The 72,089-nt window shown below is 38.1% G+C and overlaps 1 pseudogene; it reads right to left on the bottom strand.

Moving 5' to 3' along the window:
• Positions 1–35,820: 35,820 nt before the first annotated feature.
• LOC132305828 (small nucleolar RNA R71) lies at positions 35,821–35,919 on the bottom strand (annotated as a pseudogene).
• Between the last annotated feature and the right edge of the window lie 36,170 nt (positions 35,920–72,089).

The following is a 72,089-nucleotide window of genomic DNA, read 5'->3' as shown; positions in this document are numbered from 1 at the left end:
TTAATTAATATTTATCTTTTGTGAAAGATTAAAGTGCATGGCTGTACCTTGCATGAAATTAAGTTGTAGTATGCTTCTAAATTAGGTTTTGGCATGTTGTTTAACATACTTTAATTTGAGAGCATTTGGAGAAGTATGAAAATCTAGAGATTTTAATTAAAATGATTAATTAAAATCTAATTAAGGGTTCCGTTGGCCTAATTAAGTGTTTAACTTGATATTTGTCATAACTATGACTTATGTTCTAGCATATGTTAATTTGGAACCATTTGATGTTGTTTTAGAAGTTAGGGATTTGAATATCTTGATTTAATTAAATTCCACTTCATTGTTCTTATGGCCTAATCGAGTTTTGATGTGGTGTATGTAATGACCATGCTATATTGTTTATCATGTATTAATTGGAGGCCATTTGATTGAGATTTGAATCATAGGGAATTTAATTAGTTTATTGATTAAATTCCGTTTCTATTGTGTTATTGATTAACTCATGTATTTGACATTGATAGTATGTTTAAAGCTTGACTTTTGACTTATAATGGATTTATGAGTTATGTTTCAATATTGGATTATATTGTTATAGCGCGTAACGAATCGTATTCTGAAGATTTGACATGTGATGTTATTATAGCGCGTAACGAATCGTGCTCTGAAGATTCGACATTGTCATCCTATAGTAGTTGTGGATTTAGAGCATGTGTTGTGTGGATACAATCTATTTGTGTATGGAAGGTGACTTAGTGCATTATATAAATTACGTATAAGTTGTGAGCTTATTTGATTATTTTTGAATCTTAGGACATTGTTACTGTGATATGGCTAAAGTTCGGCTTTAGTGCGGCAGGTATGAGTTCTCCCCAATTGAGATAGTCGGCACTAGGGTGGTCTTCCCAGCGGGTTAATGCCTAGAATAACCAATTTATTCTTGGTTTAGTCCGAGACGTGATGTCCAAGTCTTCCACTAATTGTTTTCACATTCAATAACAAGTTTGCAATCATGTTTATATTGTGACTTGTGGTTTTGGCTATCGACGATTTGATGTTGTTAGGTACATCTGTACTAAATAGTTATATTTAGTTGATTTCACACTTTTAGATTTCTAGTTGATAACTTAGAAAATCTATGTCTTGATGTGTGGTATTAGATATTCTAATTATGCTAAATTGTTATACTTAGTTGATGTTGCATTTTAGACGTTAAGTTGATAACCTTGAGAACCACTATGTTGTTGCTTTGTGTAAGCATGCTCCTATGTTGTTGCTTTGTGTAAGCATGACACTATGTTGTTAAAATTACATGAATGAGGTGATTGATGCTAGAAATGATCTTAGGTAGCTAAGATACTCCCTAAGTCTCACCTTGACATAGACGTTAGGTGGAATGAACCACAATAATTAAATCATGCAACTTGTAAAACTTTAGGTCGATGCATGCTCATTTCCTATGAGTAACTTTATGTTACTCACCCCTATAATGCTGGTACATATTTCAGGTACAGGATACAAGATTGGAGATTGCAATTGCTTGGGTGATTTGCTGAGTTGAGCTTCTTTAGAAGCATTCTTCTTCACATGCAAGTGTTAGAATGTTCATGATTTGTCTATGAAATGTAATTTTTCTAACTTGGAGGTTTGACATTTCAAATGTTGTAAATGTATTGTAATGAGGCCATAGGCCATTGTAGCACATCTATTTTATCGTATTACATACACTTGCATGCTCACTTTGGCAAACAATACCTTCCTTGATTAAACAAAAACTCTAAGTAGCATTTTTACGGAGTTTTACCCTATTCTGTTCCAGGGCATTTCGGGTATTTCACAATGTGTTTTTTTTTTTTTTTTTTGTTTTACTCACGAGTCAAGTAGAGAACTTGATTTTGAGGGGTGTTTATTTTTTGTGTTTTTCCAGAAAATATCATCTTGGCCCTCAAAAATCCATATTTTTCCAGAAAATCCTTGTTGCCAGGTTTTGCAAATTTTTAGTACAAATGTAGTTGGTACTACTCATGGATTTTTTTTTTTAAATCGTCACAACCAATCTGAAACTTCTGGAGGTCTTTTGGGTGTATTTTAAGATTGCATTTTCAGTTTAGGCAATTTAAAAACCTCCCGAAGCCCATTTCCAAAACTTGGGCAGTAGCTCGGATTAGTTTTTTTCCTCTTGACCTGATTTTCTTGGGGGCATTCTGGGCATTTTACAATGCATTTTTTTTGTTTCCATTTGTTTTTGGGGTAGGAAACTTGATTTTAGGGGGGGTTTCTTCTTTGAGTTTTTCCAAAAAAGTCCGTTTAGATGCCTGTTTTTACTCTCAGTTGCAGCAGTGGTGGGTTGTCCTCGTCGGGCCGCCACGACATCATTTTTGTTTTTGATCTTTCTCCTTTGTCCAGACTCTGAATAATGAAATTCTTGAGTCCATTATGATTAATTTTTTATTATCTTCCCAGCGGTGTGCTCGATAGCACTTGAATCCACTTTTTACAAAATGACCATTTTGCCCCTAGGTTCTTTTTGTCCGTTTTTTAAACGACACTTCTGTATTTGTTTCCTTTGGGTTCTGTGACCTCATTGAGGGTCACATTGGTGTCTTAAAGATGCATTGTATCTCTAGAGACCGTTGTTTCACATTTCGCTTCCGTATTTCGGATCCATTATCGGGTCATCTTTTGGTCATCACTAACGCACCGGGTTTACAAAACTTGGGCCGTCACAATAGTTGACAGAAAATCATTCTAAGGAATGAATACCAATACTCAAACTGAAGAGCGTACAGTGTCTGGAGAAAATTGGTATTCCTATTATTCTTATGTCCTAGAGGATGAAAATTGGTAGAGATGATAGAATCTAGAATCCACAACCTCTTAGGAATTTTAGCCTTGGTAGTGCTACTACGCTTCCTCTTGGCAAATCGACCATCACACAACTTCTGAATCAGAGTTTCTACAAGTTGTACCTTAAGAAAAGGTGTGAAAACAGGACAACTACGTCGCTCATTTACTACTTCCTGCAGAACATGGTAACATTCTAGAGCTACAGCAATAACATTAGGATTAACAATCAACTCATGCCTATCAATCGTAGAACTAAACTCCCAAAGGTAATGTTCACTATAAACAAGATTGAGGCAAAACAAACGAACTAAATAAGGATAAGAAACCTGAGTAACAAGAACCATGAGATGAAGAAGGTGCCTATAACTGAACGATTTCATAGCCCACCTAGTGCGAGGATCAGTGATGAATGCTTAATAATCAATGGTCATTCCATAAGAAATTGGAAGTGTCCTCCATGCACTAGGCAGCACATCTTTCATCTCCCTAACATGTTTAACAGAATTAGGATGAACCATCTCCAAGAAAGTCTATAAATACCCAAAACTTTCTAGCATACATAATCTGTTAATCGAGGCTCAAGCTTTAAACTTTCAGGCTTGAGCTTCACCTAATGCTCGATCTTCAATCTGCAGAGCTCGAGCCTTACCTAGATTGCAGAACAACAAATCTCAGATCTTAGTATATGAATTAATCACAAGTTGAGCTACAAAACTAGTCTAAGTGGATGATGCAGAAACACAATCCAAAGAATCATGTAATCAAAGGACGAATCATACCTCTCCTCATTAGATCTGATAGATGAAAGGAACTATGGAAAACCCAACGGAAAGAGGAAGAAGAAAGAAAAGTTTACCTCTTGAATGTCCGTAAATCTGAGACGAGATGGTGAAGCAACATTGATTAAGAATAGGGAAAGAACTCTAAGAGGTTATATAGAGAATAGATATCCTTTGTAGTATAGGAGATGGAGTTTTTAATTCCCAGAATTTAAAACTTTTAAACCTCAAGCTCGAGCTTCAAGGGTATGAGCTCGAGCTTGCCACCACCAATTTCTAAATTCTTGATAATGAAAGGCTCAAGCTGTAGGTATTGATGCTCGAGCCTCAACTATCAGGCTCAAGCATTGTTACAAATTTTTAGATTTTTTATTATTTTTTAATTTTATTCTTTTTCTCTTTTAACCTAAAATCAAGTAAACTATTAATAACATAAACCTAAAAATTATGAAAACCTAGAAAAATAAAAATTAAAACACACGTAAATACTGAAAACTAAAAATAAAAATAAAACATCACAAATCTATGGTACAACATACAAGTGTTAAGTTTAACGTCAACAGCATGCTAAGTTTAACGTCGATAGCTTGACATAAACCCGACCTCTCTAGTCCAAGTAAATGGGATTATGAAGTTCTACTGCCTCTACTATGCCTCTCTGCACACTACCCTCTACGTAGGGTTTCAGTCTCTGTCCATTGACCTTGGACAGTTGTCCAGTTTTGCAATCTTGTATCTCTATCGTACCGTAAGGTGCAACAAAAATAACCATGTATGGCCCCTCCCATTGGGACTTTAACTTTCAGGAAAAAGTTTCAGTCGTGTATTAAACAACCAAACCTTCTTCCTAGGCTCAAAAGTTTTACGTAATATATACTTGTCATGAAATACCTTAGTCTTTGATTTGTAAACCTTAGTATTCTCATAAGCCTCATTACGCAATTCTTCAAGCTTAGTCAATTGAAGCTTCCTGTTAGAACCAGCAGATGTCAGATCAAAATTGAGCTTTTTAATAGCCTAGAAAGCTCTGTGTTCTAACTGCACAGGTAGATGGCACCCTTTACCATAGACTAAACGGTAGGGTAACATACTAATCAGAGTCTTATGAGCAATGCGGTAAGCCCACAAAGCATCGTTCAGTCTATAAGACCAATCTTTACGATCTAACTTAACCGTTTTCTCAAGAATTCTCTTAATTTCACGATTGGATATTTCTACTTGGCCACTTGTTTAGGGATGATGGGTAAAAGCAACTTAATGAGTAATATAGTATGTTTACATCAAGGTACGGAAATACCTATTACAGAAATGAGCACCTCTATCACTAATTATAGCTCGTGGCATACCAAACCGACTAAATATGTTTGTTTGAATGAACTCAACCATAACTGCGTGATCGGTGGTTTTGGTAGCTACTGCTTCCACCCATTTAGACACGTAGTCTACAGCAACAAGAATGTATTTATTTTTATTGGACAAAACAAAAGGACCTATGAAATCAATACCCCAAACATCAAAAACCTCAATAATTAAGATTGGAGTTAAGGGCATCATGTTCCTTTTAGAAATTAATCCTAGCTGCTGACATCTAAGGTATGATCCTCAGAATAAGTAAGCATCCCGAAAGAGTAAAGGCCAAAAGAAACCACACTGAAGAATTTTAGCTGTAGTTTTCTTTACATTCAAATGACCTCTACATGCCAAATTGTGACAGAAGGTCAGATTACTATGAAACTCACTCTCAAGAACACATCTACGAATGATTTAATCAGCACAATATTTGAATAGCTGAGGATCTTCCTAATAGTACATCCTAATTTGGGAGAAGAATCCTGCTTTGACCAAGATAAAGAAATTTTGCCTATTGCGAGATAATTCACAATATCAGCAAACCATGGCAAATCTATTTGAGAAACCCCAAACGGTTGTTAATCTGGGAAGGAATTGCAAATTGGAAGTGAAGTTGAGGTATCCTCAATACGAATTCTAGAAAGATGGTAAGCTACAACATTTAATGACCCTTTCTTATCCTAGATCTCATAATTAAACTCTCGAAGCAAGAGGATCCATCGAATCAAATGGGGTTTGGTTTCCTTTTTGGAAAGAAGATGTCTCAAAGCAGAATGATCAGAATAGACTACGACTTTGGAACCTAATAAATATGATCTGAATTTATCCAAAGCAAAGACAACTACAAGCAACTCTTTTTCAGTGGTGGTATAATTCAACTGTGCATCTGACAGAGTTTTGCTCGCATAGTAGATAACATGAGGAAGTTTATCCACTCGTTGTCCTAAGATAGCACCCATAGCATAATCAGATACGTCACAAATAATCTCAAATGGAAGAGCCCAGTCCGAAGGATTCATGATAGGAGCTGAAGAAAGAAGAGAACGAAGCTTATGGAAAGCTTCAAGGTATGACTCATCAAAGACAAAAGGAGTGTCCTTTGCAAGTAGATTACATAAAAGATGGGATATTTTGCTGAAATCTTTAGTGAAGGGTTGATAAAACCCGGTATGCCCAAGAAATGATCGCACTCCCCTTACGGAGGTAGGAGGAGGCAATTTAGAGATCAAAACTACTTTAGCTCTGTTAACTTCAATACCTCTCTTTGAAATGATATGTCCTAAAACAATACCCTCTTGAACCATAAAATGGCTCGTCTCCCAACTAAGAATAAGATTTGTTTCCCTACAACGCTGAAGCACTAGGGAAAGATTTTGAAAACAGTTTTCGAATGTAGACCCGAAAACAGAGAAGTCATCCATAAAGACTTCGAGAAACTTTTCAACCATGTCTGAAAAGATAGACATAATACACCTCTGGAATGTTGCTGGCGCATTACATAATCCGAAAGGCATCTGTCTATATGCAAATGTACCGAATTGACAAGTGAAAGTAGTTTTCTCTTGATCCTTAGGATCAATGGCCACCTGATTATAGCCGGAATATCCGTCTAAAAAGCAATAATAGCTCTGGCCAACCAATCGCTCTAGAATCTGATCAATGAATGGAAGTGGAAAATGATCTTTTCTAGTAGCAGATTTGAGTTTTCGGTAATCAATACACACACGCCATCCAGTGGTGGTGCGCTATGGAACTAATTCACCCTCGGAATTCTCAACTACTATAATACCTACCTTTTTGGGTACTACTTGAGTAGGACTCACCCATTTTCTATCTGAGATGGGGTAGATTATTCCCGCATTTAGCAACTTCACAACTTCCTTTAACACCACCTCCTTCATATTAGGACTCAATCTTCATTGGAGTTCCCTAGATGTTCAGAAATCCTCCTCCAAATGAATCTGATGCATGCAAATTGTGGGGCTAATTCCTTTTAAATCAGCCACACTCCACCCAATAGCCTCTTTATTTTGCTCAAGAACTTTAAGAGACTACTTTCTTGGGAACTTGTCAGATTGGAAGCAATGATCACCGGAAGGGTGTTATTTAAACCCAAGAAAGCATATTTGAGCTTTTCCGGTAGTGGTTTAAACTCAAGCTTAGGTAAAGACTCTAAAGGAATAGGTGGAGTACTAGAAAGTGGTGGAAGAGGCTCTAACCTAGATTTTCATAGAGGAAAATCTGTGATAGGAGTGGAATCTAGCAAAGAATTCACTTTAGCTATTAAAGAATCAATATCAAAATCTTCAAAGTTGAAGTGATTCAGACAAGCTTCTAAAGGATCCTTGGATAAAATAGTTGGGAGTGATTCCTCAACCAACTCATTAATAACATTAAGGAAGAAGCATTCACTCTCATTGTGGGGATGATGAATAGCATTAAAGATGTTTAACTTGACTTTCATATTTCCAAAAGATAAATCCTTGCTCCAATCCTACAGTTAATGCTAGCATTCACTGTGGCTAGAAAAGGTCGCCCAAGAATGACTGGAATATATATTTTGGAATCATGGACTGGTTCTGTATCAAGAACTAGAAAATCAATCGGAAAAAAAAGAACTTGTCCACTTTTATGAGTACATCCTTAAGAATACCTCGTGGTTGTCTGACGGAACGGTCAACAAGCAATAGAACAACCGACGTAGGTTTTAACTCTCCCAAACCTAACTTCTCATACACCAAGTAAGGAATAAGATTAACACTTGCTCCAAGGTCAAGGAGTGCTCGCTCTATCACATTGTTTCCAATGGTACCAGAAATTGTAAGAGCACCAGGATCTTTAACCTTTAGAGGAATGTTGTACTTAAGAATAACACTGACATGCTCAGTGAGACAAACTTTCTTAGGAACTTAACTTTTGGATTTTCTCTTTAGAGTACACAAGTCCTTTAGAAATTTGGAGTAGGCTAGAATTTGCTTTATAGCATCGAGCAGAGGAAGATTGATTTTGACCTGTTTAAAGACCTCCATCATATCTTGAATTTTCTCCCCTTATTTACCAAAGTGGGAGGGTTCCTTGAGAAGTTCAGGATAAGGTGTTTTTGGCTCATAAGCCGTCTCAGGGTTAGGAGCAGATGAAGAAGTAACTCCACCTGTAACTCCTCTTATAGATTCTGGAATAGCACCTGAGGAAACTTCCTTGGGATGTGGATTATTAATGATAGGAATTATGGGAATCCTAAGCCTTTCTTTTTCCTCCTGTCCTTTTTCAACTTGGTTATCAACCACTCGACCACTCCTCAATGTAATGATGGCCTAAACTTGCTCATGATGAATGCCTGAGGAATTGGTTTCATCAATCATATAAGTCTACCCTTTTGGGTTGGCTATTGGCTGGCTAGGCAGCTTTCCATCCTCTTTTCGAGACAGAGTACTCGCGATTTGCCCAACTTTTGCCTCTAGCTTTGCTATGGCTTGAGAATGAGAATTAAGAAGTTGGGTATTGGCTTTCAGATCAATAAGAGCATTGGGTACTTGTTCCTCAAACACATAATTTCTAGGATGAAGTGGAAGATTAGGAGCTTGAGTGGGTTGATTTCTATACTGAGGTGGATAGTAAATACCAGATTGGTTGAAAGAATTATTTGGGGGCATAGGATTGAATGAATTTTGATACTGCCCCTGAGATTGGGAAGCAGTGTTTCCTTGATTTGGATTACGCAATGATAGATTGGGATGATCTCTCCAGCCAGGATTATATGTAGAAGAATATGGATTATAGGTTGGTCTAGAGAATGTAACATTCACTTACTCCTGTGGGATATCAGATGATTATCCCATCATAGGGCAAGCATCAGTAAAATGGTTTGGATTAACACAGATTGAACAAACTTCCTTGAGTAAGGCAGTTTGTGGATTAGCAACAAGAGCAAAGCCAGATGATGAAATTTGGTCGAACCTACAGTTCAAGGCTTCTATTTGAGTGGCTCACTCATTAGATTTATCTACCTCATAAATTTTTTCAACCTTATGCATTCCAAGTGAAGACCTAGACCTAAAGGAAGAAGCATGTTGCACTAAGTTTTCACTTAAGGCCTCAAATAGTTCCCAAGCATCAGCCTGACTCTTACGCAGAAAAGCTCCATTACTGGATGTAATGACCCAGTCATTTCCTTCCTTTCCTTTTTCCTTAGAATTTTACGGATGAATTTTTTCCGTTGAAATTTCTTTTCTAAGTTCAGTTTCTCGTCGCTTAGTGTCATCTCGAGTGCTCGGAAATGGTTTCTGAGACTCTTCCCTTTGGATTGACAACTTCCTTTGAGGACTGAGTCATTTTCACATTTTTCGTTTTTCGATACTATTCACTTTTTGTCCTTTCCCCTGTTTTGTCCTCTTCCTATTTTGTCTTTTCCCCGTTTGACACTTAACTGGCATAACCTCACTCCTTGTGTTCAGAGTTGGTTTTTGACTTCATGTACCTTCACGTAGAAAACTCAATTTTAGGGGGGGTTTCTTGTGACGACCTTGGATTTTTCAACCCAGTGTGTCCTGTAATAACCCAAAAAGGATCCAAAATACTGAAGCAAAAGATAGAAAAATGGTCTCTAGGGATACAACACTCCTCTAAGACACCAATGTGACCCTCAATGAGGTCACGAAACCCAAAGGAAGAAAATGCAGAAGCAACATTTCAAAAACAGAAAAGAATGAACCTAGGGGCGAAATGGTCATTCCACACTGAAATGGGTGCCACCGTGCACACCATTGGAAAGACAATGAAAAATTAATAAAGATAGACTCAAGAATCACTTGATTTGGAGTCCGGACGACAAAGATATCAAGTTCTGAAGTCGAAGGAAGGGATACCCTATCCCGGTTCGAACCAAAAATAGACACTACCTTACAAAAACTTGAATAACTTGAGCCACAAGAAGAATCTGAACCTCTAATTGGTACCATTGGAAAGCTTATTTCGACGTGATCAATTTAGACTCAAGAACAGACCAATTCGGAGTTTAAATGAAGAAGTTATGATGAGAGTCGGAGGTGCAGTGCTGAACCAAGAGACACACACCCATGAACAGTACTTCGAGCGCTCGAACAAGGACTTCGAGCACTTGAAAATTGCCCTAATAATTTTGCCCAAAGTTCGAGCACTCGAACTCCTATAGGCTGCTCCTGAAATCTTGAATTGAAATGTAATTTTGAGGACTTTCTGGGCTTTTTGAGAAAAACACAAAGAAGAAACTACCCTCAAAATCATGTTTTCTAGCCAACCATGCCAAAAGAAAACTTTATTTTTCAAGTGAAAACCCCAAAATGCCCTTATGCTCAGTTTAGGCTCAAAACGGCAAAAAATGTAAGTTTGCGCCAAACATACTTTTGACCCCAAATACACTTCTAGGCTGAAACGAATATGCACGCAAATGTAATAAGTGATTTTGAGCACGCGGGAATGGTCCGCAGCTCCCGGAAACGACCAATGCAAACATAGTGAGACAATAACTTAACATTTTTCAATATTTTCATAATATTTCATGAAGCCAAAACTACATAGGATACAAATACATGTCATTGGCATCCGGCCTCATCTTATACATGTCAAATGCATTGTAAGGAGTGCACTCATGTACACATTACATGTTTAAATTCAAATATACATATTTTGACATATAAGGCTACAAATGGCTTTTCAAGCCAACCTTTACAAGAAATGAAAATCTTCAAGTCCACCAATCATCCAAGCATGACGAGAATCGCAACCTTGATTCTTGTACTTGAAATATGCCCCAGTATCATAGGTGTGAGTAACATAAAGCTACTTGTAGGAAATAAGCATGCATCGACCTACGTTTTACAAGTTTGCATGATTTAATTATTGTGGTTCATTCCACCTAACGTCTATGTCAAAGGTGAGACTTAAGGAGCATCCTAGCTACCTAGGATCATTTCTAGCATTAATCACCTCATTCATGCAATTTTAGCAACATAGGGTCATGCTTACATAAAGCAACAACATAGGAGCATGCTTACATAAAACAACAACATATAGATTCTCAAGGTAATCAACTTGAAGTCTAAAATGCAACATCAACTAAATATAACAATTTAGCATAATTAAAATATCTAATACCACACATCAAGACATAGGTTCTCTAGGTTATCAACTAGAAATCTAAAAGTGTGAAATCAACTAAATATATCAATTTAGTATGGATGTACTTAACAACATCAAAATGATTCATTAAAATCATATACATGGATGTACTTAACAACATCAAAATCGCCAAAAACTAAAACCACAAGTTACAATATAAACATGATTGTTAACTTGGAATTGAATGCGAAAACAAATAATAGAAGACTTGGACATCTACGCTCAGAATTCTGCCGAGACCTCAATGGTTATTCCGGGCACTAACCCGCAGGGAAGACCACCCTAAGTGCACACTATCTCAGACTTAGAGGACTCACGTCCCCGTACTAGAGCCAAACCCTAGCCATCTCAACTCAACAATGTTCCAAGATTCTAAAATTAAACCAAATAAGTTCACAACTTATGCATAACTTACATAATGCATGAAAACACCTTCCATGCACAAGTAGGTTGAAGCCACACAATCCATGCCTTAGAGTTTCAATTCTAAAATGACATACATAATGTCAATTACAAAGTGTGCAATTCACTACACATGGCATCAATATATTCTATAAAGAAAACATGTTCTCATGAATATAAATATAACAACAAAGTTGTCCAATGCTCAAAACACAACCAAGTGAATACATAACAAGTTCAAGTCCATGATTTGAATATAGAAACAACCTCTAAAATACCAATAGATCTATGGAGCCATTAGATAGAATTTAATTAAACAAGGTGATTAAATTCTCTAGATTTCAAATAACCTCAAATTAATATATGTTAAGCAACATATCATGGTCTTTACGTATATCAAATCAAAAGTGCAAGATAAGCAAGATATCATCAAATAGAATTGAATTAATTTAAATCAATTAAATCTTTATATTTCAAAAGTTGTCCAAATGATCTTAAATTAATTTATATCAAGCACTAAGTCATGGTCATACCATATATCAAGTCTAAGATGGATTACAAGTAAAACACAATTTACTAGAATTTAAACCAAATTAAATCCATTTAATCTCTAGATTTGAAAACTCATCTAAATCAACCCAAATTAATATATATCAAAGATCAACTCATGGCCATGCCATTTACCAAGTCTAAAATGAGTTATAAGCAAACTACCATTAATTATAATTTCTCAAATTAATACACTACATGCATACAATTTGTATAAGCATCAAAAACATGTAAGACAACAAACATATAACCCTATAACATTCCCTACCTCACTAGAGAAGTGTCTCTCTAGAATCCAAGGCAAAATCAACACAAAATGGCAAACCTTTCTAGGGTTATGAAGAGGAAGATGAGGGGAACAAAGTGTATTCCCAAGTTCAAGCTTGGAAATCAATGGAAGGCTCTCAAAAATCAAGGTCAAAGCTTAAGACTTTAGGCTCCATCCATGGAGGCTAGGGTTTTCTGTACAAAAGAGGGAGGAAATAAAAAATGATGAAGATGAAATATGAGTGGAGGGGATAGAGATCCTCCACTCACTATGTGCTCTTACACTACCTCACACACATGCACTAATGCAAGATCAAATTGTGAGCCTACACTTGTCACAAATCCAAGGCTCCATCCTAAGCTAAATCTCAAGCCTACACTTGTCAACCATCCAAGCTAACAAGTGCATCAATCCTAGGCCAACAAGTGGTTAAATCTCCACCCTCCACATGTCCTCATCCAAAGCCTCAAAGTGTTTCCACACATATGTCAACAAGTGGACCAATGAGAGTGTGACACTTGTCAGACTTTTTTAAAAATTACAAAAAGGACCTTTTTGAAAATATCACCCAAATTAAATTACAAAATGGTCCCTAAGACGAAAAATAATTACTTTACAATAATTACACAAAACCCCAAAAGTTAGGAAAATTACAAAAAGGTCTTGCATCTATACCCTTTACAAGAAAAGTAAGCACTTAGCATACTTTTCTACAAAAGTGAAAATACACATAGTATGGAATTTAAATATCGTGAATGTATGCAAAACCTGAATCAAATCCGAACACGAAAAGTGAGGTTATTCCAACAAAGTGACAACCGAGAAAAAGACGAAAGTGAATAGTGTCACAAAAGTGAAAATGTGAAAATGACTCGGTCCTCAAAGGAAGTCGTCAATCCAAGGAAAAGAGTCAGAAACCATCCCCAAGCACTCAAGATGACACTAAGTTACAAGAAACCAAAATCAGAAAGGAAAAGATCAACAGAAAAAAAATATCCGTGAAAATCTGAGAAAATGTAAGGAAAGAAAATGACCGGGTCATTACAACCTTCCCACCTTAAAAGGATTTTGTCCCCGAAATCCAGCCCCAACCAACAAAAGGCAAAACCAGGAAAACCACAGAGTACATCTCTAAGTATCCCATACAATATGCTACACCAGCGACCTCAAAGTTGAAAGGAACCCCATAACCCAATGTCATTTGCACCCATGTGCTCATGACAAGACAACCTCTCAAAAGGAAAATAACCACGCGGCCATACAACAAGTCAGAACTCACACACAGAATCCAAGGTCAGACAAGGAAACGGAAGACAACAACCGAAAGTATCCCTCCTGACAACCATTAAACGGATCCAAAACACACCCACCAAAAAGGACTCCAAAATAATCACGTATCAAATCAAGGTACTAAACAAAGACGACATGGCAGTACAAATAGCGACCAGAACCCGCCCATGACGTACTCAAATGTGTGGTAGCAAACTAAACTTGGTACTGAAAATGTACTGAAAATGTGAAAATGACTCGGTCCTCAAAGGAAGTCATCAATCCATGGAAAGGAGTCGAAAACCATCCCCGAGCACTTAAGATGACACTAAGTTACAAGAAACTGAACTTAGAAAGGAAAAGATCAACGGAAAAAAAATATCCGTGAAAATCTGAGAAAATGTAAGGAAAGAAAATGACTGGGTCATTACATTTCTTCTTCATGTTTTTCCAGAAAAAACTCGTCTTGACCTCCGTTTTAAGCCTCAATTCTGGAAAACCTGCTTTGGACCCTTGCTGTCAGCATGGACATTGTGCGCCAGCGCGCGCGCCGGCATGGGCACCGGGCGCGCATGGGGCATGTCATGGCCTTCGTCGGGCCGCTGTGACGTCAAAACTTCAAACACTCGTTTCTCCCTCGTCCGGACTCCAAATCAAGTGAACTTTTTTTTGAACCTGATTAATTTTTCGCTGTCTTTCCAGTGGTGTGCTCGATTGCACTTGCATCTTCTTAGATAATTATCAGTTTACCCTTTTAGCCTTAAGTGCTCGTTTTTCTTCGTCATGCCGTTTCTCCTTCGTCCGGACTTCGAATCATGCGATTCTTGAGTCCATCTTGATTAGTTTTTCGTTGTCCTTCCAGCGGTGTGCTCGGTGGTACCTGAGTCCACACTTTTCAGAAATGACTATTTTGCCCCTGAGGGCTTATTTGTCATATTTTTGATCTTTTGCTTCCGCATCAGTTTTCATTGAGTTCCACGACCTCATGGAAGGTCACTTTGACTTCTTAGAGTCTTTTTTTCTGTTTTCGCTTTGGCAATTCGGATTCGTTATCGGGTCAATCTTCGGTTCATCACAGGATGCACTGGCTTGAAAAACCAGGGCCGTCACAGGTGGTATCAGAGCTCCTAGGTTCGAAAACCTTAGGACAATGGATTTTGGGTGTATATCATGCTTGTGTTGCCATGCTCTATGTGTTTAGTTGCTTCTTGATAACTTATTTACGTGCTTATGTGGACCTATGTTTAGAAGTTTGTTAAATGTCTCAGCATGATATATATGGTTGTTTGCTTTAGTATATTGTATATGCTAGTCTATCTTAGTACATTGTATATACTTGTAGGTCTCAGCATATTGTATGTGTTTGTCTGTTTTAGCATGTTGATTCACACTTGTATGCTCTGCGTGATGGTAATGTTTGTTTGCCTTAGCGTATTACATGTGCTTGTTATTCTTAGCATGATTGTATGATGCTTACATTGATATGCCTTATGTGATTATTTTTTATTTGTGTAAGTACGTAGTCCATTGTTATATTACGTGACAACTACTTATTTTATGTCTTGTTTAGGCATTGTGGGTTGTCCTAGCTTGGTAGGTTGAGATTGATGCTAGGGCATCATCTCTTAGAGTTTCGTGGTGACCTTGATGTGATGATGTCATTGGGGTCTTATTTTTAAAGCCACGGGACGATGAGTCGGATTGACTCGAGTCCTTCCTTGGGGATTGGGAGATTCATTTTCGTGGGCCTCAATGGTGAGGTCCTCGTGTTTCTTCTTTTTAGAGTGATGGTTGGAGATTCGATAGGTGTGTTGACCTTGGATTCTTCTTGTCTTGCCTTGGATAGCTCTTACGAGCTAAGGTTGGGGTGTGAGTGGTTACGCATAATTAATTGCATTGGTGCAATTAATTATTCTCTCTCGTCCTTGGAGACTTGGGATTTTGTATGGATAGGATCCTGTAGAGTTCTCATCGAACTCATTGGCATCTTGAGTTGAGTTCTCTCGTTGGTGTCTCGTAATGGTTAGTATTGGGACTATCCATTACACCGTTGTTTACCTTGTGTGGCGTTAGGATTCCACCATGTGTTTGAGCCAGTCTTGGGAAAGACTTGTAGACTCTTTGTTTCGGGAACCTTAGTGTTCATTCTAGGAGATGATTCACTTCCTTGTTGTGAGGGATTGGACTCATTCGGGTTTTGGGATTCACTTTAGTGAGTTTATTCTTCTGAGAGGCATTTAATCCCTTCTTGCTTGTGATTTTGTGGGATTGTTATTTGCATAGTCATTCCTACAAGTTTATATGCCTTGTTGTTTTGTGCATGCCTTAGAAATATGTTAGGGGATGTGACTATTTGGTAGTTATGTGATGATATAGGTGATGTGTTTTCATTTATTATATCTGCTTGTCATGCTAGCGTCATAGGTGATGTGTAGCGTGTCTCTGATGCTTGACCCCTATGTGATAGGTAGCATACTTAATTGCCCTTGTACATTATGTGTTTAGTTATTTGGTGCATGGATTTTCATTACATTTAGTATACTTGTACCTAGTATGCTTGTACGTTGCTTATTTCATTTCATTTTGATTTAGTATACTTGAGCCTGTATACTTGTTCACCATGGATTTAGTACTGTTTAGTATACTTGTGAATGTATACTTGTGTATATATACGTGTATGTTGCATGACTAATTGGTTTATTAGTTCATTTCCTTTATCATTCTGCACTTTGCTTGGGGTTATATAACCTTGGTTGTCGGGATTGTGTGTGTGAGCTTGATCCGATGTCTTGATTCTAAAGCGTAGCCTTGTAGTAGGTCAACTTTAGCATGACGTGGAGGATTTTGGGTGCATTGTCTTGTTGGGAGTCATTGTGACTAAGGCGATGATGATGTTATTTGATTTGTAAAGTTCGATCCATTGGCTTGAAGGCATAGACTTGTCAGGCTTTGGATTCGTGACTAGTGTAGTTGACAACAATGTTTTGAGACTTGTGGTTGTCAGTTTTTCCAATATTGGGGATTTAAGGCCTTAAGCATAGCGGTGCCTATGACATTGTTGTCAGGGTTTTGGATTGGCCAGAATGGTCCGGCCGGACATTTTGGACCATATCACAACTCTCACAGAATGCCTGGTTTCCATGGTGCTTTTGGTAATGATCATTTTGACATTGATGTCATTTGTATCGATAGGTTTCACGGGTAAGCTTGTTGGGGACAGGTGATGAATTAGGGCTTTATACTGTCATGCTACCGTACAGGTTATGTGTGGGCGAGTGCTAGTTGCCTTCGATACTACCTTGTATTACCTAGCTAGTAATGTGAGTGTGGGCGGGCACTTGACACTGTGGATGCCACCACACCTTGGGTACGTTGTGGGCGGGTTCTGGTTAGTATTCATGCTGCCATGTTGCTTCTGGTTGTGTTCCTTGTTTCAACGTGTAGTTGCCTTGATCTTCTTGGGGTGGTTGACATTGGGTTAGTATGTCAATTTGTTGGAGAGGTGTCTCATAGTTCATGGTTTCGTGTCCTTTTGTTGATCTTGAGACCTTTGGAGTTGTCTTTAGGTACTTTATAATCTATTCCTTGGTGTGACCTTCTGTACGGTCCTTGTTCGGTTCTTCTGGGAATGTTCCTGATTTCGGGGACGAAATCTCTTTAAGGAGGGTAGGTTGTAATGACTTGGTCATTTCCTTCCTTTCCTTTTTCCTCAGAATTTTACGGATGAATTTTTTTCGTTGAAATTTCTTTTCTGAGTTCAGTTTCTCGTCACTTAGTGTCGTCTCGAGTGCTCGGAAATGGTTTCTGAGACTCTTTCCTTTAGACTGACAACTTCCTTTGAGAACCGAGTCATTTCCACATTTTTTATTTTTTGACACTATTCACTTTTCGTAAATATCTTTTGAAGATATTTTATTTCAGGGTTATTTAAGAAAATATTTTTGGAAGATATTTTCATTTTGGGGCATTAGTGCAATTAACCCTTTTTGGAGGGGCCATTTTGCAATTAATGAAAATTATTGTAAAATACTTTGTCTGGAGCTTGGATCCTCATACGGGATTCATTTTCACTTTTCGTCTACTTGTAAATTCTTGGAATTTCCTTCTAGTTATTTTTCTTCAGTTTCAGGATTTTTGGCCCTCGTTGCTGCTGAACTTGTTTGGGGCATATCTTTCTGCTCGGGACTCATTTTTCGACGCCGTTTCTTCCGTTGTTCATATTTTCTCATTTTAAATCTTTTTCATTCACGGAGTTTTTCAATTTAAGCTCGTTCGCTCAAAATCCACTTTTCTGGACTTGACGGAACCCGTTTGGGGCACTTTTTGAGATTTTCTATAAATAGGGGGACTTAAAATTAAAAAGTCATCTTCTCCCCTCTCCATGCAAGACCAGAACTTGCTATGGCAGCCCAAGGGGGCTGCCACCCTACTTCTTTCATTTGAACCTTCTTCCCTTTGTTAAAAAGTCGAAGTGCGTTCGCGTTTTGTGTTTGTCTTGACCACGCACATCTTTCCCCCTTATTAGAACCCATTTTTGGCCAAATTTTGAGTTTGGGTTTGAAGTCAAGTTGTTATTTTGATGGGATTTCTTATGGATTCATGTAGATCGTGTTGTCCCCGACAAAACCTAAAAGTTTTGTCGAATTCGGAGCACTTTTTTTTTCGGTGGGCTTTTGAGATTTTCATCTCAAATTGAGGTAGGGGATGTTTTAGGGTTATATTAATGTTGTATTGATTGTTATATGAGCATACACAACTTGTGAGCATGCCTTGTTCAAGTATAAGAATTTAATTTAATTATTTTCTTTGTTTAAGATTTAATTCTCAAGATGCTAGGCAACTTAGAATTAAATTGTGGCATGCTAGAAATTTAGGCCTTGGTATGGTGGTTGATATATATTAAATTAGGATTATTTGAATAAGAATTGCAAATTTTATTTAATATTTATCTTTTGTGAAAGTTTAATTCACCTAGTTCTATCAAGCATGTAATCAACTTGTAATGTGATATTAAAGTAGGCCTTGGTGAGTTCTTTAATATATATTAAATTGAGGACATTTAGATATGTTTGAAAATCTATAAAAAATTAATTAATTAGCTTAATTAATTTTATTTTTATGTGTTGTAGTCACTTAAATTGATTTTGGGTATAATATATGTGAAGACTATGCTATGTCCTTTAACATATATTAATTTGAGCTTATTTGGGATTAATATAAAATCTAGAGACTTTTCATGTTAGATTGAAAACCCCTTTTAATGTAGTGAAATTAATGACCTTGTGAGCATATTACTAATTGGATGTAGAATTAGTACTTGGGGCCTCTTAAAATGGTAATTGGACTTAGCATGATATAGAATATCATTGACTTGTAAAGTTTGTTAAAATATATTTTGTGTAGGTATATAGCTTGTTAGAATATTACAATTGTTTTGTAACGACCCGAACTTGAGGGTCCGAATCACTAACCGGGTTTTTATCCGAACCCGAGGTACACTAAGGACACTACCGTCCTTTCCTACGTCAATATATAATATACGAGTCATACCATGGTTTTAAAAAAAATTAGAAAATAACAATAATAATGAAATGAAATCATAGCTACGAAATATGTCAAAATAGTCCACTAACCCATCAAACCCTGTGGAGGAACGTCATCCGCCACCTGCCATCCGTGTCTTGAAAAATGTTAAAATGATGGGGTGAGCTAAACGCTCAGTAGGAAGTGTCTAAGACACACCTCTTATGACCCCGTGAATCCACATAGAGAATAGAAAACAAGAGAACGGGATCATATCTCGGGGGTCAAGTAAAGCCACTGTATCATCAACAAACATGCCTATCTCAACCCATTACCAAATGCACCACGTATGCCAATTATGTGCCATGCTATGCAATGTCACTCCCCGTTTACGAAACCATACCGTTTCAACTTCCAAACCGTTAGTGTAATCTGACTTAAGGCACCTCCAAGGCGTCACGAAAGGGGGATTGACTAACCATCCACGACCACAAGGCACCTCCAAGGCATCGCATCCGGCCTGGTTAGCTCAACCACACAAGGTCTCTCCCTAGTCCCCTCTCTAGACCACACTAACACCACTAGGCGCCTCCTAGGCGTCCGGGATTTCACAAACACTTTCAAAAACTTTTCCTCGAAACAATTTCATTGGTTTTAAAAAATATACTTTTCCCCTTTTTCTTTCCTAATGGATACATAAATGCTTTATGATTCCAAATGCCAAATTCAACAACTATATTCCATACATTTTACCCATATCATAATCACAACTTGTAAAAGAATATTTTCAATATTTATTTCTACGATCATGACATCAAATTTCCATGGCAATTGAAATATATAAAGTAAATAACTTGTCATTTCTAAGCATGCTTCTTCACTACAAGGATGTAACTAAATTTACAAACTCATTTATCACATAGCATACATCCACCACTTTACATATAATCTACCATAATCACATAGTCAAAATAATTGAAATTAAACATGCTTATACTCAATTTAAGAAGGAAAATTCACATAGAACCTAAGAAATTGTGAATTAGAGCACCCCTACCTCAAAAGTAGCTAAAATATATCCCCAACCGAAAAAGTCAATGCTGGTCAATGCGGTCAATGCCGGTCAACAAAAGTCAATGTCGGTCAACAGCGGCGGAACGGAAAACTGTTCAGTCAGAACGTAGCCGTCGATGAGGTGATTCTACTGTTCTAAAGGGTGAACTCCGGAATCCGACTTCAAGTGGCTCAAAACCTCATCCGAAGCCTTAGATCGGGAAATTTTCAAAAATTCGTAAAATAATAACCGTTCCTCTAAAAATTAAATCCTTTAATTATGTGATAGAGAACGACGAGAGGTATATTTTCTATCAAGGAATCAAAACCGGAAACCCTACCATTTGGCCGGAAAATGGAAGAGAATAATAAAGCTTAAAGAAAAAAGAAAAAAGAAAAAGAAAACAGAGGGAGAGAGAGATAGAAGATGGTCTACAAAATGACCATTGGTCATTATAATGACAAGTCAAAGTGAGGCCCATTAGAAAAATAAATAAAAAAGAAATATTACAATATACCCTCCTTAAAAAGATTTCGTCCTCGAAATCTACCCTCCTTAAAAGAAAATTCACGACCACACACCTTTCTGAGAAACACCCCACAAAACTGCAAGACTAAGAGCTCACTAACCTCATTTCCTTGTCACCGGACGTCAACAGGCAATCATATACCACTGCCACTAAATCACAATGCTCACCACCTTATGAGTATACTCATCACTCATAACATCATAATACAAAACCAACTGATACGTTTTACATTATACCCGACTCAAAACGGACATCGGTCCACTCTACACTGCCACGAAAGGCTCCAAAACCCAAAAAAAGAACAGTCATCAGACCACTGAATATGACAACATCCAAACTCCACTCATCCTTTAAAGGACACACAAAACCCCAGACTAGAACCTCGTCCATCACACAATCAAGCTCAAATTTAAACCTACACATCCTTATCAAACCAAGCACTCGCTATCTACTGCATAGCTATTCCATCACATAACCGCAACAACGACTACTAACCGCACTATATGACAATCATCATACTAAACAACTTCAAGATGACTAAGCGATAGATCTCCCAACGACTACATAATCATAAGTCACCAAAACAATAAAGCGTATTATCCTGTACCCAGGACTCAAATCCTCAAAACACGATCTTCAATAATCAACGATCGTACCGCAAACCCCTTCGTTAGACACTTGGTCCTACCTAACACACCTCATAACCCGAGTCCACACTGTCACACCGACACAACGCGCAATACCATGCTCTCACTATCCCTGACAAATTGAAACAATCATTGACCTTTGACCCGACATCATGCTAAGAGGGATTGATTCAGGAAAAATGGTTGGCCGGGCCATTCTCATCATCGATCTGATCTCAACACAAAGGTCGTTCCTGTCCTCAGGTCCAAACCTCAAACATAATCTCACACAGTCTATAAAACTACAATAAGATCCACTCACTATCAATCCATCGTTTTATGTAACCACAACGGATAACAATCACATACTTACTCCAAAAATCCCAATCATGCTTTAATCATACAACCCTAACAAGCTAAAAGCAATACGACACCAAATACCACAATCATCAATCAGCATACAAGCTATTGATCTTTTCATAACATCCATACTAGATAGACAACTCCATAACATCATTCAATTTAATTCTTACCTCGTTAAAACATACAATACAACTATCCTATGCCTGAGATCTCGAAACCAGAGTTAATCTTTTTCATTATTCCTCAATGGAATCCCATATTCACTTCCTAGTTGTATAGCACTTAAACAATACCAACACTTGTCCTCGAGACACTATTCAAATCAAGCATCAATAAAAACACCTAAGTACTTGACTCACATCACGTCACCTAACCATCCTCAAACTTACCATTCAGGACACACCCCTAGCCATCACTGACAGAACTAGGCACTGGAAACACAATCCCTATTCGGCAACTTGTACCGTCAAACCACTCTCAAAACAAGCACCACTAAGAACTAGTGACTTATTCCCCTCCGTGGGAGTGAGTTAACTAAACCAACAAAACCTTACCGATGAACTCAAACAGCGCAACAAACCACACATAGGTTCGTCCATCCGTGGACGCGCATAACTCCTCAATAAAGAACAAGACTCATAACAAATGATGTCGTTGCCAGGACTAGAATGAACGGAAAAGGTAACAAACCGTGTTTTCACAAAAGACTAACGACTCGCACCTGAATGCACCCGACACCTTGTCACATGCTACACTCCAACTGTCCAACCATGGACACCCAATCTCACCTGAGATGAACTAAACTCCTTACACACAAAGAGAAGAACCAAATAGATACCCGTACAGAACTACAAACTCAATTCTAGGCAACCTTGGCATTAACGGACCATCATACACTATCAACAAAGAAACCTCGCATACGATACCCCGCAACGCCCATGCTAACCAAAACTAATCAGATCCCTACCACGCATTCGTCAAGTGCTAAGATACAACTCACAACACAACCATTAAACAAGAGCATCAATGCTCACAACATACCAACACTAGAAATGATCACAACCCATCGGACACCACATCCCGTCACTCCCAAATGACAAACCATATGCCATAAAATGACACTTTACCGCCCGTTCCATTACTACCTTCCTAGACGATACTGTTTTGATCACCATGCACACCCGACTCATGACCTTAGTCACAACAATCCATTGACTAGTCAAAAGAAGAAGGTGCCTATCTAGCAACATCGTCCCCACTGGCTCAAAAAGGCTAAATAGTCCAAAATTGCCTCGACTAGCGTACAACCCCATCACCTACCTGACAACACATAACAAACAACTCACAATCTCTAATCCATCCTCGGATCATACCTGAAACCATTCTGCTCATCAGTACTAAACATCATGCCATAACGCTTCTACTACCATCATCCTCGAATGACAATTCAAACTCACGTCTCACCGACTTAACAGGCTACCGCCAAGCGATCTCTCCTCAAGCATCCCTAGGATAACACCATCATAACAAGAGATTATGCCTCACCCTCGATACTTCCCACAGTAACCACTACATACCACTAGGATAGAACCCTTGCACGGCAATGCCATGCCAATAGATCCCAAAGAAAAGGAATGAGCACAAAAACCAGAATGCTCAATACCCAACTATCTCCTTAAAACCATCTACAATGTAATCAATCACCAACGCTTAATCGGATACTTCGACCATTCTTCCCAAGATACCCTACACACTCAGTCAAAGAAGCCTTATGCCCTAGCGCTAACACCATCACTCTCATTCTTTACCGTTCCTTAAAACACCCTTGGCCCCGATAAAAGTCAAATAGGGCTACCAGCTAAACCTACGAGGTCACCCTCGTCCCAAACATTCCAATCGTCAGTCTACCTCTTTAAATTCCTTGAACAATAAGCACTACCTCCTCCTACCCCAGATACAACATGAAATTCAACTCCAGTCCACAGCTTTCAAATTCTAAAACACAATTCATTTAGTAACACAATGCCTACCATCAATCACTTCATCCACAACAACCAAACATACCAATGACTACATACTACCTACCTTATTGTGCAATCCTATACTACACAACTAAAACTGACCACTATACCTCACCTCGAGACTCTCTTGACAACCGTGACAACCTATAACCCAGCTCATCAACCGAGCAATGCAATCAACTCACTGAGAGTCGATTACCCGTAACACACTCTTGTAGCTATCAAAAACTGGAATCATTCCTCGATAAACCAGTCTCTAAAATAGATTCTCACAACCCACGAACTAAATCACATCAAACGGTCGGTCACCCGGTACTGGCATGACTCCAGTAAATGCTTACATCACCCTAAACTCATAGAGTCCAACAAGTCCCCTTAACCACTATAACCAACACGGTTCCTTAGACCATACCAGAATACTTGAAATATACATCTACAACCTATAGACTACACTCAAGACTCTAGTAACCTTCATCACACCCACCACAAACTGGTTCGAAAAGAACCCCTGTACTAAACCATGACCTAAGTTATAAACACTAACTTCTAAAAGTTATATATACCTCATGAAAACCTCACATCATAGACCTGACCTCCAGGATCACAGGAACCCATGCGCTAACACATAAAACTTATACGTTTCCCCCTGGACATGGCACTGTGCCGTAGTAATTGTTTGAAGGTCGTGCCCTAAGCACTACGCCCTAAAAATAATGAGAAAACTAAAGTAACCATGCACTGAATAGCTTGATCTATAAGCTAAAGACCTACGCCATTCGTTCGATAAGAACCGGCACTCAAACAACCCTAGAGCAACAGAGCTCCTCCCTTACTAAGGTCAAAACCTACACAACCATTAATGCTGCAACAAGTACTCTACTGTACTAGCAACCACCCCATGCTCAACCACATAAACACATATAAGTATATAAATATATACATATACCAAATAATTGAAACTCACAATACCATACGAAACATGCTTGTATACCTATGCTCATTACTTTTTACATTAGCATAAAAGAAAATTGCACCAACTGTGCCTACAGCTTGCCACCGTTATGTATCTCATGCTTTCCATCTTATCATATATAACATGCTTCCAAATAATATAAACACTTTATTTACATATACCAACAATTTAAACACGTAAGCACTTAACAAAAAGGTATGCTTTCAAAACTGTAATCATATAAGCAAGTAATAAGTAGGCATGCTTCTCAAAACAACAAATACTTTAACATACAACACCTTTAAATCACTCAAGTCCCCCTTAGGTCAACCCTACCCGTCGTCTTTAGGTTTTCGAAGCTAACGCTCTGATACCAAATTTGTAACGACCCGAACCTAAGGGTCTAAATCGCTAACCGGGTCCTTATCCGAACCCGAGGTTAACTAAGGACACTACCGTCCTTTCCTACATCAATATATAATATACGAGTCATACCATGGTTTTAAAAATTTTTAGGAAATAACAATAATAATAAAATGAAATCATAGCTACGAAATATGTCAAAACAGTCTACTAACCCATCAAACCCTATGGAGGAGCATCGTCCGCCACTTGCCATCCGTGTCCTGAAAAATGTTAAAATGATAGGGTGAGCTAAACGCTCAGTAGGAAGTGTCTAAGACACACCTTTTATGACCCCGTGAATCCATATAGAGAATAGAAAACAAGAGAACGGGATCATATCTCGGGGGTCAAGTAAAGCCACTCTATCATCAACAAACATGCCTATCTCAACCCATTACCAAATGCACCACGTAAATGCACCACGTATGCCAATTATGTGCCATGCTATGCAATGTCACTCCCCGTTTCCGAAACCATACCGTTTTAACTTCCAAATTGTTAGTGTAATCCGACCCAAGGCACCTCCAAGGCGTCACGAAAGGGGGATTGGCTAACCATCCACGACCACAAGGCACCTCCAAGGCATCGCATCCGGCCTGGTTAGCTCAACCATACAGGGTCTCTCCCAAGTCCCCTCTCTAGACCACACTAACACCACTAGGCGTCTCCTAGGCGTCCGGGATTTCACAAACACTTTTAAAAACCTTTTCCCCGAAACAATTTCATTGGTTTTAAAAAATATACTTTTCCCCTTTTTCTTTCTCAATGGATGCATAAATACTTTATGATTCCAAATGCCAAATTCAACAACTATATTCCATACATTTTACCCATATCATAATCACAACTTGTAAAAGAATATTTTAAATATTTATTTCTATGATTATGACATCAAATTTCCATGGCAATTGAAATATATAAAGTAAACAACTTGTCATTTCTAAGCATGCTTCTTCACTACAAGGATGTAACTAAATTTACAAACTCATTTATCACATTGCATACATCCACCACTTTACATATAATCTACCATAATCACATAGTCAAAATAATTGAAATTAAACATGCTTATACTCAATTTAAGAAGGAAAATTCACATAGAACCTAAGAAATTATGAATTAGAGCACCCCTACCTCAAAAGTAGCCAAAATATATCCCCAGCCGAAAAAGTCAATGCTGGTCAACGCGGTCAATGCCGGTCAATAAAAGTCAACGCCGGTCAACAAAAGTTAAATGCCGGTCAACAGCGGCGGAACGAAAAACTGTTCAGTGGGAACGTAACCGTCAACGAGGTTATTCTAGTATTCCAAAGGGTGAGCTCCGGAATCCGACTTCAAGTGGCTCAAAACCTCATCCGAAGCCTTAGATCGGGAAATTTTCAAAAATTCATAAAATAATCACCGCTCCTCCAAAAATTAAATCCTTTGACTATGTGATAGAGAATGATGAGAGGTATGATTTCTATCAAGGAATCAAAACCGGAAACCCTACCGTTTGGCCGAAAAATGGAAGAGAATAATAAAGCTCAAAGAAAAAAGAAAAAGAAGACGGAGGGAGAGAGAGATTGAGCCAGAGAGAGAGATAGAAGATGGTCTACAAAATGACCATTGGTCATTATAATGACAAGTCAAAGTGGGGCCCATCAGAAAAATAAATAAAAAAGAAATATTACATGTTTACCTTGGAAGCTTGTTACTAAATTAAAGCTTATTTAGTACTTGTGGCTTAGGATGGTAATGTGATTCAATTGTTGTAAAATATTCTTACTTTGTGTATAATTGCATATTGGAGACTTGACATGTCATATGCTATTTAGACTTGAATCCTAAGACATAGTTTGTGTGGATTCAACCTTATTTGTGCATGGAAGATGGTTTTATGCATTATTGATTTTGATATAAGTTTGGTCTAACTTATTGATTTTAGTGTAAGTTTTGAACTTATTGATTTTGGGAAGCTTGTAAGGACATATTTCATGTGATGGCTAGGGTTTGGCTCTAGTACGGAGATAAGAGTCTTCTAAGTCATAAGTGCGCACTAAGTAGTACCTTGTGGGTCGTAATTGCCCGGAATAACTTATGCATGTGCGCACTAGGTAGTGCCTTGTGGGTCGTAATTACCCAGAAACACTTGCTTAGTCTAGTGACCACATGTCCTAGTCTTTCTACTTTGATTTCGCATTCAATTTCAAGTTGTTAATCATGGATTACTTGTAACTTGAGAATTGGTGCTTGCCTATATATTTTGATCTCATTTAGTATACTTGAAACTGTATTCTTGAACTTGTATCCTTGTTGGTGTATCTAAAGTCTATCTAGTGTATTTATGCTTAGTATGCTTGTCTTGTGTGTGCGGATTTCATTTCTGTATACTTGTGCCATGTATACTTGTCTTGTGCGTATATGTTTAGCTTAGTATACTTGTGTTTGTATACTTGACTTATGAGTACTCTATACATATATCTTATACTTGTGTATGTATGCCAGATATTGCTTATCCCGTTTAACATGATTTAGTATACTTGTAAGCATGTGTACTTTAATGTCGTGTATCATGTTTTAACATTGTTTAGTATACTTGAGCATGTATACTTGTATGCCATTGTTCACTTTAAATTGCATGAGTAGCTTAGGATGCTCCCCGAGTCTCATTTTGATATAGACGTTAGGTGGCATGAGCCCCTTTGACATGTTTCACCTTAAGGTGATATAATCGTAAAATGCTAGGTCAATGCATGCTCATTTTCTACGAGTAGCTTTATGTTACTCACCCGCATAGTGGGGACATTTTTCAGGTACAGGGTCCTTGATTTGGGATGCACACTATGCCATGGAAGTTTCATAGACTTGAAGTATCTATTTCATAAAAATGTTAGCATGAAATCCTATTTGTAGCCTTATATGTTAAAATGTGTATATTTGATTTCAATTATGTAATGTGTACATAAGTACACTCTATGCAATGTATTTGACATGTATGAGATGAGGCCGGAGGCTAATGACATGTATCTTGTATTCTATGCAACTTTAACTTTATGAAATATTATGAAAATATTGAAAAATGCTACGTCATTACTTCATAACTTTTGCATCGGGTGTGGGAATTTCATTTTTATTCTTTCATATGGTCTTATAAATCATGTTTGAAGTGTGTACAAGGGCCAAACGGTAATTTGAAATCATTTGATAATTTTGGTTTTCAAATTTCCCTTTTCTTGTTCATTTTTGCCATTTTGCCTGTTGGGGGGTCGGATTTTGTATCGGTGGTATTTTTAAGCCTTGGACCATTGTAGCACGTCCAAATAGGTAAGTTTCATTTGTGTGCATGGTCGTTTTCGGGCAAACCTTCTTCTTTGGTGAAATGAGCCTCCTATGGACTCATTTTGAAATTTTGTTGCATAATCTGATTTAGGGGCATTCTAGACCTTTCACATCAGTTTTAATTTCTTCTTTCAACATGGTTGACTAGAAAATGTGATTTTAGGGGGAGTTTTTTCTTCGTGTTTTTCCAGAAAATGTCGTCTTGGTACCGGAAATCCCTCGTGAAGTTTCAGCTTCCGGTTTGCATTTTAGCAGCTTTTTGGCCTTCATGACCAAATTTCATGGAAGGGCATTTTGGGCATTTTACTGTGAGTTTTTTTTATTTCTCTTACGAGTCACGTAGAAAACTCGATTTTAGGGGGGGTTTCTTCTTCGTGTTTTCCAGAAAAACTCATCATGACCTCTGTTTCAAACTTTAGTTATGGAAAACCTGCTTTGGACCCTTGCTGTCAGCATGGGCATGCCATTGGGCACCGGCGCGCATGCCGATATGGACGTCAGGCGCGCATGGGGCATGTCATGGCCTTCGTTGGGCCGCCGCGGCGTCAAAACTTCAAACACTCGTTTCTCCCTCGTCCGGATTCCAAATTGAGTGAACTTTTTTTTGAACTTGATTAATTTTTCACTATCTTTCCAATGGTGTGCTCAGTTGCACCCGGATCTTCCTGGATAATTACCAGTTTACCCTTTTAGCCTTAAGTGCTCGTTTTTCTTCGTCATGCCGTTTCTCCTTCGTCCAAACTCTGAATCATGCGATTCTTGAGTCTATCTTGATTAGTTTTTCATTGTCCTCCCAGCGCTGTGCTCGGTGGTACCCGAGTCCATAGTTTTCAGAAATGACTATTTTGCCCCTGAGGGCTTATTTGTCATATTTTTGATCTTTTACTTCTGCATCAGTTCTCATTGAGTTCCACGACCTCATAGAAGGTCACTTTGACTTCTTAGAGTCTTGTTTTCTATTTTCGCTTCCGCAATTCGGATCCATTATCGGGTCAATCTTCGGTTCATCACAAGACGCACTGGCTTGAAAAACCAGGGCCGTTATATTACAAGTAGTATTGTTCTCTAACTTGTTAGTGTATTGATTGTGAAATTGAAGGAAGGATTAATGGCTTAGTTTGATCTATTGTGTTATTCACTAGGTTGTCTAGACAATGTTTGCTTAATGAGTCAATCCATGCTTATTGATTCAATCAATCACACCTCTTTGTTTTGCAACACATGTTTCCCCTTCATTTATTACACATTAAATGTCTAGAATGGTGATGTTTAGTGGTGACCTCTAGATCCCAAGACCTCTCTCTCTTGTTCTCTACCCTTTTATTTACTTTAGTTGCTTAGTATTGCATTCATTTACATTGTAATTTAATCTACCAAACAAACCACCTTTTGATCACTCGACCTACTAACCCTATATATTGTTTCCATTACAAATACGCCCATAATCCCTTGGGACGATCCTTACTCACCCTAACTATATTTAGTAGTTAGAGTTAGTAATGGCATTTTATAAATTTAAAACTTGCCCACACTATTTTGCACAAATTTGGAGTGTTGCGACGACAGCCACTAAGTTTTTGGCGCCGTTGCCCGGGATCGAATTGGCAACACCATATTTCTTTGGAAACAAATAGGAATTAGTACTCTTTTGATTGTGTTTTTACTTTACTTTATTTTTGTTACTTATTGTGTTTGTTCTTATTTGGCTAGGTGAATTAAGTAAGGAAGTCAAGCTAAGGAGAATTAAAGAGCAAGGAGCTAAACTAAGCATAAAAAGGGCTAAAATCTAAAAATTGCAAAGCAAAGCAAGGCTAGGAAAAATTGAAAATTGACTTGAATTTGCTTAAGGACTGTAATGACCCCTATCATTTTCTTTTTTTCCCTTTTTCCTCAAATTTTGCGGATAAATTTTTTCCATTGTCTTTTCTTTCCTGTGGATGGTTTTTCTTCACTTAGTGTCGTCTTGAGTGCTCGGAAATGGTTTCTGATACTCTTTTCCGTGGATTGACAACTTTCTTTGAGGATCGAGTCATTTCCACAATTTTCATTTTTTGACACTATTCACTTTTTTTTGTCATTATCCTATTTCGTTCTTTTCCCTATTTCGTCTTTTCCCCATTTGTCACTTTGTTGGCAAAACCTCACTTCTTGTGCTCGGAGTTGGTTTTTGACTTCACGTATCTTTATCGTGAGTGGTTTCCACGAAATACGTATCTTTACTTTTGTAAGAAAGTACTCTGGTTGCTCCTGGTGTCAATAGGGGCATGGATGCATAATTCTTTGAAATTAATTTATTTTCTTGGGGTGTTTTTCGTAAATATCTTTTGAAGATATTTTATTTCAGGGGTATCTAAGAAAATATCTTTTGGAAGATATTTTCATTCTAGGGCAATTTTGCAGTTAACCTTTTTTATGGGGGCCATTGTGCAATTAATGAAAGTTGTTGCAAATTATCTTGTTTTGAGCCTGGATCCTCATACGGAATTAATTTTCACTTTTCTTCAAGTCGTAAACTCTTAGAAGTCCCTTCTGATCAATGTTTTCTAGTTTCAGTGTTTCTGTCCCTGGTTTGTGCCAAACTTGTTTGGGGCATAACTTTCTGGTAGGGACTCAGTTTTTGATGCCATTTCTTCTGTTATTCTTATTTTCTTATTTTGAATCTTTTTCATTCATAGAGTTTCATCATTTGAGCGCGTCTGCTCAAATTTCACTTTTCCGGACCTGGGGGGCCCGTTCGGGGCACTTTTTGAGATTTCTATAAAAGAGGGATGAGATATTTTATTTTTTCATCTTCCCCACTCTCTTGCATGACCTGAAGCTTCCATGGCAGCCGAAGGGAGGCTGCCACCTTCTCTCTCCTCATTTGAACTTCATTTCTTTGTCAGAACATAGTAGGGCCTTTGCGTTCTGTGTTCGAGTTGACTACGCACTTCTTTCACCCTTATTAGAACCCATTTCTAGCCAAATTTTGAGTTTGGTTTTGAAGTCAAGTTTTGATTTTCATGGGTCCTTTTTGGAGTTTATCGTTCATGGCGTTGTCCCCGACGAAACCCTGAAGTATTGTCAGATTCGGAGCCGTTTCGTTTTGATGGCTTTTGAGATTTTAATCTCAAATTGAGGTAGAGGGTGTCTTAGGTTTATATTATTGTTGTATTGATTGTTTTATAAGCATATACAACTTGTGAGCATGCCTTGTTCAAGTTTTTAGAATTTAATTTAATTATTTTCTTTGTTTAAGATTTAATTCTCATGATGCTAGGCAACTTAGAATTAAATTATGGCATGCTAGAAATTTAGGACTTGGTATGGTGGTTGATATATATTAAATTGGGGTTATTTGAATAAGAATTGCAAATTTTATTTAAAATTTATCTTTTGTGAAAGTTTAATTCACCTAGTTGTATCAACCATGGAATCAACTTGGAATATGATATTAAAGTAGGCCTTGGTGAGTTCTTTAATATATATTAAATTGAAGACATTTAGATATGTTTGAAAATCTAGAGAAAAATTAATTAATGAGCTTAATGAATTTTATTTTAAGTGTGTTGGTCACTTAAATTAATATTGGAGGTAATAGGTTGATAATCCCATGAAATGTGGTTTATTTAATCACCTTGTGAGCATGTTACTAATTTGATGTAGAATTAGTACTTGAGAGATCTTGAAATGGTAATTGGACTTAGCATGATATTGAATATCATTGACTTGCATAACTTGTTTAGATATATCTTGTGTAGGTGTATAGCTTGTTAGAATATTACAATTGTTTACCTTGGAAGCTAGTTACTAAATTGGGATTTATTTAGTACTTGTGGCTTAGTGTGGTAATGTGGTTCAATTGTTGTAAAATATTATTGTTTTAGTGTATAAATTGCATATTGGAGGCTTGACATGTCATATGCTATCTAGACTTGAATTCTAGGACATGGTTTGTGTGGATTTAACCTTATTTATGCATGGAAGATGGCTTTATGCATTAGTGGATTTGGTATAAGTTTGGTCTAGCCTATTGATTTTTGTATAAGTTTTAGACTTATTGATTTTGGAAAGCTTATAAGGACATATTTCACGTGATGGCTAGGGTTTGGCTTTAGTACGGAGACAAGAGTCTTCTAAGTCATAAGTGCGTACTAGGTAGTACCTTGTGGGTCGTAATTGCCCGGAATAACTTATGTATGTGCGCACTAGGTAGTGCCTTGTCGGTCGTAATTACCCGGAAACACTTGCTTGGTCTAGTGACCACATGTCCTAGTCTTTCTACTTTGATTTCGCATTCAATTTCAAGTTGTTAATCATGGATTACTTGTAGCTTAAGAATTAATACTTGCTTTGGATATTTGAATCTTACTTAGTATACTTGAAACTGTATACTTGTTTTGTGCATTTAGATCTCATATAGTGTACTTGAACTTGTATGCTTGCTCTATGAGTTTAGATTTATTTAGTATGCTTGTGCCGTGTATACTTGTTTTAGGCGTATCTCTCTTACCTTAGTATACTTGTGTTGGTATACTTGATTTACGAGATTTTCATATAAAATGCATACTTGTGCAAATATGCTTAGACATTGCATGACATGTCTTAGTGTGGTTTAGTATACTTGAAAATGTATGCTTGTATGTTGTATAACATGTTTAACATTGTTTAGTATACTTGAGCATGTATACTTGTATGCCGTTGTTCACTTTAAATTGCATGAGTAGCTTCGGATGATCCCTGAGTCTCACTTGACATAGACGTTAGGTGGCATGAGCCCCTTTAATATGTTTCACCTTAAGGTGATATAATTGTAAAACGCTAGGTCGATGCATGCTCATCTCCTACGAGTAGCTTTATGTTACTCACCCACGTAGTGGGGATATTTTTCAGGTACCGGGATCAAGATTCGGGATTCACATCATGCTTGGATGATTTGTAAACTTGAAGTTCTCATTTCTTGTAAATGTTGGCTTGAAATACCATTTATAGCTTTATATGTCAAAATGTGTAAATTTGATTCTATTTTTGCAATGTGTACATAAGTACACTCGTTACAATGTATTTGACATATATGAGATGAGGCCATAGGCCAATGACATCTAATTTGTATCCTATGTAACTTTTAACTTCATGAAATATTATGAAAATATTAAAAAAATGCTGAGTCATTGCTTCACTATGCTTGCATCGGGTGTGGGAATTCCATTTTTATTCTTTCATAGGGTTTTATTAATCATGTATGAAGTGTGGCCAAGGGCCAAACGGTAATTTGAAATCATTTGTTAATTTTGGTTTTCAAATTTACCTTTTCTTGTTCATCTTTGCCTTTTTGCCCGTTGGGGGGTTGGATTTTGCATCGGTGGTATTTTTAAGCCATGGACCATTGTAACACGTCCTAATAGGTAAGTAACATTTGCGTACATGATTGTTTTCAAGAAAAACCTCTTCCTTGGCAATTTGAGCCTGTTAGGAACTCATTTTGAGGTTTTATTGCATAATCTGATCTAGGGGTATTCTAGACCTTTCACATTAGTTTTCTTTTCTTCTTTCAACATGGTCGATTAGAAAATGTGATTTTAGGGAGGGTTTCTTCTTCGTATTTTTCCAAAAAACATCATTTTAGCACCGGAAATCCCTCGTGAAGTTTCAGCTTCCAATTTTCATTTTAGCAGCTTTTTAGCTCTTTTGACCAGATTTCTTGAGAGGGCATTTTGGCCATTTTACAGTAAGTTGTTTTTGAATTTTCTCACGAGTCACATAGAAAACTCAATTTTGAGGGGGGTTTCTTTTTTGTGTTTTTACAAAAAATTCATTTAGGCCTCCAAATTCAACCTCTATTCTAGATTTTTCTGAAAAAAAACCACACAGTAGCTTTATGGGCTGCTGCCAGCCATGTGTGCACTCAACGCGCACGCAGCATGCATGGGCGCGTGCATGGGCGTGCGCATGGGGCTGTTATGGCCCCTCGTCGGTCCGCCGCGACGTCAATTCTTCTTTTGGGCTTTTCTCCTTCGTCCAGACTCCGATTCAAGTGAATTTTTTTTTTTTAACTTGACTAATTTTTCGCTGTCTTTCCAACGGTGTGCTTGGTTGCACCCGGTTCTTCCTGGATAATTACCAGTTTACTCTTTTTTCTTTAAGTACTCGTTTTTCTTCGTCATGCCTTTTCTCCTTCGTCTGAACTCCGAATCATGCGATTCTTGAGTCCATCTTGATTAGTTTTTCGTTATCCTTCCAGCGGTTTGCTCGGTGGCACCCGAATTTACAGTTTTCAGAAATGACTATTTTGCCCCTAGGGGCTTATTTGTCATATTTTTGATCTTCTGCTTCCGCATCAGTTCTTGTTGAGTTCCACGACCTTATGGAAGGTCACTTTGACTTCTTAGAGTCTTGTTTTCTGTTTTCGCTTCCGCATTCAGATCCGTTATCGAATCATCCTTTCGGTTCATCACTGACGTACTGGCCTAAAAACCAGGGCCATCACAAGGAGCCTTTGTGAGATCTTTCTAACTCAATCTCTAGTTAAATTGTTGGCCCGCATGGTGGCAAGTTTTTAAATTCTTAGATAAATCGTGAACCCGCGTGGATGTAATTTACTTTTTCTTTGCATATTGTTCAAGTATGGGAGTATGGGACCAATGTATGTGGAGAATGTTTGTTGATTGATTTGTTGTAGGGGCGAAGTGATTGCTATTTACTTATTATTTGTTTTGCTAGTGCATGCATGGTCGTAGGTCATTAAATCAGACTCTTGTCCCTCCTAATTTGCATCTTGAATCGGTTATTCATAATCTAAGGGGAAGAGGTAGTTCCCATCACTTCATTTCATCAATGAAGGAGAAACATGACGACCATGTGGAGGACCTTGGTCACATAATCCAACAAGGCATCCTCCACCCTAATGTGCATCATGACAACATCCAAGTACCATTAGGCATGCCTAGACCATTTTTCCCACCACAACAACAAGGCCAAATTCCATTAGGAATGCTTCGGCTAATTTTTGCTCCACAACCTCCTATGGTTCAAGCTAAACAAGGTGCTTATGTAGCACCACCAATTATAAATCCTCCCATTGCTTTACATGATCATTATGTGCCTAATGAATACAATGCACCTATATGCATTCAATTGTCCCCATTTAGAGCACATCACTATGAGATTAAGCCGCAAACCATTCAAATGCTTCCTAACTATCATGGACTTCCAAGTTAAGAACCTTACAAGCATTTGGATGAGTTTCTTGAAGTGTGTTCCACCGTGAAATACACGGACATGCCAGAAGAAGTTTTAAGACTCAAACTTTTTCGTTTTACCCTTAAAGACAAAGCAAAATATTGGTTAAACAATCTTAGGCCTTTTTCGATAACTCCTTGGGCAGAAATGCAATAAGAGTTGTTGAAGAAGTACTATCCGGTATCAAAGACCAATGCTATGAGAGCTTCCATTCGTGAATTTTCTCAAGGGGATGGGGAAATGTTTCATGAGGCATGGGAAAGGTTTAATGATTTGCTTAAGAAGTGCCCACATCATGACATACCTAAGTGACAACTAGTGTAATATTTCTTTGAAAGTTTACCAAATAATCACAAGGGTGTGGTTGATACATCTATGGGTGATTCTTACCTTGACAAGCATGAAAATGATATTTGGCAATTGTATGAAAGTATGAGTGAGAATTCAATTCATAGATCTTTATCTTCTAAAAAAGATAGAAATCTAGGTGGAAGGAAAAATGTTGGCTTATATCAAGTTGACAATTCCAATGACATAGCCACCGAAATGGAATCCTTATCTCAAAGGTTTGATCAATTTTTGATCAACCAAACTTCGGCGAATCAAATGTCTTCCTCCCCTAACCATTCTCATCGTAACTCTAATGAATCATGTATGACTTGTTCTATTGTTTTACATTCTACTTCCAATTGTCCCCATGGACATGTGCCAAGTGAAAACCATGAGCAATTCAATGCTACTTTTGTTAACCAAGGGAATAATCCCTTTGGCACTCGTTACAATTCGAGTTGGAGGAACCATCCAAACTTCTCTTGGAAAAGCCAAGGGGAAGGCTCAAACCCTCCCCAAGGTGGTTTTCAAGGAAAGTATGTTCCACCTTCAATGCAAGGCCAAGGTTCCCAAGGTTTTAGATCATTTTTTCAATCGCATGGCAATCAATTCTCAAATTCCCATTTTCCTAATCAATCATCTTATTCTCAAAGAAATTCTAGGAGTCCCATTTTTTAGGAGAAAGTGTTGACCGCTCTAGGCACTCTAGAGGCGAACACTCAATTGCTTTATTCTCATTCTCAATCCATTCCTAAGCTAAAAACCCAAGTCGGGCAAATAGCTAGTACTATGAATGTTAGAGAGAAAGGGAAGATGCCTTTGAATGCACCACCAAAGCAACAATGTGTTGTAGAGACTCGTTCCTCATCGGAAGGTCAAACAATTGAATATGTCAATGCGGTGACAACCTTGAGAAGTGGGAAGGTTATTGGTAATCAAGTAGGTATTTCCAATGAAAAGAGTGAACCGGTGCAACCAAAAGTTGACACCCGTCCCGTTTTACATTTTATTCCTCCTTTATTGCATGTGCATGATCATCTTATTGAGAAAGTTATGAAAAATGATTTGAAAGATGAATTGAACAATGATTTGAAAAATGATGTGAAAGATTCTTGTGTTGAAAATGCTTCAAAGAAAGATTTCAAAAAAGTTTTTGAGCCAAAGGCTACATTTTCGGATGCCTTAAAAGGGTCCATTTCTCTTGAAAAATAAAAGACAAAGATCAATGAAATTATTGATATGTTTAGGCAAGTGAAGATTAATCTACCACTTTTGGATGTAATTAAGCAAATTTCGGCTTATGCCAAGTTCTTGAAAGATCTTTGCACCCAAAAGAGGAAGAACAAGAGCCAAACACCAAGAAAAGTAGTCTTGACCAAGCAAGTAAGCTCCATTTTGCAACATAACACTCTCCCAAAGTTTAAGGACCCCGGTTCACCTATAACATCTTGCATCATTGGTGACCATGTTGTTAATCAGGCTCTTCTAGACTTAGGAGCAAGTGTCAACCTTCTTCCATACTCGATATATGTTAAATTGGGCTTAGGAGACTTAAAACCGACATCGGTAGTTTTGCAACTTGTCAACTGATCTATCAAAAAGCCCCGGGGTATCATTGAGGATGTTTTGATTGAGATTGATAAGTTCTTCCCCGTTGATTTCATTGTCATTGACACGGAACCGGTTTCGAATCCCAAAAGCCAAATTCCCGTTATCCTTGGCCGTCCTTTCTTGGCAACTGTAAATGCCAACATAAATTATAGGACAGGGATAACGAAAATATCATTTGGATATATGAAAGTGAAGTTGAACATTTTCAATCCAACCCCGAATTCAATGGACAAACATGAAGAAGTGTGTGTTGTGGAAAAATGTCTTGACAATGAATGTAACAAAGTTGAGTCCTTGCTTGGAAGTGGAATTTTCGAAAGTCTATCTTCAAACTTGAATTCAAGAAATGTTGTTTCAAAACCTAATGTTGAAAAGGCATGGGAGCCCAAGAGTTGCTTTGAGGAAGGACCATCAATGTCTTTTGATCTAATTCCAACAAGTTCTTTAAAGAACCATTTGTTGGGTGGGATTCAAAAATTCGTTCACCCCGTCAAGGAGGGGATGCATAACAGGATATTTGATCCGGGCTAAAAGAGCCCAATGTCTTACTAGAGACGTTAAAGACTTGTACGATTCGTAGGGTTTGCAACCCTATTCATCCCTCATTTCTATTTTACCTTTCATTTCTTGCGTCGTCTAGATATATTTTGGGTTCATGCACATGGCTAGGAACTATGATTGACATTGCATGCACTTTCATTTTCAAAATAGGCATTTTATGCCTGTTCGATCGATCTCAAAAGAGGCTCGATTGATCGAACCTCCATTCTTGCATCTAATCACTTCTTTGTTCAATCGTACGAAGATTTCCTGCATAAATCAGCCCTCTGTGTATCGTGCGAAGTTATTTTTCTATCATTTTGAAATTCCAAGATCGATCCAATTTCTTCTTGGATCGATCTTCAGTTCTAACACTTAGAAAAAATTTCGAACCCATGAAAATCAGCTTTCTGTGCATCGTTCGAACTTGTCTGTAGGTTTTTACCTGTTCGATTGATTGAAGTCTCTTTTAGATCGATCTTGGATTATTCGATCTATGTTCCTTCGATGACTTTGACTTTAACTGCATTTGATTTTTAAATTTCAAAATTAAAAAAAATAAATAAATCAAAATCAAAAATATATTTTCAAAAAAATATATATTTTTTAATGTTATTTTATTTTACTTTATTTTCAAAAATTCCAAAAAGATTTTAATTTTTATTTTAATTTTTACTTTTATTTTAAAATTTTCAAAATTAAAAAAAATAAAATTAAAATTAAAAAATATTTTTCTTTTATATTATTACATTTATTTTCTTTTACTTTATTTCCAAAAATCCAAAAATAATTTTAATTTTAATTTTAAAAAACTAATTTTTTTTCAAAAATACTGTATCGTTTTGTGGGATACGATCAATCTGAATTCCTTTATAATCGATCTGAGTTTGATCGATTTGATTTCTTAGCGATTGATCAAACATATTTGAGACAGTTTTTAAAAATAGAAGCTAAGGGTCATTTAGATCGATTCAAAGATTGATCTCAGACCTTAGCTCCTTCCCTTCGCTGTTCATCGTCTCTCCCATCTCCGGCGAACCTCCAGCGAGCATCCCAAGTCTTCGAACTTCATCACTCGTCTTAGATCTCATCTCTATCTCTCTCGAACCACTTCTCTCACCCAATTTGGTAAGTTTGAGTTTTATTTTTGGATTTCGAGCTTTAATCTTAAGTGATGCCCATGTTTCCATGTTAGATCTAAGTTTTAATGTTAATTTCTTTCCATTTTTGAAGCTTTGAGCATGGGTATATAGATGTATATACATATATTTATATATATTGATTCTGAATTTGATTTTGGGGGTCACGTGCCACAATAAGTGACCATTGTTGAGTTGTTGATGTGTGAGAAGGCCCACGAGCTTGCACAGGAGGCCCCCGTGTCATCCACGTCACAAATCTATGATTTTTCAAATTTCTCACAGCAGTTCGATCGATCGAATATTTCTCTGATCGATCAGAGAAAGATCGATCTCACTTAGTCCTGATCGATCTGACTTAGATCGATCTCATATTTTCCTGATCGATCAAACATCACAGATTTGCATATACACGTCACACACCATCTTTTGTGTTCCATGCTATCTTATTTATGCCCAATGTCTGTGTTTTCCACATTGGATGCATTCCATACTTACACTGTTTAGCATGTTTCACTTAGTTATTATTTATTTGGCTGCGCTATCACTTGCATAGATTCATGTACTTCATTCTAAGCTGTCTATCTTATTTGACATACATGTTTATATATATTGTGCTTCAATTTTTTATTATCTGCTACTGACTCCAGTTGCAAGTGTTTTTTTTTTTTTTTTTTTTTTTGCAGACAATGGCTAGGTTAAAGACAGTTGCCAACCGACAATATGTCTGCCTAGTTCGACAGCGTGTGGAGGAGCCAGAAGAGCAGGCCAGACCTTTTTATGTTCAGGACCCAGCTACAGCTCAGTCCTTATAAGCCGACACCAAACTACAGTCTTCAGCTTTTGCATCATCTTCTTCAAATGAGGCTGAGCATACACCACCTCCTTCACCACCACCAACATTGCCAGGCCAGATTTGAGACAGGCCTAGTAGGAGATATAGATTCGTTCAGGTGGCACATGAGTCGGTATTCGACATTGCCTTCTTTTCCCGATTAGTTTTGACTCGGGCAGCATTTGATGACATTGACTGGCGGGCATTTCAGCCATTTTCACTCTAGTTACTGATCCTGTTTACCCAAGGCTCGTCCGAATGTTCTTCCAGAACCTCAGGCCAGCCCCGAGTAACCTATCGAAGCTGCGGACCATTATCGATGGCCACCCCATCAGCATCACCGTTGAGTCACTGGCCATATCCTCACGATGCCCACATTTCTGCCCTCTTGGCCTTCAGTATCCTATTCTGAGGAGGCCATCTAATGTAGACATGGCCGTTGCTCTGACCAGCCACTACAATGATGGCGAGACATTCGCCACTCGGACTTATCTGCCTGACGATCTTTGGTTCTTTGATTCGGTCTTGTACTGAAATGTATTTATGGCCGGCCATAAGATCTAGCGGCGTTCAGATTTTCTGGGTGCTCTCTATGCATTCTATACCGGGCATTGGTTCTCTGTTCCTGCACTCTTCTGGAGTGTCACGATGAGATTATATGCGAGCTTCATAAGCAAAGCCAAGCCTAAGCGGGCCACTTTCCTCCCCTTCAGACATCTTATTACATAGATTATGACAACCTTGGATTTTTCAACCTAATGTATCCTGTGATGACCCGATATGGATCCAGAATGTGGAACCACAAGATGAAACAATGGACTCTAGAGATACAACACATCTCTAAGACACCAATGTGATGCTCAATGAGGTTACGAAACCTAAAGGAAACAAATGCGGAAGTGGCGTTTCAAAAATAGACAAGAATGAACCTAAGGGAAAAATGATCATTTCCAACATGAAAGTGGGTGGTACCGAGCACACCATTGGAAATACAATGAAAAATTAATGAACTTAGACTCAAGAATCACTTGATTCAGAGTCCGGACGAAGAAGATATGGCCAACGGAAGAAGAAGGGGCAAAAAGGTCAAAAGGAGCGAACCCTAGAACATCTAACCGATTAGGAGACCTTTCTAACCGGTTAGGAGGCAAAAAATCACAATCACTACACTGCCCAAGAACATCTAACCGGTTACAAGGAATCTACCGTTCGCACACTTGTGCTACAGCTCAGCAAAAACCTGGCAGTAGGGGTTTTTCGGTAAAAATTAGATTTTTGAGGGCCAAGATGACATTTTTTGGAAAAACACAAAGAAGAAATCCCCCTCAAAATTAAGTTTTCTATGTGACAGTAATAAAGAAATAAAAAAAAAAAAAAAAAACTCACTGTAAGATGCCCAAAATGCCCCTCCATGAAATTAGGTCATGAGGGTCCAAAAAGCTGCTAAATGCAAAACTGAAAGCTAAACTTCGCAAACGATTTCCGGTACCAAGACGACATTTTCTAGAAAAACATGAAAAAGAAACCCCCCCCCTACAATCATGTTTTCTATTCAACCATGTTGAAAGAAGAAAATGAAACTACAGTAAAAAGTCTAGAATGCCCCTAGATCAGATTATGCAATAAAGATACAAAGTGAGTCCATAAGAGGCTCATTTCACCAAGGAAGTAGTTTTTCTTAAAAACGATCATGCACACAAACGTAACTTACCTAATAGGATGTTCTACAATGGTCCACAGCTTAAAACTATCGCCGATACAAAATACGACCCCCGGGCGGCCAAAATGACAAAAATAGAACTTGGAATGAAAACTCGGAATTCAAAATTATGAAATGGTTTCAAAATACCATTTGGCCCTTGGCCACACTTTATACATGATTAGTGAGACCCTATGGAAGAATCAAAATGGAATTCCCACATCCGATGCAAACATGGTGAAGCAATAACTCAATATTTTTCAATATTTTCATAATATTCCATGAAGTCAAAAATTACGTAGGATACAAATTACATGTCATTGACCTTTGGCCTCATCTTATACATGTCAAATACATTGTAAAGAGTGTATTCACGTACACATTACATATATGAAATCAAATATATACATTTTGACATAAAAGGCTATAAGTGGCATTCCAAGCCAACCTTTACAAGAATTAAAAACCTTCAAGTCTACAATCATCAAAGCAATGATGAACATCACGAATCAAGTCTTCGTACCTGAATGAAACCCCCAGTAACTTCGGGGTAAGTAATCAAGTTTACTCGTAGAGAATGAGCATGCATGACTCGATTTCTTTAGAGATTTTTACATTGACTTGAAACAATTCAAAAGGGTCATGCCACCTAACATCTATGTCAAAGGTTAGACTCAAGGAGTATCCTGAGCTACCTTAGAACATTTCTAGCATAAATCACATCATGTATGCAATTCCAAACAATATAATGGCATGTTATACAAAGCAACAAGATATAGATCCTCAAAGTTATCAACTTGAAATCTAAAATACGAAAACAACTAAATATAACAATTTAGCATAGATGAACTTAACAACATCAAAATTGCCAATAACCAAAACCACAAGTCACAATTAAACATGATTGTCAACTTGGAATTGAATGCGAAATCAAATAGTGGAAGACTTGGACATCATGCCTTGGATAAAGCCAAGACTTAAACGGTTAGTTTGTGCATTAACCCACTGGGAAGACCACCCTAGTGCGCACTATAAATGGGGAGAACTCATACCTCCCGCACTAGAGTCAAACTCTAGCTATGTCACTTGTAACAATGTCCCAAGAGAATCCAAAATATATCAAGTTCAAAACTTATACACAATATTAAGGCATATATACCACTTTCCATGCACAAGTAGGTTGAAACCACACAATCTATGCCTTAGAATTTCAATTCTAAAATGGCATACATAATGTCAATCACAAAGTGTGCAATTCATTACATAAGGCAACAATATATTCCATAAAGAAAACATGTTCTCATAAATATAAATTTAACAACAATGTTATCCAATGCTTAAAACACAACCAAGTGAATACACAATAAGTCCAAGTCTATGATTTGAATATAGAAACAACTTCTAAAACACAAACAGATCCATGGAGCCATTAGATAGAATTTAATTAAACAAAATAATTAAATTCTCTAGATTTCAAATCAAATTCAAATAACCTCTAATTAATATATGTTAAATAACATAGCATGCTCATTACATATATCAAATCAAAAGTGCAAAATGAGCAAGATATCATTAAATATAATTTAATTAATGTAAATCAATTAAATCTCTAGATTTCAAAAGTTTTGCAAATGATCTCAAATTAATATATGTCAAGCACTAAGTCATGGTCATACCATATATCAAGTCAAAAATGGAATACAAGCAAAACACAATTAACTAGAATTTAAATCAAATTAATTTCATTAAATCTCTAGATTTGAAAGCTCATTTAAATCATTCCAATTTAATATATAACAAAGATTATGTCATGGCAATGCCATATACCAAGTCTAAAGTGAGTTATATGCAAGCTATGATACATCATTAATTTCTTAAATTAATCAAAAGATATGCATACAACTTATATGTCACTACAAAAGTAAGGAATACTCTTAGGTAATAAATTATAACACCCCCTACCTCACTAGAGAAGTGTCTCTCTAGAATCCAAGGCAAATCAACACAAAATGGAAAACCCTTCAAGGGTTATAAAGAGGAGGATGAGGGGAAAAAAAAGTATTCCCAAGGTTAAGCTTGGAAATCAATGGAAAGCTCTCAAAAATCAAAGTCAAAGCTTAAGGCTTTAAGCTTCATCCATGGAGGCTAGGGTTTATGGTGAGGAAGGTAATGACATAATGTGAAAAAGTATGAGTGGAGGAAATAGAAATCATCCACTCACTATGTGATCGTACACCATGGTCAACACGCACATCTAAGGTCAATTGCACAAAAACCCTCCTTTAAAACTATAATCCCAAAGTGGCCTAAAAATAATTACAAAACTTAATTTGTGAACCTACACTTGTCACAAATCGAAGGTTCCTTCCTAGGCTTAATTTCAAGCCTACACTTGTCAACCATCTAAGCCAACAAGTGCAGCAATCCTAGGCCGACAAGTGGGTGAATCTACACCCTCCAAATGTTAAGAGATCATGCTTCCAAGTCATTCCACCCCAAAGCCAACAAGTGGCACCATGAGAATGTGACACTTGTCACATTTTCCAAAAATTGCAAAGAAGTCCTTTTTAAAATATCTTCTAAATTAAACTGCAAAATGGTCCCTAAGACGAAAAATAATTACTTTATTTAATTACACTAAAACCCCACATGTTAAGAATATTACAAAAAAGTTATGCATCCATACCCTTTACAAGAAAAGTAAACACTTAACATGCTTTTCTAAGAAAGTAAAAATACACATGGCATGGAATTGAAATATCATGGATGCATGCAAAACTGGAATCAAATCCGAACACAAAAAGTGAGGTTGTGCAAGGAAATATGATAAACGAGAAAAAGACGAAAAGTGAATAGTGTCCGGAAAAATAAAAAATGTGGAAATGACACAATCCTCTAAGGAAGTTGTCAATCCAAGGAAAAGAGTCTCAAAAATCATTCTAGAGCACTTGAGATGCCATCAAGTGATGAAAAACCGAACACAGAAAAGAAAAGACAACGGAAAAAAAAATAACTATAAAAATATGTGAAAAGGAAAGGAAAAAAAAGACCGGGTCATTGCATAAATCCTCCGGGACCAGCACTATCCCTTTCACCAGGAGGAGCATACTGAGTCAGGGGTTTGCCACTATGGCAAGAAACATTAGAATAAAAGCTATAATGCTCTTATCAGGAGCTTAGAATAGGAGGCTATCTTGGCAGCTGAGGAGGCTGCAGAAGAGGAGGCGATAGCAGTAGCAGCAGAGCATGATCCAACAGACCCACCGGCGGCTGCAAACGTGCATGGATATTGATTTAGAGTGAGAGCCTCTAGCCGAGTCACCATATCACTCTCCGTCAGGGTCGCCATTACATTTTCAAGAGCAAGGTCAGGATATACTTCCAGTTCATGATACAGTTATCCCTGACGCTCCAATTCTGACATCTGGCCTAGGATAGTGTATACAGACCTTGGAGGACGCAGTTGTCTCTCTTTGGTTAGATGTGACCTCCCTCAGCACAGATGTGGCATCTCTCCGCTCAGACGTCATGGCTGCGTTGTAGGATTTATCCAGACATATCCGCGGATCATGCCCTGCTCGCCTGACCACCTCTGCTTGATCTCTCTATCTCTTTACTCTCATCATTTTATATATCTTTGATACATTACTATTACATTGCTACTGTTATGATATTTTTACGGCCAGTCTATTGGCCCTGATATTGTGATGAGTTGTATATTATCTTTTTTTTTTTTTTTTTTTTTCTATGCATGATATTTTTGGATGTCTGGATCTTATATTGATACATTTATCTGTGATTGAATCCATTTATTAGGTATATCCCAGTGACTTCAGTGAGAGAGAATGCTGCCCATAGTTTTTCAAGACCACCCTTATTCCTCTCTCTTTACTTCATTTACTATCCCATTTACACTTACATGTCCACTGTGCACTGTTATTATCCATTTGTTATCTGATGAGTTTTATCCAAGTGCCATCTTTTTAGGACCGCAGTTAATTCGAAGTTTGAGGGGGTTATACCACTTTGGATATTTGTGTCCCGGCCATTCTTTGCCTTAGTTGCACTGGTATACTCTTTCCTTTTGTTTTCTTTGCACATTGAGGACACTGCCATTTAAGTTTGGGGGTAATGGGTGTTAATTGCAGTGTTTGCTTTCAATTCAAAATTTTAAGCATGACTTGTGTATTTGAGATATTTTTTATGATTGGTCCATAATTAGCTGTGATTTTGATCTTTTGAGGACTATATTGCTTAAAATTTAAAAATTGCTTAACTTGAGAGTCCAATACTCCTTATATGCCTTGTGGATGCCATTTAGGAGTAAATTTTCGAAAGATTGATATCTTGCTTACACTTGTGGTCCACATTATCCTGATTTTGTGATTGTTTTGAGATTCACTTTAGGATTCTACACTAGCACAAGCGCACAGTAGCATTTATTTGTGGGGTACATGCTTTGTTGATTATTGAATTGGTTATATCCCAATTGGGCTAGTCGTGCATTGAAAGCTTTCATTTTGACAAAAGTGGATAACAATCCCTTTTCATTGAGTAGCCGGGATTCTAGCCTCATCAAGCACTGAATTTCTAGCGCCGAAAGGTGGAGGGCCTAAACTCTAGGTTAATAATTGAATATATAAAAAATAATAATAATAAATAATAATAAAAAAAAGAAGTTGCAAAAGCAAATAAAAAAGTGAGGGCTTCTCCCAAAAGATGAGAAGTGGGAAATGATTAGATGGAGGTTGTTTTGATTTGTAGCCTAGTTGATTTAAGCTTGTAAGTCCTTAGGGGTGTTTGAACACCTAGTGCCCTAAAACTGTTTGGTTTGGGAGTCATTGACCTAATGCTCGACCTCATGGATCGCTAGAAAGCTTAATAGATCAACACATTACACTATGCTTTCATCTTTCATCCTTAGGATAGTACCAAAAAAAAAAAAAAAAAAAAAAAACAAAAAATCGATTCAAAAGAATAAGCACACCTAGATCAATAAAGCTCTAATAAAAGGTCCACTCTTTGTTTTGATGATCGGGACTAGATTTGTGTGCTAGTTTAAGGGTAAGGATGTGATCATTTCTTTAGTTGGCTTAGATAGCAACATAATTGATGCTGGTTCACTCAAAAAGGATTCTAGAGTTGTTTGATTTGCATGATCATTTTCTTGATGTGTGGAGGACTATACTTGCTTGTTTGATGTTGAAATTTTGGGATATTGCTTGGAAATTGTCAAAAAATTACATAATTGAGGTAGTTTTCTCCCAATACTTGTTTGCAATATTGGTGCCTCTTTTATAAGAATGAGTTTAATGTTTGTGGGTATCATTTCTGGAACCCTCACGAGACTTCACTCATCCACTAGGGATAACCTAGGGGTTTAAAAAGCTTGTTACATATGCTAAATGCAATCATGTTCCCTACAAAAGTGGTGTTATCTATTTATTGCTTTCTAGTTCATAGTTAATTAGTTGTTCATTTCATTCCTTTACTTCATAGCTTAGTGCTAGGGACTAGTAATATTTAAGTTTGGGGGTGTGATGAGCGCTGAAAAGTGCGCATTTAAACCCCTTAAGCTCGAGTATTCTAGGACCTTTATCTATCTTACTTTTCGGTTTTAGACTAATTTCATGTTATTGCCCTTTTCAGGCACTTATCCCCAAAATAAGCTAATTCAGCTAAATTAGAGCATAAAAGAAGCAATCTCAAGCTGAATGGAAGAATGGAGCAAAATGGAAGCAAAGTGGTGGAAATCTGCAAACTTCGATCAATCAGGAATATTTTCGATCGATCTCGCATTGATCGATCTAGTTATTTCAAGATGGATCCAAGCCTTTGTCCTTATCCAAAAGAATTCACCATCTTCGGTCGATCTAACTTTTCTCAGATCGATCGAACTTCTTTAATCTTATCCCCACCTACTACTTTTGTCTTTATCCCAAAATATGCCAAAAATATCTCAGATTTGTCTTTGTTCTAAAAGGTAGTGCCAAGGATGGATCGATCTCTCCAACATTGGATTGATGTCACCAAAGTTCGATTGATCTCATCTGAACTTGATCGATTGAACCTCCTCAAGTTCGAATTAAAATAGAGTCCAGCTCATTAAAAGATGACTCATGGTGTAATCATTGAAGGACCTTAGTGCACGAGTCCAGACCATTGGGCGTGACACTTGAGCCTCCTATATAAGGATTTGGAGCCATTTTAAGAGCATAATTCATTAATATTCATTGATCTTCATATCATATATCATCTACCTTGGAGAGGAGGCTAGCTAGAGCTTCGTAAGATATGCACTATTCTTGGGAGTTCTTCCATTCTTTTAGGGTTCAACCAAGGAGAAGAACATTTCTATCATGAAGATAGCCCTTGAGGGTTGGATGACTACATCAATGAGTGGCTAAACATCTTCTTAGGGCTAGAGTTAGCCCTAAGCATGCCTTTTAGACCTTAATGCTTTGTATTTTGAGTGAATTTATATTGTAATGTTATCTTAACACTTGATTTATATATGAATCTTGTTTATACAATGATTTGTGTGGTTTAATACTTCCTATTGATCATTTCATTCTATCCATATGTCTATGTATGCTAGTATAGATGTTCATGTGTTTATCTCTTGGTTTTGTGATGTTGATGCATGTCTATGTGTATTGATTCTATGAATCTTGAGATTATCAAGGCATAGTGCTTAATAGAATACTTTTGTGGTTTATTTGATGGTTCATGCCCATTTCTTGATGGATTGTGCCTCTCCCTTAGCTTAACTAGTTTAATTTTCATGTTCCTAGCTTAGTTGTAGTGTAGTTGCCTTAGTTTCTTAGATGGGAGGACAATCCATGCTTGTTGTTTGATGTTTCATACTTATGAATGCAAGTTGTATTATTCTCTAACTTGTTAGTGTATTGGTTGTGAACTTAAAGGAAGGATTAATGGCTTAGTTTGATATATTGTGCCCTTCACTAGGTTGTCTAGACAATGTATGCTTAATGAGTCAATCCATGCTTGTTGATTCAATCAATCACACCTCTTTGTATTGCAACACATGTTTCCCCTTCATTTATTACACATTGAATGTCTAGAATGGTGATGTTTAGTGGTGACCTCTAGATCCCAAGACCTCTCTCTCTTATTCTCTACCCTTTTATTTACATTAGTTGCTTAGTATTGTATTCATTTACATTGTAATTTAATCAACCAAATAAATCACCTTTTGATCACTTGACCTACTAACCTTATATATTGTTTCCATTGCAAATATGCCTACAATCCCTTGGAATGATCCCTACTCACCCTAGCTTTATTTAGTAGTTAGACTTGGTATTGGCATTTTATAAATTTAAAACTTGGCTACACTATTTTGCACAAATTTGGAGTGTTGCGACGACCACCACCAACTATCTTCACTTAGTTTTTCAACCTTATTATCAATTTGCCTACCACTTCTCAAAGTGGTAAAGCTTGCACTTGCTCTTGGGAAAGGCACCCTGATGTAGAGTTTGCTTCCACAAAGTTTTGGGCTTTTGGGTTTCTTTTGGGTTGGCTAGGTTGTTTACCAATCTCTCTTTCATTCAAGGAATTAACTGTCATTCAATTTGGGATTCAGTCTTTGATATCATTTGAAAATGAGAATGTAACAATTTAGTGTTCACTTCCAAACTACCCAAAGCCACCAAAACCTTATCTTCAAATGTGGAATTACTAGAAAGTGTAGGAAGATGAGGAGAGCAAATTTGAGAATTATAAACTTAAGGATGGGAATAGTGATTCATTCTTTGATGATAAGAGGAAGAAACAAATCCTTGAGAACCTTCATTCCTTTTATGCGGAGGAACATACCTACTTTGAAAATTTTTAGCTTGGAAAGGACTTGAATTTTCACTCCACATCGGAACATAAGCATTTGAACAAGGGTGAGCAAATGTAGCATTGACTTGTTCATAGTGTTCATTAAGCGTATGTCCATGGGGACAATTGGAAATAGTATGTAACACACTTGAATATGTCATGCAAGGCTCACAAGAATGATAAGGATGATAATTATGAAAAAGTGATGATTGGGTTGCCGGTTTTTGACTCAGTAGAAATTAATCAAGTCTTTTAGTAAGAGTTTTGACCTCTACTACAATCTCCATTGGACTTTCAATTTGACACACCTTCAAATTGTTCCTTTTTTTAATAGAATGATGACTCACCCGAGACGTGTGAGATTTATGCAATGAATTTTCACTCATTTTTTCAAAAAGGTGCCAAACATCATCTCCATGCTTCCCAAAATATAAACCTCCACATGAAGTATCAACTATGTCCTTGTGGGTGTCGGATAGACTTTCATAGAAATATTGAACCACTTGCCATTTTGGAATGCCATCATATTCCTGTAGCAAGTCATTCAATCTTTCCCAAGCCTCATGCAAAAGTTCTCCCTCCCAGTGAGAAAATTCTCTAATAGTGTTTCTCATTGAATTGGTCAAGCTCATGAGGTAAATTTTTTTAAAAAATTTGTTTTGCATTTATATCCAAGAAGTTATTGAATTTGCCCCCAAATTGTTGAACCAATGTTTCGCCTTATTTTTAAGAGTGAAAGAGAAGAGAAGTAACATAAGAACTTCTTCCGAGACATTCATGTATTTTACGGTGGAGCATATTTCAAGAAATTCATCAAGAGCTTCTCTTTACCGCTGATGCTAGATGAAGTCGTCGTCGACATTAATATAATTTTAGGAAAAAAAAGACCCTAATCCACTTTTATTTCCCACCTCTCTCTCTCTACGCAATATCGCCAGTTCACCTGTCTTCTCTCTCAATTTCACCACCACCATGTCCTCAGCCACATTCTTTCTCTCAATATCGCCATCGTGACCTCATCACTGATGTGAACTTGCTATCGCCACCACTACCACCGCCACCGCTGCGAACTTGCCAAAAGCACGTGTCTCTATCTCTAGTGCTATGCTCTAACCCTAAACCATGACCAAGGCACCGCCATTTTAGCTATGGTTATAATATCACCAAGTAGCCGTCAAGTATGGAGTTGATGGTGATGGCGATAGCTGTGAGAATATTGTGATAGTGTTTTGACGATGGTAAGACCCATGAATGCAACGTCTATTGTAGCGGGAAGTTTTATTATAATATGGGTTTAGCCATTGGTTGAGAATTTTGTAATTGGGTTTGGTTGGTGACAAAATATTCATGGGATTTTATGATTGGGGGTCGTATGATTGTGTTGCCAATGATTGCAGTCCATTGCCTCAGAATTTCGGCAGATGTTCGATCGTTACTGTGGCTTAGTCGCTTCTTTGTTTTTGATCACCGTGTCGATTGAATCTTTTTTTTGTGTTGCAGTGGGATGTTTTATTATAGTATGGATTTTGCCATTTGTTGAGAATTTGATTGGTGAAAAAATATTCATGGGGTTTTATAATTGGGGGTCGTGCGATTGGGTTGCCAATTATTGCGGTCCGTTGCTTGACAATTTTGCCGGATTTTCGATGTGTGGCTTGGTAGCTTCTTGATAAGCGCCGAATATTGTATATTCAAGCGCCCTAAATTACATTAACAAAGTCCAATTATTAATTATTTTATGTAGATTAACTCCATTTGCATGTTTTTATGCATTTTCAGGTTAAAGTGCAAAAAGGAAGCAAAAAGGATGCCATTTCTGAATTTCTGGCAGCAGTGATCCTGACTTTTGTCGCCATTTTCGACCTAGCAAACTCAAGAACTAGAATTCCATCATAACATGAAAGATTTAGATCTCTGAATCAGATTTCCAAATCTTCAAGTGGTTCATCATTCGGAGTTCGGAGCAGAGAGTTATGATCTTCGTAATAGAGGTGCGCAGAACTGCCTGGCAGCACTGAAGTACTGCCTTTCTCCCCATTTTCGACCAATCAGACTTGAGAATTGGGTATTCATCAAAACATGAAGTTTTTAAAACACTGAATCATCTCTCCAAATCTTCAAACAGATCATCATTCGGAGTTCGGGGCACAAAGTTATAGCAGTTTTCCCAAAATAGGTCAGCGCTGAGCAAGAGGAACATGTTGCACATTGCACTAAGTTAGAGTGCTCGAGATCACTTTTCGAGTGCACGAAAATCAGGCAGATTGCACTCGGAAATGGCTCAATTTCAGCCACTTGCACATTGGTTTCCTCAATGCCATCCTCCTTCTTTATGAAGTGGTTGGAGGTGTTCCTTGGAGGAGAGAGAGGGTGTGTTGGAGAATAAAAAGCTACCCAAGGGCCACACATTATTAATCTTTGATTTTTGCAAGATAGAGGAGAGAGAAGAGAGCAAGAAAGGAAGGTGTTCTTGAAGCTAACAAGGGGGAGCTCGAAAATTGGAGATGGAGTTCAAGCTTTTTCTTCATTCTAAGGCTCCAATGGGTAACTAACTCTTTTTCTAGGGAGGTGATGAAACCCCTCCCTTGTAAGCATGTGTTAGTATAGTTTATTTTTGAGGATTACAATGTATTTTTGATAGTATTTCCATGGTCAAGAGCCTCATTTTTGTTGTAATGAATGTTGAATGTTTATAAATGATTATTGTGAGTTATTTATCTTGTCTTGGATGGTTGCTTTTCGTAATCATATTGCTTGCACTTCCATGGTGACAATGGAAGTTAGATCATGGAATGGTTTCAATGGCATGGAGTTGGAGAACCTAGATAGTTCATGGCTTAGGGTTTCCCTTTGATGGTTTATACTTGATTCTTTGCTTTATGTGCATTCACCATTTAAATTAGGGCTTGATAATCCTTGACTTAGTAAGCATGTTCTAAGCTACATTTTAGTTTAGGTAGTTGATCATGTGAACCTTTGATGGTTTATTCTTGCCTTCCTATTTAAATGAATTTCTTGAGGATATTATAGCAACCTAGTATTGTTATGTATCATGACTATCATATATGTTGTTTTTCCCTTAAATTATTCTTAACCTAGCATGTGTATAGGGATGGAGGTGGATTCATTTCCCTAGCCTTCTTTACTTATACTTCACTCCCTTGAATTCTTGCAATTTATTGTTTTATGCACTTTTAATTTCATAGCTTAAGTGACATCCAACAAACCTCTATAAACCCCTTATCATTCTAAGAACAATTCTAGACACTTAGGTTGCCATAGACTAGCGCAGTCCCAGTGGTTCGACTTACCCGACCAATAGCCCTATTTTACAATGATTCGTGCTATTGCGAAGGTTGATGTTTAATTGACCAACCGATCAATTTTTGGCGCCGTTGCCGGGGACTGCAAACGGTTTAGCGACCAAAGTTCTAGGGTTAAATTTAGTTTGATTGTGAATACTGTGTTTTGTGAATATTTCTTGTGTGGTTTAACCATTTTTGTGTTGTAAGTGAGATTCTAGGAACTCGAAGCTCGCCGTGGGGAATGCTAGCAAATTGTAAGTCTAAAGGTCCCCCAAGTAAGTCTCTTGACCTTCTAGTTTCGAATTGTGAATATCGTGCATGTGTTAAGCTTAGAAGTAGATAAATTGCAAGCCCTTGTCGAGGCTATTTCAATTGTGTATTTTCAATTCCAAGCATCGGTCCTTGTCGTGGCCATTTTAATTTTTGTCTTGATAATTGAGGAAAAGGGAATATCATTGTATATGGAGTTGATGATAAAGATTTGTTGTGATGATGTTGTTGTGAATTGTTGATGTTTGGCTGTAGGTCACTCTCTCTTCCCACACTTGACTCGCCTATTGATATAAATTCACTTGAAAGAACTCTTAGACGGAACCTTAGGGAACCCACTCTTACAAGGGACCTTGAAACTGAATTCAATAAAATGGGGGATAACGTAGGAAATCCGGGGAATGAAAGGGCTGAAATTCCTAATGTATAACCAATGACTCTTAGAGATCATTTCATTCCTACCACCTATGCTTCTCCTTCTTGTATAGTGATGCCAAACATCGATGCAGCTCAATATGAGATCAAGTCTAGTACCATTCAAATGCTTCCATCATTTCATGGCTTTGATAATGAAGATCCATATAAGCATCTTGATGAGTTCCTTGAAATCTGTTCGACCATCCGGTTGAGAGGTTTTCCGGATAATGCACTTCTTCTCCATCTTTTCCCATTCTCCCTAAAGGATAGGGCAAAATATTGGTTGAACTCCCTCGCTCCCAACTCTATTACTTCTTGGGCTCAATTGCAACAAGAATTTCTTAAGAAGTACTATCCGGTGAGTAAAACCAACCAAATGAGGCGTTCCATTCTAAGCTTTTCTCAAGTTGATGGAAAACAACTCCACGAGACTTGGGAAAGGCTACAAGATCTTCTTCGAAAATGTCCTCATCATTTGATCCCAAAATGGCAATTAGTGCAAGCTTTCTATGCTGGCTTGACCGAAACCCATAGATTCATGGTTAATTCTTCTTGTGGTGGGATGTTCATGTCCAAGAATGCGGATGAGGCTTGGACCTTACTTGAGAATTTGAGTGAAAATTCACTTCAACACAATTCTCGTAGGGCTCCGACCGCAACCACTCCAAACAACACCAACCCTTGTCAACCAAAGTCAATAAGGGAGGAATCATCTCAAGTGGATGCCATCGCTCATAAATTCTACCAATTGATGGCACCACATCTTCCTCCTTCATTGTCTCAAAATTCGGCAAGTTCAGTTTGTGCTTCATGTACTAGTCCATTCCATCTCTCAGAAGATTGCCCCACACCGGAGCAATTTCCTAGTCCCAACCAAGAGCAAGCTAATGCCATGTTCTCGCGACCCGGGAACAATCCATATTCCAACACCTACAATCCGGGTTGGCGAGATCATCCGAATTTCTCGTGGCGGCAACAAGCCCCACAGAATTCCCAATTCCAAAACCAAGGGCGGCAAAATCAGCCCTCTTCTCAATATCAAGGTAGACCTTTCCAAGCCTCTTCAAGCTACCGTCCTCCTTACAATCCAAATGTCTCCAATCAACCTCCTGTGTGTCCAACTGACGAGATAGTAGCTGTAAACAAGCAAATGATGGAATCATTAAATAAGCAAATAATGGATGCCAACAAGCAACTCTTGACATCCTTGCAGCCTACTCTCCAAATGGTTCACTCTCATACTCAATCCATAGCTAATCTCGAAAATCAAGTGGGCCAAATAGCTAACTCGGTGAATCAATTGCTTCAAAAGGACAAGGGCAAGCTTCCCTCTCAACCTTTTGAAAATCCTAGAGGAATGCATGTGATTGACGAAACCCCTCCTCTGAGTGGGCCGACTCATGAACAAGTTCAAGCTATCACCACCATTCGGAGTGGTAGAGTGGTTGACAACAAGGTCGATGGAGACAAAAGTGAGGAAGTTTCTCCTTTGAAAAATCCAAATTCTTGTCCAAATACCATTCACGGATATCCCACACATGTCTCCCCAAATGTGGAAACTACTTATGAGCCAAAAGCTCTGTTTCCTCAACGTCTTCAAGAGTCGACACATTTTGGGAACAAGAATTGTAAATTCAAGACATGTGGGAAGTTTTCAAGCAAGTGAAGATTAACTTGCCCCTCTTGGATGCTATCAAGCAAATCCCTCCCTATGCAAAATTTCTCAAAGATTTGTGCACTCAAAAGCGCACTTCTAGAAATCATTTGCCAAAAAAAGTGAGGTTGACTGAAAATGTTAGTGCTATCATTCAGCACAGCACTCCCCCGAAGTATAAGGATCTGGGTGCCCCCACAATCTCGTGCGTCATTAGTGACAGCAAAATCGAGAAGGCCCTCCTTGACTTAGGAGCTAGTGTGAATTTAATCCCATTCTCGGTCTACCTACAACTTGGTTTGGGAGATCTTAAGCCGACTTCCGTGGTTTTGCAACTTGCCGATAGATCGGTCAAGCATCCACGAGGTATTCTCGAGGACGTTATCATCAAAGTGGACAAATTCTACTTCCCGGTAGATTTTGTGGTTCTTGATACGGAACCGGTCCATGACCCAAAAAAGCACATTCCCGTGATCCTTGGTAGGCCATTTTTAGCCACGGCTAATGCATCAATTAATTGCCGAACCGGGGTGATGGACATTGCTTTTGGAAACATGCAAGTCAAACTCCACATCTTTCATGCAACTCAACATCCCTTCAATGAGGATGATTGTTTTCTTGTGGATGTCATCGATGAAGTGGTCGAAGAATCTCTCCCCTTCATCCTAAGTAAAGATCCCCTTGAAACTTGCATGTCCCATTTTGACTTCTCAAACTTTGATGTTGATCAAGCTATTCAAGAAGTCAATTCCTTGTTTGATATTAATGCTATCATGGATGTACCTCCTTGGAAAATTCCAAAAGAACCACTTCCCCAACTTTCCACCACTCCTCCGGTCCCATCATTGTTATCTCCGCCACAACTTGAGCTTAAGCCGCTCCCGGCCCATCTCAAGTATGTGTTCCTTGGTCCAAAGCAAACCCTTCCGGTCATTATTGCCTCGGACCTTCGAAAAGACCAAGAGACCAACCTTTTAGCGGTGCTCCAAGAGCATAAAAAAGCTATTGGTTGGACAGTGGCAGATTTGAAAGGAATTGACCCCTCCATTTGTATGCACCGCATTCATATGGAGGATGACGCAAAGCCTACTAGAGAGGTCCAGCGCCGGTTAAATCCAAACATGAAGGAAGTGGTCATGAAAGAGGTGATCAAATTGCTAGATGCGGGAATCATCTATCCTATCTCTGATAGCAAGTGGGTGAGCCCCACACAAGTTGTCCCCAAGAAATCCGTGCTCACCGTTGTTGAAAATTCAGCGGGCGAGCTCGTGCCACAATGAACCACCACCGGGTGGCGTGTGTGCATTGACTATCGTAAACTCAACTCATCAACTAGGAAGGATCATTTCCCACTCCCATTTATTGATCAAATCCTAGAAAGGTTAGCCGGCCAAAGCTTCTGTTGTTTTCTTGATGGTTATTCCGGCTATAACCAAGTGGCCATCGCCCCCCAAGATCAAGAGAAAAAAACATTCACATGTCCCTTTGGTACTTTTGCCTATCGACGCATGCCTTTTGGTCTATGCAATGCAGCGGCAACGTTCCAAAGGTGCATGATGTCCATATTCTCCGATATGGTTGAAAGGTTCTTGGAAGTTTTCATGGATGATTTTTCCGTATTTGGCTCCTCCTTTGACTCGTGTCTCAAAAATTTATCTCTTGTGCTCCAAAGATGCAAAGAGACGAATCTCATTCTAAGTTGGGAGAAAAGCCACTTTATGGTCCAAGAAGGCATTGTTTTAGGACATGTCATTTCTAAGCGGGGAATCGAGGTAGACAAGGCAAAAGTTGAGTTAATCTCTAATCTTCCTCCTCCAAATTCCGTCCGTCAAATCCGTTCTTTTCTTGGCCATGCCAGATTCTATCTTCGCTTCATCAAAGATTTTAGCAAAATCTCACGGCCCTTGTGTAATCTCTTAGCCAAGGATGTTCCGTTCAATTTTGATGACGCTTGCATGGAAGCTTTCATCAAACTTCGCATTCTCCTCTCCTCTGCCCCGATCATGAAACCCCCTCATTGGTCTCTTCCCTTTGAGATCATGTGTGATGCATCCGACTATGCATTAGGGGCGATTTGGGCCAACGTGTGGATAAACTTCCGCATGTCATTTATCATGCTAGCAAAACTCTCTGCGATGCCCAATTGAACTACACCACCACTGAAAAAGAATTGCTAGCTGTGGTGTACGCCTTGGATAAATTTCGCTCTTATCTTCTTAGCTCCAAGGTCATCGTCTTTTCAGATCATGCCGCTCTTAGGCATTTGTTAGCGAAAAAAGAGACAAAACCCCGCCTAATTCGATGGATCCTCTTACTTCAAGAGTTTGACATTGACATCCGGGACAAAAAAGGGACCGACAATGTTGTCGCCGATCATCTCTCTCGCTTACTTACTAAGAAATCTTCAGAATTTGCAGCCATCCATGATTCCTTTCCGGATGAGCAACTTCTTCAAGTTTCACATTCTACTCTTCCATGGTTTGCGGATATTGTCAATTATCTTGCGGTTGGCAAAATTCCAGCTCATTGGTCCAAACAAGAGAGGGACCGGTTTTTCTCCCAAGTCAAGCATTTCTTTTGGGAAGATCCGGAACTATTCAAGTATTGCCCGGACCAAATCATCCGGCGATGTATTCCTGAATCCGAGGCCACAAGCATTTTAAATTTTTGCCATACTCTTGCTTGTGGAGGCCATTTCAGTGCCAAAAAGACCGCTAACAAAATCCTTCAAAGCGGATTCTTTTGGCCTACCTTGTTCTGGGATGCATACAATTTTTGCAAGTCGTGTGAACGATGTCAAAAACTTGGATCCATGTCCCGAAGAGACATGATGCCCCTCACCAACATTTTAATTGTAGAAATTTTTGATGTGTGGGGGATTGACTTCATGGGACCATTTCCATCTTCTTATGGCTATGAGTACATCCTTGTAGCGGTGGATTATGTGTCTAAATGGGTTGAAGCCGCAGCTACCAAAACCGATGATCATAAAGTCGTGATCCATTTCATTCAATCTCACATCTTTAGTCGTTTTGGTACGCCCCGAGCAATCATTAGTGATGGCGGATCTCATTTCCGAAATCGTTATCTCAAATCCATTCTTGCTAAGTATTCAGTCATTCATAAGGTTGCTACACCTTAGCACCCTCAAACGAGTGGTCAAGTAGAGATTTCTAATCGGGAGATTAAGCACATTTTAGAAAAAACGGTTAGACTGGACCGCAAAGATTGGTCATTAAGGCTAAACGATGCACTTTGGGCTTACCGGACAGCTTATAAGACACCCATTGGCATGTCACCATATCGACTTGTCTTTGGCAAAGCATGTCATCTCCCGGTAGAATTAGAGCACCGTGCTTATTGGGCCATAAAAAGGTTCAATTTTCTCAAACAAGCTGGCTCTAATCGTGCGTTGTAATTAAATGAACTTGAGGAATTGCGTAATGACGCGTATGAAAACGCAAAAATTTACAAGGCAAAGACTAAAGCTTTTCATGACAAACACATCGTCAAAAAGTCTTTTGCCCCGGGACAAAAGGTCTGGCTTTTCAATTCCCGCTTGAAACTCTTTCCCGGTAAACTCCGGTCAAGATGGGATGGTCCATACATTGTCACTACCGTCTTTCCTCATGGAGCAATCAAACTTCATGATCCTGCAAGTGGATCACTCTTCAAGGTAAATGGCTAAAGGCTTAAGCCTTGCATTGACGGCACAATTCTAACCCGAAAAGTTGAGGAAGTCCTCTTGACGGATCCAATTTATGAGGATTAGTGCCTGCTCTAGCTTGGTCTAGCTATCGACATTAAATTTAGCAAAGCAAGGGAATAAATTCTTTCGATGTTCCAAGCTTCCTTCTCTTTGAAATTGCTCGTGCCTTAAAAAAATTTTCTGGGAAACGGTTTAGAAAAGCCAAAAATTTGATTTTTCTTAGACCTTCTCAACTCTAATTTTCATTCCCGGAAGTCTCCATCGCTTTCTAGCAATTTCATTAGATTTTTCAAATGCGACTCATGTGCATATTTTCTCAGTTTTACTAAAAAGTTTGAAAATTTTCTCAAAATTCTTCATGCATTTGAGATGTTTAAAAAGTTGAAAAATTGCAAGGTTTCAAAACAAAACTTTCAAAATTTCCCATGCATTGGAATGGAATGAATTTGCAAGTTTAAAAATTTTCTCCAGAAATTTCATTCATGCATTGTGTGATGTTGCAAAGGTTTGAAAATTTTCTTACATCCACCCATGCTTTGTGTGATGTTCTGAAAGTTGGCATTTTTTCCATGCATTAGAAATTGCAAAGTTTGAAAAAAAAAAAAAAAAAAAAAAAAAAGAAAAAAAAAAGAGAGAGAGATTGTTTTTTTTAAATTTTCCATCCATTTGAATGAGAGGATGTTGCACCGTTTAAATTTTTCCCATACATTGGCTTGAATCCATCAACATTGCATGCATAGGAATTTCATGCTTCTCAAAAATTTTATCATGATCCGCAAAGTTCCTTGCTTGCATGCATTTCTATATTTCATGCATTGTTGCATGCATTTCTCTGATGCATGCATTCCTTCCTATCCGAGCCCACTGATCAAATTCTTTATGCTTCCATATATTAATGATCTCATTCCTTGACCCATCCATGCAAGCTCATGCATGGCCATGCAACAGCATTCAAGCTCCATGCCGAGTGCTTTAGTTTTCAAGCTTCACTTTAATTTGGCTGCAATTTGGCTGCCTCAATTTAGAGCAATCCAATTTCCATGTGAAGTGCTCGAAATTCCTTGCAGCTGCATTCAAGGTTCAACACCAAACTCACGAGCCTACTGCCTTCATTTAGAGCACTCTAGCTCCCATTTGGAGTGCTCTAAACTTTTTAGCCCAACTTCCGCAGCTACTGCATCAGAATCGAGCACTCGTAGGCCAAGCTTCGAGTGCTCGAAGCTTCACCATTTGCTTAGCCTGCTCGCTGCCTAATTGTCGAGCACTCTAGATCCCCTGTGGAGTGCTCGAAAATTTCCATTCCTCTCATCTCCAACCAAAGCTCCCACAACCAAAACCACCCTCTCATCAACCCAACTTTCTTTCTCATTTCTCTCAACCCAAGTAACCACACACATCATGCATGCACACCCCATGCATGCATGCCACCCACAACCCACCTAAACCTAACACACAACCACTCTCGGCAAAATAACCCCAACCAGCCACCCCATGCCTATTGCTCGAACCATCCTCATCCCTCCATGCAGCCCACAAACCAACAACTATCCAACCCCATCACGAGCCAACTTCCCATCATCACCAACCCACACCACCCCACCATTCCAAACCAACCAACGCACCACCACACTCACTCTATCTCTCTCTTTAATTTCACACACCATACACCATCCCCACAATCACCTTCCTGCATGCATCAACCTCAACTCACCCTCAACCCCATCAACCATGCATGCATGCATGCCAGCCACCCACAAACCAACTAACCAACCTCCCAACCTCACCCCACCATGCCCCCTCACCTCTCAGCCACCATGGAGATACATGCATGCATGCAAGCCCCATGCATGCATCCACCACCTTTCTTCCTCCAGCAACCAACCTCCTCTCAACCCCAACCCACACCAACCCACCTCCTCAATGCACACCCACGCAGCCCTCCTAACTCACCACCTCCCCTACCTCACACACCACACAAAACACACCCACACACCATGCAGCCTTGTCTGCACCCAAAACCACCACCTTCCTTCCTCCACACTTAACCACCCCACCATGCAACCCACACCAACTACAAAACCCACACCAACCCACACCCAACCCTCTCTGCCAAATTTTCGAGTACTCGAACCCAAGCTTCGAGTGCTCGCAGCTGATTGAGTCCTCTCACCCCTCGGCTCCCAACCCACTGCCCCATTCTCGAGCACTCGAAGTCCACCTTCGAGTGCTCGAACCAAGCTTACCCCCTCCTCTTTTAAAACTCACTCCCCCCAACCACAAACCAAACACCACCCCACCACCTTCCCCCTCCCGGCACCCAACCTTCCTCTCTCTCTCTCCCAACCTCAACCATCTCTCTTCTCAACATCCACCAAGCCACCCACCTCATTCTCCAATATCCCTCCACCATCGGCCCTCCTCCCAACACCCTCCCAACCTCATCACCTTCCTTCTCTCTCTCTCACAAGCAACCATCCTCAACCCAACACCCACACCACTTCTCACTCACCTCAATACCCCACCACCCCATCCTCTCACCTCCCTCTTCCTGCCTTCCTTCTTGCTCTCGGATACCCTAAAATTCAGGTTTGTGTCCTCTTCATTTGTTTTTCTTTTCCTTTGTTCATTCATGGTGTTTTACAAGGAGGATGGGCTTGTAATGTTGGAGTTTGGTTCTGTTGATGCGTTGTTGTTGATTTGTTGATAATAGGGCTTGTTTGTTTGTCAAAAATTTTGGGTTTCCTCCTCCTCCCCACTCATTTTCACCTTCTTCTTTTTGTGGTGCATGCCAGGTGTTCGCTGAAATTCCTCAACCAAGTCCACCTCTCTAAATGTCTCGTGCCGGTCCTTCTCGCCCTCCTAGACCCTCTTCAGGTGCACGTGCTGTCACTCGTGAGCGACCACGTGATCCTTGGGATCGCAAACAACTCAACTACGAACTCTCATTTCCGCTCACGGATGCCTTTGACATTCTACCCACAACTTCGTGGGCTGTAGCCAAATTGACTAACCAGCGTCTGCAACACATTTGCGCACCCCTTGCCAGGGTTGCCTACCCCCGTGTAGTGCGCCTCTTCTACCAGAATCTCCAATGCCCTGAAGAGCCACCCATTTCTCTCACTACATCCATTGATGGCACCGCCTATGCTTTCACTATGACCGACATCATTTAGGTTTCTGGTTGCCCCATTAAGTGCCCCGATGACATTGTCAATCGTGAGAATCTCCCTTTATATGAGGAGCCGGATACATTAACTGTGGCGCAGATTGCCGCTGCCATTTGCACTATTGACGATCCTACTAGGCCCCGGTCTTTTATCCGCAAAACCAATCTTCCGGAACGCCTATGGTTCATTGACACTGTCTTCAAGCACAATGTCTGCCCTTTGGTGCATAGCACCGAGCGTCGGGGCCTCCTTCTACAAGCCTTATATGCCATGGACCAAGGCCAATAGTTCTCCATCCCAGAGCTCATTTGGACCACATTTATGAAGTTTTGGTATGATGCTCATAATACACGGGCTCCGCGAGTTGAAAATCGGAAATTGCCTTTGCCGTTTTTCATCACTCGGCTCCTTCAACACAAGGGTTTCGTTGTTCCTCCCCATGAACCAAAAGGCGACAAAATTAAAATTTTTACCCAGCGCCAGTGGATCAATGTTCTGAGCCATTCTAGTACCCCTCCGCCTCCTGCCCATCTGTTCATCCACGCTCCACCTCCTCCTCCTTCTGAGGCGGTTCCACCGCCGTAGACGCTGCAAGGGTAGAGCCTCCGGTCGACTCTCACCAGGACCAGGATTTCATCCGGGCTTCCATTGCCGGTATTTATGAGCGACTAGATCGTTTTGAGAATTCTTTGTCCGCGTGCACTCAGACTCTGTGTGAGACTTCTTCACGTGCTGAAGAAGATCGTCGTCTTGCTGCTGAAGACCGCCGTGTCGCTGCTGAGGACCATCGTTTGGCTTCCGCTGAACAGCGTAAGACTCAATCTCTCCTCCATTCCATCCTCGCCCGTTTACTTTCTGGACAGTAGCTTGTTGCGAGTGTGGACCTTCTCTTTTTGTTTCATCTGTAACTATTTCTCTTGTATCTTTTGTTTTCCTTTTAAACTGTAAGAATTTGCTATGTATAGGTTGCTCTAGTCGACATGCTCCCTCTACAACTCTTTTTGTCATCATGTAAACTCTTTTTGCAATTCAAATTCTTTCTGTTCTGTTAACTTTCGCTACATTCTTTTTCTGTATTTATGCTTGTGCTATTAATGCTATGTGTGGTTGTTTCTTTTTGTTCTTCATGTTGCTCTCCAGGTTGTGCAGTCCAATTCAAGTTTGGGGGTTTTTGTCTCAAACTGCCGTTTCCTCCCCCTGGGTATTGTTGTTCCTTTTACACTCTTTGTCATTTTTGTCTCTAACTTGCATCCATGTCCCACATTGAGGACACTGTGTAGTTTAAGTTTGGGGGTGCATCAAAGCATTCTTGGCATATTTTTGGTTTCATAATTTTTGCTAAGCAATGATAGTATAACTTGACACTTGTCGGAGATGAAACATATGTTTAATACCTTGTGTATAGAAGCAATTGAAATTTTTTTGAAAATAAAGAAAAATTTGAGTTGAAATGATTATGTAGATTCAAACTAGTCTGTATAAATGTTTCAATTAGATTCTTGCTGGATTTACACTCTTATAAGCTTCACAATGCACAGATGCACATTGGAAACTTAACTGTGAGGCATGCAGCTGATCAACCTTGACCTTGGCCTAGTTAATCTGATTTGATGGACCTGATAGATGAATATCTTTGGCATGATTTAGCTAAAAAAATAAAAAATAAAAAAATAAAAAATAAAAAATGAAAAATGACCAGTTGACGTTCGTAGCCTTTCCAACTCGAGCTATTAAGCCCTTTGGAGTGTCTCTACACTTAACACCCTAAAGCCGTCTGATTTGGGAGTTGTTGGCCTAACGCTTGGTACAAGGGTTGGTTAGAAAGCTTAAAGGGCTTAAACATTGCACGGTCATTCAAAAAAAATTGTAATAAACATGGTTAGCTGAAGTTCGTAGCCTTTCCAACTTGAGCTATTAAGTCCTTTGGAGTGTCTCTACACTTAACACCCTAAAGCCGTCTGGTTTGGGAGTTGTTGGCCTAACGCTTGCTACATAGGTTGGTTAGAAAGCTTAAGGGACTTTAGCATTGCACAACCATTCTATGTTTCGCTTATGTGTTGAAATAAATTGTTAACAAGCAACAAAAGTTGTCTTGAAAATAAAATCATGCCTTAGGGACTTCATGTAAAAGGGAATTCATTGATTTGAAAACTTGTGCCTTGGAATTGGAAAAGAAAGTAAAAACCGCATGTTGAGAATCCAATTCACTTTCACTGGAGTTTAAGTTATTTCCATTTAAGAGATGACAATTGAATTATTTATATGGACTATGATGTTGATGCATGCATGTTGAAATGGTTTTTCCTATTTTTTGTATCAATGCTTCATATATGCAAGGTAGTTTTCCCAATGACCCCATCTCCAGTTTTTGTCTGTTTCAAGTTGTATTTGAGCTATGTATCTATCTCATTTTACCATGGATGATTTTTTTGTAGTAGCATGCCCATGGTTGTCTTTTCATTATGTTTTTCATTGTAGTTTTGCTAAGGGACTAGCAAAATGTAAGTTTGGGGGTGTGATAAGCGCCGAATATTGTATATTCAAGCGCCCTAAATTACATTAACAAAGTCCAGTTATTAATTATTTTATGTAGATTAACTCCATTTGCATGTTTTTATGCATTTTCAGGTTAAAGTGCAAAAAGGAAGCAAAAAGGATGCCATTTCTGAATTTCTGGCAGCAGTGATCCTGACTTTTGTCGCCATTTTCGACCTAGCAAACTCAAGAACTAGACTTCCATCATAACATGAAAGATTTAGATCTCTGAATCAGCTTTCCAAATCTTCAAGTGGTTCATCATTCGGAGTTCGGAGCAGAGAGTTATGATCTTCGTAACAGAGGTGCGCAGAACTGCCTGGCAGCACTGAAGTACTGCCTTTCTCCCCATTTTCGACCAACCAGACTTGAGAATTGGGTCTTCATCAAAACATGAAGTTTTTAAAACACTGAATCAGCTCTCTAAATCTTCAAACAGATTATCATTCAGAGTTTGGGGCACAAAGTTATAGCATTTTTCCCAAAATAGGTCAGCGCTGAGCAAGAGGAACATGTTGCACATTGCACTAAGTTAGAGTGCTCGAGATCACTTTTCGAGTGCACGAAAATCAGGCAGATTGCACTTAGAAATGGCTCAATTTCAGCCACTTGCACATTGGTTTCCTCAATGCCATCTTCCTTCTTTATGAAGTGGTTGGAGGTGTTCCTTGGAGGAGAGAGAGGGTGTGTTGGAGAATAAAAAGCTACCCAAGGGCCACACATTATTAATCTTTGATTTTTGCAAGATAGAGGAGAGAGAAGAGAGCAAGAAAGGAAGGTGTTCTTAAAGCTAACAAGGGGGAGCTCAAAAATTGGAGATGGAGTTCAAGCTTCTTCTTCATTCTAAGGCTCCAATGGGTAACTAACTCTTCTTCTAGGGAGGTGATGAAACCCCTCCCTTGTAAGCATGTGTTAGTATAGTTTATTTTTGGGGATTACAATATATTTTTGATAGTCTTTCCATGGTCAAGAGCCTCATTTTTGTTGTAATGAATGTTGAATGTTTATAAATGATTATTGTGAGTTATTCATCTTGTCTTGGATGGTTGCTTTTCGTAATCATATTGCTTGCACTTCCATGGTGACAATGGAAGTTAGATCATGGAATGGTTTCAATGGCATGGAGTTGGAGAACCTAGATAGTTCATGGCTTAGGGTTTCCCTTTGGTGGTCTATACTTGATTCTTTGCTTTATGTGCATTCACCATTTAAATTAGGGCTTGATAATCCTTGACTTAGTAAGCATGTTCTAGGCTACATTTTAGTTTAGGTAGTTGATCATGTGAACCTTTGATGGTTTATTCTTGCCTTCCTATTTAAATGAACTTCTTGAGGATATTATAGCAACCTAGTATTGTTATGTATCATGACTATCATATATGTTGTTTTTCCCTTAAATTATTCTTAACCTAGCATGTGTATAGGGATGGAGGTGGATTCATTTCCCTAGCCTTCTTTACTTGTACTTCACTCCCTTGAATTCTTGCAATTTATTGTTTTATGCACTTTTAATTTCCTAGCTTAAGTGACATCCAACAAACCTCTATAAACCCCTTATCATTCTAAGAACAATTCTAGACACTTAGGTTGCCATAGACTAGCGCAGTCCCAGTGGTTCGACTTACCCGACCAATAGCCCTATTTTACAATGATTCGTGCTATTGCGAAGGTTGATGTTTAATTGACCAACCGATCACTTCTTTATTTTTGGTCACCGATGTTGGATTCTCAGATTAAAATCATCTCTAGTGGAACAATGCTCCTGTTCTAGCCCGTTCCATGGTAAAAAGTAAAAAGGTTAAAATCTGTATTTATAGAAATATAAATTATATACATAATATATATGGATTATAGGCATAATATATACGTATATCAGAACAGTGTTGCAACCAATTTGAAAATTAAAATTTCACAAGCCCACCCTTTATTGTATCTTCTTCTCCCCAAAGCCCAAAATATAATTAGATTTTTATTTGTTACCAAAACAAGAGAGAGATCTCATCTCTTTCCTAAAATTTGTTCTTCTTTCTTTCTTTACTTCCATAGATAATTGTTTCCAAAGAAACAAAGCAACTGGAACATACTGTGAATTCTCAGGTACATGAATGGCTGGAAAAAGAAGGTTATAAAAAGGAAGAAAGAGAAGAGAATATGAAAACAGTATTAACACGAGGTGCAGAAGCTATTAGTTTATTTTAATTATGATTAACTCCTTTAATGACCTATATCTGATTATTAGGTCAACTAGCTCAATTTATAATTGATTAAATTATCTGTTCAATTAATCATCCACAATTATAAATATAAATACTAAAAAGTAAAGCAAGTTAAGGTTAGAGAGATTGCACCAGGAGTTTTAGCGAGAAAAACCCCAATTAATAAAATACGTCAACTATTTGCATGGGAAAAACCTCGTGGACTGTTCAATCCAAAGTTAATCGATCCACTATGTTTGAAACAAAGTACACTGAACTTTGACTCTCGCTCACACCCTATCGTTCTACCAAACACCAATTACTGACAATCCTCTAGTTTTGCGACTCCCCGTCCAACAGCAACTTAACCTTAGGCTTATGCTTGATCTTTGTAGAAGAGTAACAAGTAGTTAGACAACACTCCTTAAATGCTCCAACCCTTTCAAATTGTGATCGCTTTTACTTTTGTTCTTTAAGATCTGAACTCGATGTAGAAGAATAAAATCCTACTTTTTCTCAGAATCTCTGAATCTTCAATATAGCTCCAATTCTGATGAGATAGAGAACAACACTACTAAATCACTCATGAATATATGTGTGTGCTCTCATAAATAAATTTAGAACAATCAAATTTGATTTTTTGAATTTTCTCTCTCCAAAAGGCTTTCTCAAAATATATAATTGATGTTCCCTAAAGTCATGAATAAACCTAGAAGACTAACAACATTTGTATAGAGTTTAGAATTTCCTAATCCCTTTAAAAATATGAAAAATTTCATGCACAGGACTTCGAAAGAAGTTGGGATAAAAAGGTAATAATCATAAGAAGAAAACTGAAAGTTGGAAAGCAGTCAGGACTTCTTGAACCAGTTCAACCCCCTTGAACCGGTTCATGATGACCAGCAAAGAATCCCTCGAATTCTTGAACCAGTTTAGCCCCATTGAACCGGTTCAAGATGGCCAGTCTTGAAGGTCTACTAATGTTGAACCAGTTCAACCCCGTTAAAACAATTTAAGATGGACAGAATGTAAATTCTTCCTTAAAAACTTCCAAAACCCTTTCTAAATGTTCTCACTACCTCTTAAAACTTCTTAAAGCATTGTTTTCATCATCTCGGAGTGTAGTATATCATAAACACTTAAACTTCTCCAAATCACATCCGATCTTCAATCTTTGAAATTTCGAACCAAAAAATTACAACTCGATCAGACTTATTTTGATAACGCAATTAGCTAAATATAAAATATATATCTCACAATCTCCCCCTTTGGTAATTTCGTGACAAAACTCTAAAAATAATCCAGTAATCTACCCAAGCAGGAAAGTAAATTACAATGATTGTTAAAGGAAATAAACCGCGGAATTCTTCTTGAACTTCATAAAACTTCAACACATGTAGCAACCTGTAATCTGCACATTAGCTCAAACACAACTACCCATGAAGCTCAATTAAGAAAATAAACACAAGCAAAAAATATCAAATTTTAATGGCTGAATATCAATGCATTATAAACACATGCAATGATTAATGGTTCTTTTCTCCCTCAATGTAAAAAGTTCTCCCCATAATGCAAAAAGTATCTCTCCCCTGAATGATAAGACTCTAAACTCTCTCCCCATTTTTGTCACAGATTAACAAGGATCTCAAGGAAGAAAAATCCTAGAAGTAGGAAGTAACCAACCATATAAATCTTATAAATTGAAACCAATAAGAATGTAAACTCCACAAGACTATATATATCAACATAAATAACCAAGATCAATTCTTTTCAGTTCCACAAACTTAGTAAGTGTAGTAAAATCACCACCAAGTTCCAAAAACATCTGATCTGTCAACTGTTTTGATTTCAGATAATAAATCAATGATATCACATATCCTTAGAAATCAAATAATCAACATGTGCAAAAGACATATATATATTTTTTATTTCTCTCTTTGTGCTTGATTTTTCTTTCTGTACATTGGCGGCTTTCAGGCTTAAGGGCAGCTAGCTCTTTCCCTTATTCCCATTTGTTTTGAGACAATGTAGCTTCGGACAAATCCCAAAGATAGCCTTTTCCATCTCCCCCTTTCTTGTTTTTTCAAAATAGCAAATATTTTTCTTTCTTTTTCAAACACTTTTCATTCTGTTTTTCAATATATTTTCTTTTCACTCTTTTAGTCTAAAACACATAAATCAAGTTTAAGTTCAAAGACAATGATCAACCATGTCAACATCATCTTTGACCAAAATAGTGACATCAAATACAAGTAAATGTACTATCAATGATTTATTTACTAAACGAAACAAGTAAGCAAAACCAATTTTCATCAATTCATAGCCATAATATGTTTTCCACAGATAATCCACGTGTCATTAATTTCCTTGTGTTCAACATACTCAATCAATATGGCTTGCTTAACTTAGCAAAAACATAATCTAGACACTCAAGATATGCATACAAATCTTTTCTAGACTATATCTTTGCAATGCATCTAATCAAGACAAACAATGCCTATAGATTTCCTAAAATGAGAAAACTTAGGAGCATCTAATGGCTTAGTGAGAATATCAGCCAAATTCTGATCAATATGCACTTTTTCCAAAGACACAACATTTTGTTCAACAAGTTCCCTAAGAAAGTGATGTCGAATGTCAATGTGCTTAGTCCTAGAATGCAAAACTGGATTCTTTGAAATATTAATTGTACTAGTATTTTCACAAAAGATAGCTATAGTACCTTGATCAACTTCATAATCCAGAAGCATCTATTTCATCCAAAGTAATTATGCGCAACAATTTCCAACACCAATATATTCAGCCTCATAAGATGATAAAGATATGCAATTTTGTTTCTTGCTGTATAATGAAACAAGATCAGTACCAACATAGAAACAACCACCAGAAGTACTCTTTCTATCATCCTTATTACCAGCCCAATCAGCATCAGTATAGCCTACAATCTCAGAGTTAGATTCAGAAGAATAATGCAATCTATAATTCAATGTACTATTGACATAAGGAATAATGCGATTGACTGCAAGAATATGTTGGTCTCTAGAATCAGCTTGATACCTATCACAAACACCGTACACTAAATGAAATATCTGGCCTAGTTGCTGCCAAATACAATAAGCTACCAATTAAACTTGATAAGTGCCCAAATGTTGCATATTTTAGCACCTAAGCTTTGGTATTTTAATCCATTCATCTATCCTACTTTCTCATTTTAATTCTAATCCTTATTTTTGTCTATTTTAGGTCAATAAGGTTCAAACAGGCTAAAAATAGTCTATTAGCTCCTTTTTGGAGTTAAGAAGAAAATCCAAAAAAAGTTAGAAAAAGTGCACTGGAATAATCTTGATCGATTGAAGACTCAGCCACGATTGATCAAAGGTTCTCGATCCATCGAAGCCACGTCTGCATGCCAGCTCAACAAAGGATAAGGCCAACAGAAGATATTTTCTTGCCACGTCATCTTTGATCGATCGAAGTTATCCTCAATCCATTGAAGTCTTCTTTGATCAATCGAAGACCTTGCTGATAGTGAGCTGTTTAATTCCCAAGCGTGCCCGAACTCCCCCTAACTTTGGCTGCGGGATTAGACCAATGAAATGCCTATTTTCTAACTTGTTGCCTACTTAAAGAGGCTTGTATTTAAATCAAATTGCACCATTTTTGTGGGGTTCCCAACTTTTAGCAAAAACTGTTCGTAGTTTAGATATAATTTTGTCTCTATAGATTAGGGTTTTTGGAGCAAAAGAAGAGCCAAAAAAGGGGAAGAAGATGAACTCAACCACGAAGATAGCCCTTGAGGGTTGGACAAAAACAAGCATGAGTGGCTAGATTATCCTCTTGAAGCTAGAGATAGCCCAACACTTGCCTCTAAACTTTAGTATTTTCCTATTTTTAGGGGATTTTTGTTGTAAATGATGTTTTTGACCTATGAATATATATAGATCTTGAGTTTCTCCATGATTTGTAAGGATCAATTCTTCCAATTAATCTTTCATTTTATTCATATGTTTAGGTATAATGGAATGGATGATTATGTCTTTACATTAGATTCTACAAATTTGATGCATGTCTATGTGTATTAGAATTGTGAATTTAATGATGGTTAAGGCATGGGGCAAATTAGTTACTCTTGTGATTTTTTTATTGGATTATACTTATCCTTGATGGGTTATTATACTTTATTAGCTTAATTAGTTTAATTTCCTTGTCATTAATATAAGTGTAATGTAGTTTTCTTTAAATTCCTAGATAGGTAGACAACCGATGCTTGTGTTTGATGATCCATGCTTATGATTGCAAGTAGTACATTTTTCTAGATTTTTGTGTGCATCAATTGTGGGTTTATTAAATGGTTAATAGCTTAGTTTGATGAGTTGTGCTACACACTAGCGTAGGTAGACAATTTATGCTTATTTTGTCATCCATGCTTACTGTTTCAATTGTTGGCACAAACACACACACTTGTTTTACAACATTAAATCCCCCTAAGTTGACAAATACTAGATGTTTAGAAAGGTGAACCATAGTGGTGAATTCTATGCCCTAAGACCTCTTTCGCATTCTTTACACCATAATATTTTTAGCTTGTTTACTTTGTATATTTTTAATTGAATTGTAGCTTAATTCAACCAACCAAACATCTCCTTAATCCTTAAACCTACTAATCCGAATTTGATTCCGAAATACCTTGCAAATCTCTTGGGACGATCCCTACTCACTTCATACTACCTACTATAAATGTTTAGTGGTTTTTATAAATTTTTAAATGTGTTGGCCACTTCACACACTCACAACTTTTACATCATTTTGAGCACTTTGCCTTGGATAACACTATGTTTTTTGCACCGTTGCCGGGGATTAGCAACGTCGTATTTGAAATTGAATAGGAATTAGTACTCTTTTTATCCTTGTTTTTACTTTATTTTATTTTGTTTCTAACTTGATTCTCATTGATTAGGTACTTGGATCCAAATGGGAGCAAACATTGAGTCTTGAAGCAAGCAAGAAAGTATAAAAATAAAAAATAAAAAAAACAAAGCAAAAAGCATAAAAATTCTTAAAGTTGCTTAAGGACCTTTGTGAGCATTTCTTAACTCTTTTACTTAATTGATCATCGGCCCATGTGGAGGCCTTATTATTAGTGTTAAATCATCGGCCCGTGTGGAGGCCATTAGTTTAAATTTCTTGCACTGTTTAAAGCATAAGAGTATGGGAA

Source organism: Cornus florida, unplaced genomic scaffold (genome assembly GCF_030987335.1).
Source record: "Cornus florida cultivar Cherokee Brave unplaced genomic scaffold, ASM3098733v1 CherokeeBrave_3.0.0_Hap2_Chr04, whole genome shotgun sequence".
Lineage (NCBI taxonomy): Eukaryota > Viridiplantae > Streptophyta > Magnoliopsida > Cornales > Cornaceae > Cornus > Cornus florida.
Note: the sequence above shows the minus strand (reverse complement) of the source record. Positions and strands in the feature narration are given on the sequence as shown.